Here is a 72,089-nt window from a genome sequence, read left to right as displayed (position 1 = left end):
TTTTATCATAAAAACTCAAAAGCAAAACAAAACAAAAACACAAATAAAGGTTGAGTCATTTTGCTAAAGAAAGCTAATGATTAAGAAATGGAAATTAAAAAAAAACTTCTCTCCACCATAACATATCTGAAGAAATATATGAATAAATATATGCATGTAGTTCTTGGAATTTGTATTTAATATATAATCTTTTTTTCTCCTTGAGAGTTGTGAATAACTGACTCTGATGTGTTTATATAATATTAACTGTATTGAGTATAACATGATATTGTATTGTTATAATAAAGATAGGAACAAGCTTTCAATTGTTTTATATTTTTCCTTAAGCAGTTTATTTAAAAATGTTTAAAACATTAAAATTTCATAGTTAATGGTCTTTTAACACAAAACATTTATTCTAAATGAAGTGCTGGTAGACATATTTTATAAAAGGACACATGGTAAATATTTTAGGCTTTGACTGCTATATAGTCTCTATCTTAAATACTGAACTCGGTTTTTGTAGCTTAAAAGGAGCTATAGGCAGTAGGAAAATAAACAGGCATGGCTATGTTCAAATAAAACTTTATTTATAAACCCTGGCAGCAAGCTGGATACGGTCCATGATCCTTAGTTTGCTAGTGTCTTTAGAACTAATTTTTCTTTACAGATAGAACTGTAAAAATAAAGAAAATTATTTAAAGGTCTAACACTTTTCTGCGTACTACAAGCTTGAATATAAATAAATATATATTTGCCCAACTTTCAGGAAAAACAATGATTTTGCCTGGATTCTCCAGACTGGCATTCGAAAGTAGGTAATTTCCATGCCTCCTGTAATTTGGATTGTACTGCTGAGACTTGAGGATTCCAAGAGTTAAAATAATGCAATAGTTACAACCTTGCATTCCATGGGCAATTTCATTTTATTTGGTTCAAATGGAAGGGGATTTGACATGGAGGTTTTTGGGTTGGCATCTGTACTTGCATCCACAGTACCAGAAAAAGAGTATTGAAAGATATTTCTTATATACCACTGAGTTAGTGCTGTTTGTCTAAATACATTTCTTTTCTGTAGGTAATTTATAAAATATAAACCATTTTTCCCTTTTCTATGTACAACTTAGATATTTGTTGATTATAACCTGGATTATATAGTTTCCCAAGTTCAAAGTATTTTCTGCAATTACTGATATATTTAAACAGAACTTGCATTTTTAAGATCTATCAAAGTGGGGGAGGTATTGAACCTTTAAAAATATCTAATTTTCATTCCGAAAAGATTCTTCATGCTCTTTTGGAAGCAAGGGATGTTTTCTAATATAAATCATATCTTTGTGCTGTCATAATAATGATAATATTAATTTTCTTTGAATGTAAATCAAATAAACATTGTTAAAGTTCATTTGTTTAGTTGGCTATTTTGGTTTAACTTCTGCTATTTATAGTTAGTAGGTAACATTTTCAAAAATCATTGGGGTTACTGATATGAATGAATTATTTTTATATTAATTTCCTTGTAGAATGATAGGAATTAACACTGAATCTAAAATTTAGCATAAACATAAATCATTAGCTAAACCTTTTATGTGGTAATCCTTTAAAAGTCAGTGTTCTGTACAGAATGAAGACTCTAAAATGGTAATGAATATAGAAGTGTGCTCAGTCTCCAAATTCGCTGCAGATATTGAGCTATACAACCAAAAATTACTATTAAGAAACCATGATTTCCACAAAGACAAAGAAATAAGAGGGGTAAAAATGCTGCCAGAGTTGGTTATATTGTATTAATCCACTTAAATCTCCTACATTTGAAAGGAATTTTTGTGTCTTTAGAAAGCCTTTAACAACATCTCTGGCTTCTTTGGGGCTCCTAAAGAGCTATGTGGTAGCAATAAAAAGCTCTTTACCACAGGGATCCCTACAATTAAGAAAAGCAGAGATTGTACAAGTTTGCTAGTTTTGAAATATTAGCTTGCCTCCTACTTAAATCCAAACAAAAGCACACTATGGCTCTAGGTCGGCCCAATACAGACAAGCTTCAAGCTCTGATTTGCCCCATACAAGGAACTATAATGGAATGGAAGCCACAGCTACTTAATATATGAGTTAAAATTACCCGTGACTGAAGTGAGCACATCAATCAAAAGTTTTGGCATGTAATGAGCCAAACAAACCAGTGTGGTGAGCTTGAGGGCAGGAAAAGCCTCTGTTCTGTATTCAACAGTTTTCAAATTACCATGACATCCCTTTGCATGCACCACCCGACTTCCAGCAGGTGGATTTTCAAGGCATTGTGTTAGGAACACAAAGATGGATCCACTGAGAGCATTTGAGATACTTTCCTGTTTTGTGTTCTGAAAACTATGACTACATAAAGCGTCCCAGTTTCTTAGGATTTTTTAGGAGCAAGGAATAAACATACATCACTGAGAACAGAAAATTAAACAATTAGATATGGAAGAGAGACAACTGTAATTGCGGATTGATGTTTTATGTAAAAACTGCACATTTATTTTGCCACAGCAGAGTACACGCAGGGTGTTCATTTCAGTGATCTCACTTCAAAGTTCTACCACATCTTGTTGCCTCTCACAATTTCAGTTACTTTCTAAATGTCTTGAAAGTCAGAGAGAGCCTTCTTAATAATTATATGTTTAAGTAGGAGTTTTGTACAAGAACATCTAGTAAGAATGTGTAGTGATGGCAAAATACATCCTATTCTCACTCATGACTTCATTTAATTAATTTCAGAGTGAATTCTGCTCAACACTCTGTATAATCACTTCCACTAAATCTTTGAGAAGCAAGTACAGAAGATTTTTCTGCAGTAGGATTATAAAAGCAGAAATATTATAAATAATTCTGTCAGCTTTCTAGGTTGTTTTTACAACAGCATAATATAGATGAGTGAAGTGCTTTTTTTTCTTTCAAATATTATACCCATTTTTCATTTTACTAACTAATCACTTAAAATAACTCAGTTGTGATTTAGCTTTAATAGTACTTGAAAAAAATGCTATAACTTTTAAACTATTATGATTATGGAATAATAAAGAGACTCGTCTGGCTAACCACAAAGCAAACAAAATAAGATTCGTGAAGGTAAAAAATATTTGCTAAAAAGATTTTGTCACAAGACCAGAAAGTGACTGAACTTTGTGAATTCAGTGGTGAATGAAAATTTCAAATAGAGCTCTATTAATTCTCTAAAGCTGTCTGGTAAATGAAGAGTCTAGCTCTGTAATTATAAATGGATCTTGGAAAGAAAAAATAAATTTGTTTGAAATTTTTCCCCACTAATTAGAAGAATTGAGTTGACTGAAGTTAAGACTTTCAGGCCTCAAATGGTAGTCTCCTCCTGTAACACACCTCTTTTGCTCCTGTTGTTCAATAATTGCATATTATAATAATGGAAAAATATGTTCCTAAGAGGGCCAGGATATGTATGGATTCTGTTAATAACAGAGAGGCAGGAGAAGTTTTTATGCAGGTATTTAAACTGCTTTAGTCGTACTCTAGAACACCATTTCATATGTGGGATGAGAGAATAATCTTAAAGCTGTAAATATCTCCTGCACCACAGGACAAAGTCATAAACCTTTTTAGTACACTAATTTTACATTTCAACCATATTGTTCTAACAATATGAAATTTATAGTTTGACTTTAGCATATATAAAAGACACAATTATAATACAAAACATATTAATTTTCTTCTATTACCACATAAAATTTAATTACTAGCATGCTGCAAAAATTGAGATACATCAATAGTGTTATAAAGTACAATTAGAGAAACTCCAAAATCAAAACTTTTAACCTTTCTTTTATGTAGAGGTTAAATAATATGGGTAGCATTCCTTGTTCTATCTTTATACTCACAAGACAATCTAAAAAGTGAAACAGTAAAATCTTGGAGATGTCTTGACATATAGTGACAGTAGCTTAGTATAAAGAATCCATAAAGAACTCATTAAAATCAGTAGGAAGAAATTTTAACAGGTAATAAAATGATCAAAAGGCATGAAAAAGCATATCATCAAAGATTAAATACATAAGATCAATAAATATATATATGAAGAGAGACTTAAACTGACTAATAAGCAGAGCAAACCAAATTAAGACCATGACTTGTTTTCATTTTTTGTCCAAATGGTTGGGTAAAATAAAAAGTTTGTCTATATCATGTGCTGGAAAAGTGTATATCCATAAGCTCTTGTTTGCTTTACTGGTGGAGATGCTAGTTTACACCTTAGAAAATAATTTAGCATTATCTTATAAAACTTAATGTTTATAAAAATTACAAAATAGCGATATAACTTAGAAGATTATATCTAACGAACTTTGGCACGTGTATACAAAAAGTAGTACAAACATGTCCGTAGCTCCATTGTTCATTATAGCAAAATGCTGAGAACAAGGTAAGTTCATGTGGAATGTTTACCAAATTGAATATTATACGGTGATGAAAATGAACTATAGTTACAAGCAATAACATGAATGAAACTTAGGAAAATATCAAAGACTGAAAAACTAGTGAGTTAACATATAGTAAAATAAAACTGAGTACTATATAATTTGCTGACAAAACTAAAAAAAAAACCAAAAACAAAAAAAACACACACACACAAGAGAAAAAGAAAATGCAAGGGAATTTTCTATCTGAAATTTTCTATCTACAACTCTCTGAATGTTGGGAGACAATATAGGTAAGGCGCACATAAGGAGAGATAAGTTATTGGTAATACTTCAGTTCTTCAGTTAAATAAATAAATAAAGATGATGTTGCAGTAACATTGAAAATAGCACCTATGAACCAAGAATTATTATCAATCAATTCTATGCCCTTTACATTCTCAGTGAGAAAAGAGAGCAATGACTATGTATATTAGCTGCGGCTGCCCTAACAAAATACCACTTACTGAGTAGCTTAAGCTCATCAGAAAACAAAAGACATTTATTTTCTGATGATTATGAAGGCTGGGAGTCTATGATCAAGGTGCTGGTAAATTCAGTTTCTGGCCAGAACTTTCCTTCTGGCTCTCCGTGTCCTCACATGTGTCTTCTCTGTGTGGACGTGGAGAGAGAGTTTCTGGCACCTCTTTTTTGTTTTATGAGGACACCAGTCTTCTTGGATCAGGGCCCCATCTTTATGACCTCATTTAACTTTAATTACTTCTGAAGGCCCTAACTCCAAATTCAGTCACATTGGGATATAAGGGCTTTACCATATGAATTTGGTGGGGGAAAAAACAGAGTTCACAGCACTTGACATGCATGCATAATGATTATGTGACACTCAAATTTGTTTCTATATGTCAAATAATTTAAGAAGTACAAATTGCACTATAAATTTCAAAGTTTATATTACATATTAATATAAATACATTACAATTTTACATGTTTTGAAATTCTTTCACATTTCTCTCATTTTCTACAGCTATTACTCAGTGTGCAGGAGGAATGAAGACATGAAAATATTCTAAAATGATTTTTTTTAAATTAATGCTATTGAAATGTTGTACTTAAATGTTTCAAAAGACTTACAGTAGTATTTAAATGAAGCATGCCCTCAAATAAAGGTAATAATACTTTTTTAATGATAATTTCGTTTAAAAAATAGAGAAAGTCTGATTACGGTGAAGCTTTAGAAATAAGAATATCACTGCTAAGAATTTATTTCAAGTAAAAAATATGAAAACTAAATTAAAATTATATCTTGGCTTTATTATTAAATTTTCTGTCCCAGGAAACTAATTTGAGGGAAATGATTGAATGATAACATAAGTTCATTTTGTTTGATTAAAACAAGATTTTGTGCTTTTTAGATACAACTCTTGTATAGAAATAGTCACTCTCCACGTTCCTTCCACTATGGCAAAGAGGAACATAACAAACTAATGATTGTATTCATATTAGAATTTAGCTAGTATTAATATTGAAAAAAATTCTTAATGTATAAAATTATGTCTTTGTATTTATGTAGATTTTAAACTTTCATGTGTTTATACCAACATTCAACAGAATAAAATTATAGCACTTAAATATTGTAAAATTATGTGTATTGTTAATAATTTATTAAACATTAAATAAGCTGTTTCAAAAATCTGCATAAGATATTATTGCCTCCGTTCTGATTTTCTTATTTAAAGCTCTCTCGTGGCCAGTATGCGTATTTATACTCGGTATATTATCAATATAATGTGCGCACATGTAATCATCTATAAAGTTTACATCTCATCTATCTAGCTATGTTTCTGCCATTTCCCTTTTCTTTATACCTTTAAAAGCGTAAATGAACATGGAAGAATATTTGGCCATTTTTATGACCTTTTGATTTTGAGTCATGGCCTAGGCTTTCACTCTAAGTGTTTTTCTGATACGCTTTTCGTAATATTACTTATGCAAATATGGAGGGCAAAAACAAAGGTTATCCATTTAGAGGGTTGTATCTTAAAATCATTTCCCTATATTTACTTGGCACATCTGTTCTTATGAAAGTCTCAGTGGGGTCAATGAGAATTATGAACATGTGAGAATTTGGCTCTAGGCTAGTTTGGGCTGGGCTGCTCTAGGCTGTGTCCACAGTTTGCTGACAGGCTGGGAGGGAGAGTGACAAAATCTCATTAGCAATAATGCTCAGTCCAGAGGCCCAGGATGTATGCTGCGCAGTGCTGATATCTGCTTGTCTGATGCTTCCAAAACGGGGGAGATGAGTGCAGGAGATGAGAATGACTGGATGAATAATCAAGAATGAAAGAACTCACAAGGAGAACAATATGTTTGCAAAATGGGAGCCAGCTAGAAGGTAGCCATGAAGTTTAATCAATAAAATTAATCAGTAGACTTTATGGCAAAATATAATCACGCTCTGACTGTAAAACTCTGTGGTCAATTCTAAGCTTTCCAGAAGCATAGCCCTCCACTTAATAACTGTATTATGTATTTACCCCCAGGATGAACTATTTTTGAGGATTTTCTTCACTGTCCTGTGATTTACTCATCTTATTGAACAGCAATGACTTTTGCCAAGAGTGACTTCTTCTCACAGGAAAGCACCTGTGAGGGCCCAGGTGTGCCTCTGTGACAGAACTGTGATAACCAGTGACAATGTAGTAGGTTTGAATGATTTAAATTAAAAGGTATTTGTTTTTTTTCTTTAGTGCTACACCACCTTCTTTTTTTCTGATACTTCACATCTCCTAGAATTTCACATGCCTGTTTTTGTCTCAGCTAATTGTTAAATGTTCCAAATGAATCCAATGATTCTTTCTAGATGTAATGTGGCTATGGACTCAATAGTCAAAGAAAGGGACATCTGGTATTTCAAATATTATGTTAGGGAGTAAGTGAGGTAGTCCGCCCTCAGATGACCCCACGCAGGGTGATACTATTCTGCTTTCAAATAACACCAACGCCTTTGTCAGGATGATAAGAGCCCTTTAAGCCAGCCTCTCACCAAACTAAGGAATCCCCTCAGTGACCATCTGGACAGATGTCCAGCCACAAAGCTCACTGATTCATAACACGAGTAGTTTTACTAATGAAGGGCTCTTACCAGAAGTTTCTTTTTATGCTGAGATGAAATTTATTTCTTGTTTTCTAACTTTTCTGCCATGTTTGAATCATAGTATAAGCTTATCCCTCCTTTCCTTAGTAGAATGGATTCATTTATTTGAAGAAAGAACACACAATAAAGCATGCTTTTATGAAACGAGGCAAATATTGAAGATATGAACATGAATTGCCTTTTGCTCTAGTGTTACAGTTAGGGGACCAAACTAGAAGAATGTTATTTAAAAATTAACCATCCTTCAACCTGAACATTAGCTTGATCAGACCAAGACGCTGCTCAGAAACTAATCAGGAATTCTTACTTATCCATATAGAATAATGACAATAAATTTAAAAGTAACCTTCAGATCAAATAATTATGCACCCTGATCTAAGTATATAACATATATGTATTAATCCATTTAACATTCACAAAAACCCTATGAGTTAGGCATCATCATCATCATTGTTATTATTATTATTTCCATTTTTCAAATGAGTAAACTGAGATCTAAAGTGATTTAAAATAGTCCCAAGGTACAATATGGAGAAATGAGATTTATTAAAAATTCTTCCAAATTAAAAATGTATTTTGAAATAAACCCAAAATGCTAGTATATGAAAGATCAAAGACAGTAACAGTTGATGATTCTTCCATATTTAATGATTTATTTATTTATTATAATTTTTTGTTGTTCACAGCACTGCTCCATACAGCAGAAATAAGTTTAATAGGAAGGCTTTTTAATTAAAAAATTAAAACATTTTTATCAAAGAAAGGGGGATAAAAAGAGAATAAAGAATTTAAGTAAAATGTTCTATGGAGTTTTGGAAAATATTTTTATTCATTGCCATCAAAAAGGCATACAGTAAAATGTACATAAACAATGATGCAACGAAAAACCTGGGCATCTTATTCTGAAAGGTCAGTATTCATGCTTAAGCATGATTGATACATAAATCTTTTTTACCTGTACAGTTTGGTCCTCTAATTTTAACACTCAGGCAAATTGTTAAGTCCAAGTTTGCATAATCTCATAAATGTGTGGATAGATAGTAACAGCAAAAGGCTACAATGATTTGATAACCTATGTATATTAATCTTGCAAATATTATGATTCTGAAAATAACAAAACAGGATGCATTTTTAAAGCTATGCTTTAAGAATAAGAATATATTTTTGAATGCTGTTCAAAAATATTTATTATCAATATATTAATATAAGCATGCTGTTTTCTACCTATGGTATTATTTTTGGAAATTGGCAATTTTTAAACTTTCATCAATAAATATTGATTTTTTTCATACAGTGGAAATGAACTGCACCCTGAAAAATTAACCTCTGGCATTGTCACGCTGTACTTTGTTAAATTACAGTTGTAAAATATAGTTTATGTAGATATGTGATATTTATTCACTATTCATATTTTATTTCCTCATTATTTCAAAGAATACTTACTGAGCCTTAGTGAACACACAGCGCATGTTAGTTCCTGAAGTTATGAACTCCATGAACTGTGCTGATACCTGGGTTGACACAATTACTAGAACTAGGTGTTTGATCTCAAGATTACAACAAATTAGAAAACAGATTAATATAAAAACATGTGTTTGTTGCTCATTAGTCTATCACTTTTGAAAAGTTTCTGCTATGATAGGCACACTGATAACTTTGAGTCAAACTGTACAGAAGCAATTTATGTAACTAAAACAATTTTATTACTGTAATATTATGAAATTTACAAAAGAAAAAAGTACATATGTAGTATAGTCCTCGTATATAGAGTATGTGCAAGACAAAAGCATGGATCGACTCCTATAATAATTTTATGAAAGGAGAGAAAAAGTTCACCAAGAAAATGCCTTTAGAAATGACCTGTAAAAATGTATTAAAAAGAGAAGTTGGGAAAGGGCATTCTATTGAGTGGAGGTGTCCTGTTCATAGGCATTGAAAGACAAAAGGCATAAGGAGTACCTTAAAAAATGAATTCTGCAGGCTGGACACAGTGACCCATGCCTATGATCCTAGCACTCTGGGAGGCCAAGGAAGAAGGATCCCTTGAGCTCAGGGATCAAGTCCAGCCTGAGCAAGAGGCTTTAGTAGACAAGAACCCATGTCTACTAAAAGTAGAAAAAAAATTAGCTGGTGTCGTGGTGGGCAGCTATATTCCTAGCTACTGAGGAGGCTGAGGCAGAAGGATCACTCTAACCCAGCAGTCTGAGGTTGCTGTAAGTCAGGCTGATACCAGGGCACTCTAGCCTGGGACAACAGAGTGAGACTCAGTCTGAAAAAAAAAAAAAAAAAAACCTGAATGCTTGAATGCTGTAGATACATAGGTAGCTTGGGTGGAGTTGCTGGAGTGAGCTTGGCATCATCAACAATGCACCATTATTTTACTGAGAAATTACTGAGAAAAAAACCTGCCAATTTAACTATAACAAAATATTCCTATTCAGTTGGCACATAAGCCTATGTGTCTACTTCCCACTCTAAACAGGTTAATCAATTGATCAGTTGATCAATAGCGATAAGTAGATAATTTTATTTAACAGAAGAACTCTTTTAAACATCATCATTGATATTTGTCATGTGTAACTTTTGTATATACATAAAAATTCATGAGTGAAATTAATTGGTTAGGCTATTGTGTAAAGATATTTTTATGTTAAGAATTTATCTATCCGGAAACATTCTTCTGAATAACTTAGACTTGTAGCTATCCATGCCCATGTTTTGGACACCACATTATCTCTTTTTCCCATTGTTTTTCTAAAACATGCTACACCCTCATCTGAAGGATTTTTTTCCAAGTCCTTCCCACTCATTCTGTAAGTTTAACGCTCCTAGGAAGGCAAAGAAAACCATGCTGAGAGTGCTATGGTGTAGCCTGATTCAGACATGTTAGAATATCAAAAAGCAGATTTCTAATGGTGAAGGATCTTAGAAAAACTTGTCCTTATTCTCTAGAGGGCATTTTATTACCTATATTATCATTACTTAGCAACTTTAGGAAGTAAATTTCAATAAATACTTAATATGAAATACATTTTTTTCTCATTTGGAGCACCTTTACATGATTTTATGTTCATAAATACAAGTGATTGGATTTTGACACATTTTATGGTATTAATGTTCCTATTTTCTGTTTACCCCACTCTCCTGCTCCAAGGAAGGCATTTTAAAGTTTTTGTAATCAAATTTACTTCTCATTTTGTGGCAATACTGGTAATAAAAATGAATAGAAGAATAATCTTTGAAATATTCACTCATTTAGAAATCAAATTTTTGAAAGTGAAGAATCTCTTGATGGTCAGCAATTTTGATGTCTACTTGATGTATTTAACAAAGATAAGCTAACTTAGCAGCCACAATATATCAAAGAAAATCTATTTTGCTTTTTGAAGAGGAAAAACTTAAAAGTACTATTTTCTTGATAATTTTCCTGTGAAGCACCACCAAATGAAACATATGAACTCTGCTTTTAACCTGAGGCCATCTCAGTGATAGGATCAACACTGTTGGTGGTAAGGGCACAAACTAAAGATGTGGATAAATGTTTCCAAAATATCCCCAATTATTTAAATGCATACTTCTATAATACATGAACTTTCAATTGTGTCAAATCATTTACGCACTGCATCATGCAGTGGCGATTGATGGGAAGACCAGGTTGATAGATAGGGAGACAGGTAAAGGAAGACCAGATAACAAACAAATAAAATCCCTCCAAGGCTGTGTTTTCTCAGGTAACACTGCTACACACAGTATTGAAATTATTGGCATGGAGACTTTAGAAAGGATGCCAAATGTGTAAATAGGGTATTCTCCACCCCAGGCTCAGAGTTCAGTGTTTAAAATATAGAAGAAATACAATAGCAAGAAGAGCAACAGCATAATAAATATCTAAAACCACAACACATAAGAACAAAAAAAGGCAAAATGAAGTTTTGAGTATTTTAGGACAGCAAAATATTGAATCATGAATTTTTCTATCAATACTTGATATCACAATTTTCTATCAATACTTGATATCCAATCAACTTTTGCAACATCCTATCTTGCCCTCTGGAATTGAAATCTGAATATATGAGATTATAAAATACATATACTAACAATTATTTCCATAAAATATATTACTAACAGTGTTACTGCTCTTAATTTATTTTCAAATACTTTGAATAGAAATTATCCACAATTTTAATATACTTTACATAGTTGGTTTCCTTTTCCATGTGAAAATTTATGGGCACATTAACAAAATTTTGTTACAAATTCCACTTAGGTGATACCCAATCAGAAGATATGACAAATTAACATTTTGGATAATTATTGTATGGCCATTCTATTCATTGCTTATTTTTACTCTCATTTTAAAACTACTGTTGATTTATTCCCAATAATTACTCAGCTTGAAAGTAAATTTAATATATTTTTTAAAGTTTATATGTTTAAGTAATTTATTTTGTCTTCCTGTATAGGTAATATAACCAAAAAGACTTACAGAATTTTAAAAATAGATTTAAAAACAATTCGGACACCATAAAAAATGATTGGTAATACATTTTTCTGAAGAAAATTAACTCAAACATTTATTATTATCGACAACTCAAAGGAATTTACATGAATATTTATTTTAAAATAACTGATATCACATATAATTTTACATTGAGAGCAGTACATCTGGCTAAGAATCAAAGCGATTGTGCCTAATAAAATTTTGCTAACTGAACTACAAATTAAACATGATAAGTTACGTTGGGTCTCACCAAATTTAGTAATGTGTGCTATAACTAACTTATATAATTAGTATATTTCAGAAAAGAATGTTTTAAAGGACTGAGAATTAGACACGGTGAAATTAAATATAAAATAAGCAAATAATCACTGATTTTTAATCTTGACAATAAATTCCCAAAGATCTGGCTAAAGGGCACTCTGTGTAGTTTCCAACAAGCTTTGTGAAAACTAAAGGGAGGTCACACATTGAGAAAGATTGCAGCTGAATTGAAAATAAACAAAATCAGCCTATAATACCAGATGTCAGTTTCAGTAAAGTGTAAGTGCCCGAAATTTAGAAATCTACAGATAAAAATATCCAAATCTACCAATAATTCGGTCACAAACAGATTGTGCAGGATATGCACATGGGTGGGTGAGATGGGAAAGGGTTTTGGGTATGCAGGGGAGACAGCGTGATCCTAAAATATGAAAGGAAATGAAAAATCAAACGGACCAGACTAAGCCTCCACTCTCCTTTCTTTCAGAAAGAAGGCTGGCACGACAGAGTTTATTTTACTTTTGGCCAAGGAAATTGTCCCTTTAAGCTATGGGAATGAATTGTCTCTTTTTAACTGCGTTTTCTCCCTGCAGTATATAATCACTGTCTGTCACACTTTGATGTCATAATCATCCACTGAAGCCCCACCGTTCAAGAGTAAATCTGCTTAACTCACAAAAAAAGGAGGAAAATTGCACAGAGGCACTTGCTCCCTTGCCTCAATACAGCCCATTTGAATCACAGAAGTGCAGTATTATGTCACTTTGGTATTACGGGTGCCATTTCAAAAGCCAAAAGCCTATTTTTAAAAATATATCTTAATCAGTTCAAACAGAAACAGCAACTATGTCCATTAAATGAGCATTGTCTGTGTGTGTGCGTGTGCGTGTGTGCACATGCGGGCGTGAGCAGCATGAAAAGGCAGTGAGCTGCAGAACCAGCTCGAGTATATTCAAGCTGCAACTCCCCGAAGGCAGAGAGCTCTTCAACTTTGCATCTACTTCCCTTGCTGAAGCATTACTTTCCTTTAAGAGTTCACTCTTAAAGGATACCGGGCCCCCTGTCCTGCTTGTACCAGATAAAGAATCATTAAAAAGTTACTCTGTGAAATAAAGTGGAAATATTTTACCAATGATGGATTTTATGTCAAGTCAATGTGACTTTTATTACGTTTTTAAAAAGGGAAAACCTGGTCACTTGTTCTCAGTCTTCACTTACCTGCCTATTAAATAATTTGTTTTTCCTAACAATGCATGGCACATTTCTGATCAAAAGAATTTCAATATCAATAAAAGCAACCCCACTCACATTTTTTTGCTATGCTCTCCCAGAGGCAGCTGGATGTCATATCCAAAAGTTCACAATTTTTAACAAAAAAAAAGAAAGAAAGAAAGAAAGGAAGAGTTTCCACATAAGTGACCCATATTGTCTCCTCTGCAAACATTTTCCAGTTGAATTCAGGTTTTCTTTGAATTATCTCATGTTCTCCAATAAGAATGTCAAAAAGCATAAAGAAAGGTAAAAATCCCACTTTATTAGTTTCATGTCAATCCTACTTTGTTGCATCATAATGGGTATTATATATGGTGAAGAAGCCCCACAGGAAATTGTATCAGTCTACTTTGTGTATAAAATACTTCAAGCCTGTCCTATTTAGAACAGGGCATCTGAACCTCTATTTAAGTGGGTCCCTGCTGTTGCTCTTGCCCTTACCATTTTAATAATAATAAAGAATTCCTCAAAAAAGAAATGGTCTTTCAAAGCTGTATTAAATCAGACTCCACAGTAAAATATTCAAAAACCAATGTATTTTACATTGTAAAATTTCATGAAAGCAGTAAAAAAAGAATCACTACCCTGAATGTTCGATGTTTATGTCCTATAATGTGGACAAGCTTGGGTTAATTTTTAATTTTTTGGTAAAATGGTGAAATTCTTTTGCTGTAACCTTCTCGATTTAACAGGCTTCCCCGCAGGGCTTTGCCTTCTTAATACTTTGTTGTTGTTCCTTTGCTTCTGATTCAGGAAAATACTTTGATTTTCATTCTTCAAATTTCATCAGTTACATAATTTAAAATTGGTTAGGTTACTTGCCATGACAAAATGATTGCATTTCATTTTCCTTATTATGTAAAGATATGTTCTTCGTTAGGAATCCTAGGCAAACAATCTCTTAAAATATTAATGTTCACGAACCACCTGTCTGTCTTCATACAGTCAAACTCAACTATTGCATTTCAACCCATATATTCCTTTGTTTATAAAATCCACAATCTTAGAGTTTCTAGTTACAATTTTTAACTTACAAATTTAGGTGATGCATCTAGAAATAAGAAAGGTATGGTAAGAAAATGAGATACTTCTTCTGCAGTGAGGACAAGTCACTTTCATAACTTGATCAATTAAGAGCAGGACCTGCCTTCCTGGACATAATTTGTTAAAGATTGCATTTTTCTTGCCTGTGATCCCATGATGAGTTTTAAAACTCTGCCGATGGGTAAATACTTAAAAAGGAAGCTTTAGATCATGTATTTAAAGAGATCCTGCTCCCATTGTCAGACTGCCCACTCTTTCTTCACGCCAAAAGGGGATGCTATTCACCAGCGGGAGAAAGGCCTGACACAGCAAGCAGTGTGAATCCCAGTTCACCCAGGGGCTGTGCAGCTGTACGGGCAGAACACCTTCATAAATCAGGACTTTCGGGGCTTTTCTCCTCTCCACTTCCAGTCCTAGGGGGATTGTACATTCTGAGTTGCAAAACAGCGTGCACTGTGTCTAAAAAGTCTTGAGTTCTGTATGCTACACCATGCCCTTCACCTCTCACTTCAACCTGGCTCATGGGGATTTAGTTCATGTGAGCTTTGGAAGTGAAGTCAAATTTGGAAATTAGGTTAGCAACAGCTTAATTCTCTCAAATGAGTCATCTAAAAATGTTTATCAGTTTAAAAGCCACAATATTTCTTTTTTTTTTTTGGGGGGGGAATGCAAATTATTTTTTATTTTTTACAGAGATGGGAATCTCACTATGTTGCCCAGGCTGGCCTCAAGGAATCTTCCCCTCTAGGCCTCCCAACATGTTGGGATTACAGGCATGAGCCACCATGCCTTGCCCAATTCTTTATATTTATGTTATATTATAAAGTCTTTTCCTATTCATTAGATCATGTAATCTTCACTTTTCTTTAAAGTAAAATTACCAGACTGCCTTACAGTTGAGGAAACCACAGCTAAAAGAAATTAAGTAAACTATGTGTCATTTAAAAAATACAGAAACAGGGGCAGTGCCTGTGGCTTAAAGGGGTAGGGCAACAACCCATATGCTGGAGGCCGTGGGTTCAAACCCAGCCCTGGCCAAAAACTGCAAAAAAAAAAGAAAAGAAAAAGAAAAAAATACAGAAATAATTATTACCTCAGTTATATTACTAAGAACCATTGTTCTTAAAATGTAAAGAGACCAATGTCTCTAGAAAACCTACATGTTTTTAAAAAAAGCCACAATATTTCTAATATGAAAGCCTTGATTTTATAATGAAACGAGGCTTAGGGTGGGAAAATCATAGTAAATAGAGAATTCTCAACTGTTGTTAACATAGCTAGATAGATAAACTGATGAGTTGAAAGCAATCAGAAGGGAAGCATTCTAATATTGTTAACTATTATTGACAGAGAACAACGTATCAGCATTAGTTTGCAGGTAGGAGGAAAAATAGTTGTCTTGATGTCATGGTCATGTATTTTTCCACTGAGTTTCACAATGAGACAAGTGACATGATTTTGTCGAATTTTAGAGAGACACATAATGCTTTGGAGGAACTGATAAGAAAAATATAGGGAAGCTAGTAAGAAAGCAAAACTAGAAATGTATGGCTACAGTTATGAAGACCTAAGTTAAGAACTCTGTTAAGTAAAAATGAACAAACATAAGAAAATTTAGGAGCATTTTTATAAGAAGCAATAAATAAATTTAGGAAACCACTTAGAATTTGATTGTGGTAAGGAGAACTGGTGTTTTGTTTGGTTTTGTTTTCTTTTGTTCCTGTATCAAAAGGTTTGAAAATATAAAAGAGAAATTGTACTGTAAATGGTGACTTGAAGCTTTCTCGTTTGGAAGTCCAGGAGAAAATTGACAGTAGCTGGACAGGTACAAGAGGGACATTTAGTTAAATGAGATGGGACAGAGAATGGTTTTGGAAATGTGAATCGTTTGTTGCACTCAATAGCGTGGAATTAGCAATAAGGAAAGGTGTTCATTAATAATTAATTTCATTCGTTTCATTTCATTCTCAGCCTTGTATCTGTTTCCACACTTAATGCCCTTCTACTCCCTAGCCAGTGGTGGCCCTCCCCTCTTCTCCTGTTACACCACATTGTCCCCAGCAGACTCCCAACCACACCAGGCACTTCCACTGTCTGCTTCATGGGCTTCCGCACATCTCAGTTTTTCTGCTCAACCTTTGAGCTCTTGATCAAAAGTCCTCTTGTCTTTGAGGTTATCCTTCTCACTCCCTTCACAACTGTGCTAGATTCACACCACTGTTTCAGCGCTGTAGGGATTGTTTTAAAGTCCCGCTGTCCACTCCTGCCCTTGTGCCCCGCAGATGAATAAATTGTGAGGATTTCAATAACAGAGGCTGTATCTTCGAACAATTGCATAAATCTGCAACTTGCACAAGATCTTTGATAGGCCCTTAATAACGGTCCCTGGGATTGAATTGAAGAGATGCAATATGCTGTTCAATTGACAAGAACAGTGGAGAAAAGGTAATGATTAAATCAAACCTGTGAGTATCTTCCATGCCTTCACCCGAGAGCCAGAGGCTTCAAAGTTTTCCCTACCTGTTGAGATGTAGCTGTTTCCCTCCAAGACACTTCCCTCTCTTAAACTGGAGTCCAGAACACTCTCCACATGCTCATGCTTCCCTGCAGGCCACTGGTGGCTTGCCACGCTCACGTGCGACTCTGGATCTGCACTCTTTCCTTTACTGACTTAGTTTAGTTCTTAGTTCATGTGACTATGCATTTGGCTTGTGTTCTAAATTGCTCGAGACCTGGGCATAAAACTGAGCTTCTGCTGAGTTTTATATAAAAACTAACCATCATCAAATATCTGCAATTTTGGAAATCTTTTTCTGGAATGGCCATCAGATCTGTTGTTGTATGAGCTGAAACAATTAAGTTCAGGAACTTATTCTAGAAAAAGTGCTGTGAAGGGTGGTCTAGGCACTGGGGTTGGTTCATAGCTTCCCAACGCGAGTCTTAAAGGTGACCGTAGTGATCCTCGGTAATGAGGTATGCAGCACTTTATCTAGGACGAGTTCGCAAACTTAATTGTCAAACCTCATATTTGTAGTGGGCTTTATAAAAGATACATGAGGTTAAGCTGAGGTAGTAATTTTGTAGATACAAATTACCTCAAATATTTGACATGTGCTTAAAAAAAAGTACATTTGATCAACTAACAGGTATTTTTAGTGATGCCTTCTCAACCCATCGTCCTAGTTTCATGCCAGCTCATTGTCTCCCTGACTGATTACTCCTGTTTCTGCCTCACTGCCTCCCTTTACATTCTTCTCCCTCTGCTATTCAAGGAGATCCAGCTTTATTCAGCTCCATATTGACCTTCCCCACCTGCACTGCTCAGATCCACTTAGGAAATGATGTCTGTACATAGTAGTAGGGTATTGTTACTGGTTCTGTATGATCCATAACATCTATCAAATTTGTTTTCTTTAGTAAAAGCAGGCGTAAAATAAGTTTGCTCCCTTAATGTTTTAAAATGAAAAATACCATTTTGTTCCAAAATTAGCCTTGAAATCTGTTTTCAGTTAAGGTAAGAGTAGGATAACACTAAGCCTCCCACATCTCACCATAGCACAGCTCATACTTTACATTTCTGCATTCAATTTTAGCGTGCATTTTCTTCCTGAGTCTTTTACTTTGGCCTTTTCTACAGGGTATTCATAGTAGAATTTTATCCTCTAATTTCAAAATCCTTGAGTATATGAAAAAAGTGATTCAACACTTTTGTTAACCTCAGATAAATAATTTGGCTTGTTCTCTTCCCCTTACCATAAGCCATTCATTTGCAAATATATAAGCAACTAAGTTTAAAAATCTTTACCTTTAAACTATCTTACAATTATCTTCACTGTAGAATCAGGAAACTGATATTATCCTCTTGATTTCTTGACTTTATCTTTATCTTTCCTGACTACCAAGGTTCATTTATTTTTGTTTTTATAACTGTTTTTATTTTTGTAATTAAGACAGTGAGCTCTGTTCGTTATGTAAGATTAAATGCTCTATCACATATTTCAACCTAGTTTTTTCGAGAAAACATCTCTATTGAGAAATTATTAGGCTATCTGTAGAACAGAAATCATATAATCCCTTTGTGTTTTATCGGTCTTGTTTTTCTTACCATCATTAGATCAATATCATCTTTTTGTTCCTTGGACATGTGGTTCACAGCCACACCACTTCTCCTACCACATTCCATGTATATTCCTAATCCTCTTTCTTCTTTCACATCTCTAAAACACTATCCAAAACAAACAGTCCTTTCTTCTTAGTCGTCTTCTTTTAAAAACATGTTTGCTCTTGTCCCCAGGGCCAGATACTGTCTCTCACTTGGTGGTTCTGAAATGTTTTGAGAACAGATACTATAAGAGAAATAATCTTCAGGATACAAAGCTGTGGGGGGCTCAGAATTTATCACTAGAATGCATCTCTGAACCTGGCTGTTCCTCTACCCCTTTTATCCTGACCTGAAAGGCAGCAGGGCAATGCCTGTGTTTAAGTGAACTATGAGCCTTTATGTTCAGTACAATGCTTCACTGTCTTAAAGTGCTCACAGGTGCTTTTATTAGTTACTGTAGATACTTTCTGTTAATATAAGATACTGATGTTAATAATAAAGCAAAAACATTAAATGCAACGATGGCTACCAATCAGAGGGATGTCCAGTTAAAAAGATAAAGAAACTTACTACCCTATTATTAAATCTCTTGAGATGAGCTAGCTTGGCGAGAGGGAAATCTCAAATCATTATCAGAAGAACTTGATATTTTTCAAATAGGAGGCTCTCAGTGAATGAATTTCAAATGACCCTAAAGTCAGACATTATAAAAGTGTGGTATCTTTCTGGAAGTACAGATTAGAGGCTGATGGCAAAGTTTGATTAGGCAGCCATCAATTCTGTTCACTTAGAGTTCTATTTCTTCCCCCTTGCAGGCACATGATAGGATTTGTTTTCTTACATCCTTGGTGTTAGTTGTGGCCACATGGATTGCTTTGGTGAGTGAAATTTAAGTGGAAGTGACGTAAGTCATTTCCAGATAATGTCTTTCACAGTCCTTGTGGAATCTGCCATAGTCTCCTTTCCCCCCAGTGTGGTGATGAGCAACAGTTGAGAGACCACTGCTCCCTAAGGCTAGTTCTCTAGGGCCATCATTGAACTCAGAACCCTGATGCCACACAAAGCCATGCAGGGTACCTGAGGCGTGGTTTTAAGTGGCTGAGATTTTATGTTTTTTATCAATCTAGCGTATCCTCCTACAGTTTCGCACAGGACGCTGAATGTGACAATATTCTACTATTTACTTTATATAGATTGTTAAAACAAACCAACCCCTCCATTCCTTATACTTTAGTGGTTTTACATATTAGAAACCTAAAAAGTAGAAATGAAATATTTTCTTATAACCTCATTTTCACCAGTGGACAATATTATAGGCAATCTCCATTTGGAACAGAAACTTTCTTTATGACATTTTAAAAGTGTAAGAAAGAACTTTCTCTCTCTTTGACAACTTATGTGTGGCTCAGGAAGATCTGGACAAAGCTCATCACAGATATTCATAAGGAAGAGGACAGCACAAAAACAGGACAGCAGAAAAATAATTCTATGTGCTTTAAAAAATTACCCCTGAAAGTACTTCAACTGTAACTATAACACATAAATGAAGAACCCAAGTGAAAAGCATTATCGAAAATAAAATTTTTACATAAAATCTGTTTAGAATTTTGAAACTGCATTCCAGAAGACATGTAGCATGAACAATTTAGATATTAAAGTCTTTCTCAGATATTAAGATATTGATCTTTATTTTAATAAACATATCTACTTCAAAATGAAAATCATCTTTTAAGACAAGTAGTCATCTGCTTACTTTTTGTAAATTTATTTCAAATGCATATTCATTTTTAAACAGAACATTTAATTTTTAATATTTTTATTAGACGTTTCTAGATATCCTATACTGACTACAGTATATCTAGAACACTAAACTAAGAGTAAGAAAGCCTGATAGTATGAGTTACAACTTCAAGATATTTACCATAGAAAAAATCTAATTGTATTAAAATGTAAGTATTGACATAAACATGTGGGGGATATGAGAATTTATGGAAAAATCAAAAGAAAAGCATCATTAGCACATACTGTCTTTCCTCAAAGGGGCAGACATCTGACATGTTTAAGAAAAGCATAAATCCTCTTCTAGTCCAGAGCTAAGCTCTTTCAGAAAATCTTCTTTAAATTAATGGAATAATGAAATAATGAAGAACATTAAAATTAGATATAAAAAGATGATAAATGTTCATATTTCTTTGACTATAATTGATAAATGCATTGGCTTACTCCTTTTCAATAAATGGGATTGTTTTTCATTGACTCTTCCAGGAAAGTATTTTATAACAACTGTTTCTCTTTTTATAGATTCCTTAAACCACTTTGACTAAATTGTGTGGTTAGTGCGTGAATATGTGTATTCATAGCTGCCTGTTTTTACTATACCAAGTTCAGAATTTTAGAGAGATTCACACCGTAATATGCATAGCCAAATAATCTATATAATTTGGAAGAAAGGAGCTCTAATAGTTAATTATTAGCTGACAGATAAGTTCACTTAGCTGTTGGGATCATTGTTGAAGTTTTATTTACATCAATAAAATAACAATAATAGAATTCTAAACTTGTGAAATAACCTGAAATGCAATATTTTTTCACTGCCTAAAAATGTACATTTAAATCAAAGAAACAAAAACCAAAGGAAAAATATTTACAATATACAATAAATCCTAAGCCTTTGTGTGCAGTCTGATTTTTTCCTTTTGTCCTAATAGTTATTTTTACATAACAATTTTAATTATTTGAAATTATTAAAATTAAAATACCTCTTATTTCTTAAATCTCTTCCATAAATAGTTCAAGAGAACTATTCTTACAAGTGGAATTTAAGATCAAAAAAGCTTTGACTGATAAAAAAAGCGTTGTTCATCTCAGTAAAATAAAAGAAAAATGCAATTCCTCAGATTTCCTCATGTCTGTGTATCTAAAGGGCTCACACATAACATGACAATGAAGAAAATGTTCTTTGTCTGGGCTGACAGCCGTGCGGAAGCTGCCTGAAGTTCTGTGGGCAGAGGTGTGTTATTGATAAAGGTATTGAAATATATCTGCCAAATAGCCCAGAAAACTGCTGTTTTCTCTGAAGAGAAGGTGGAAGAAAATCTTGCTCTCAACATAAACTTTCATTTGCTGGAGTTGGGACAGTATTCTAGCAAACAAGAAATCATCGCTTGCCATCTGTAGGAACATTGTTAAAAAGAACTTTATTCATTCTTATTTCAATAGCTTTTTTCTTGGTAATATGAAGGATGAATTAAGTTGATCACAAAAGACTTTCACTACTGTGAATTACCTGTTTCACCTTGGAAAGCCACACAAAATGAACCTCTTAAGCCTTTTGAAAATGACCTTTTTCCTCAGCAATGATTTATCTTTCCCCTCGAAAATCCGTTTTACAAAAGGGAGTATGATTAAAGGAAGCCAAGCAGCACAAACACTTGCTGAAGACCCTGCTTATCTGGAACTCAGTTGACAATGTGTGTTTTTGGGGTTGGGAATGCTGCAGGTTCAGGGATAATTCTGTCTTTCAGGCACTTCAATTTATTTCATGCCTGAGCACTGTCATTGTACGCAGACAAGATGAAACGCATCGTTGTGTAAAGAAATTGAAATGGAATCCTACTTGACCCAGCAGGATGGGGCATTATGTTTGACTCAGTAGTGATTCCTGGGATAATATCTAATTCCAGGAGGAAAATTTCTTGATATGGCCACCTGCTGTGAACGGCTTTGTCCAGGGATCACAAGTTGTTCTGGGTGACTAGGCTCAGGACGTGCCCAGAAGAATGCAGCTCGTCTCCTGCTGGCAGTTAGATCTCTTCATTTTCTTGATGCTTTCTATTCAAGAGGAACAAGTGAATGGAACAGGGGGGTTGGGAGAATATGAAGCACTCCACACTCTGGTAGCAATGAGAGTCAAGGCCCGCTTGACCCGAGATTCTTATTTATTTAATTTTTTAGAGAGCCATCATTATCTCTTCACAGGGCACTTTTTAATTTTTACACTTCTCGGGCCAGCCCCCTTGCATGTCTTTCTCTGTTCAGTGTGTGTGAAGTATTTACTTTGAAAAGGCTGCACACCAATAGATTAAATAAAATAGGAACACTCTGTGCCTCACAAGAGAGAATCGTGCAGACAGCTTTATTACTTCTATCAGAGAACAAAGATTTTTCCCAGCATGCAGAGGATTATTAGGCCAGAAGCAAATAAACGGGATGTGTGATGTCAAAGCCTCAAATGCGATCAAGAAAAATCGTCTAATTGATTTTGCTGCAATTATGCTTTTTGGAATATAATTCCTCAGGTTTTACTTCTGAAATTTTTCTTATCTTTTAGAATTTTTAAAGATTTGGACACAAATGCAGAGGAATGTACAATCTATTATTTTAAATCTCCTTCACAAAATCTACATAATATAGCTTTAAACTAAACTTACTCAAAATAAAACATCCATAAATTAATGTAATAATTATCAACAACTGACAACACAGTCCTCCTCCCACCCCCCCCCACCCCCACCACCATTTTTTGATAAAGAATGCTGATCACGGAGTGTTTGTTATCCAAACATTAACATTCCTTACCTTGGTCAGTTAAAAGTGAATTAAGTGAATAATAGAAAACTTTCTTCTTAAATCTTCTTAGTAGATTTTCATCTTTCCTCTCACTTTCTTAATTTCTCGTCAGAAATCAGCTTGAAGTTAGAGGATTTAACTCATGAAAACTTATTTGCTTTTTCTATTTTATTTTATTGTTGCAAGATAGCTCTGAGAACAAAAATAAACAGTAACTGTTTCATCTCCCAAGTAAAAGAAGCAAGTTTTTAAGCTTTAATTCTTACTCTAATAAAAATGAGTACCCAAGTAAAAGAAGCAAGTTTTTAAGCTTTAATTCTTACTCTAATAAAAATGAGTACTTCTGAAAATTGCATGCATGATAATTTACACATTAAATATGTGCATATGTATATATTCACAGTGCTTGAAAATACCAAAAGCACATTCACACATGCCCTGCTACATATGACATATACACACATTATGTGCACACACATACACGTTATATAATAAAAGATACATATCCCTACATATTGCAATTTCTTTATGTAGAAATATATTTACATATTACTGCAAGTGATTACGTTGTTCCCAGTTTTGTTTAATTGTGAATAACTTCCAATCCTGTGTAAAATCTCTTTGGAATATACTCACGTTTTACATTTTCAAACCAAAAAAATTCCAAAGGTATTTGGCTCATCTGTGGAAATAGTTTTTTCATTCTCTTATTAGATATTCCTGATGCTAAATTATACAATAATGTATTTCTATAAATTCAATTATAAAATCTGATGATATCAATCTTGTTAGCTACATTCTTTAATACTTGTTTCAAGCTACAAAATCTATGCCACAAAGTAGAACAGTTGGTTAAAGGTTTCAGAAATAAAAATCAAACAAAAATACCCACAAAAGAAGTGTACTATCATAAAAGTCTTAGGAGCAATGTACTAAATTATTCCTTTTATTAGAAAAATTACATATGAACAGCTTTGAGTTGTATTATATATTTCATAAAAATGTTATAAAAATTTTAAATGGTTACTTAAATGTTGCCCTTCCCATTCTTCTCCTTGCTAATCAATTCATGCTATGCAGGGTTGTGCGAAGTAGCACTCAGCACAAGGAATGCTGAGCCACCGTGGTGGCCAAGGGCAAGGTGTTCAACCCAAGCAAGCACGCTGACCAGGACATCCCCACAGAAGGGTGATGTGGCTCAGAATATTGGAGCCCAAGTGGCATAAAGAGGATTTGTCTGCTGAAACAGGCTGACATGTTCTGTCAGGGCCCACACAGGGTAAAAACGCATTTATGTGTGAGGACACGGTGGGTGTGGAGGGCATCCTAGAGGGAAGAGAAGCAAAGCAAGTGAAGAGGACTCCTGAGGAAGGTCAGAGTCAGGTGTGAGGTTCAGAATCAGTGCGAGTGAGAAGGGGTCTGTAAAAAGAGTGGCCGAGCTCTGGGTGCTGGAGCCTAAGTGGATAAGGACACCGTCTGGGTACTGTGTGTGTGGGAGGTGTAGTCTAGTAGGGGCCTCAAAGCCCAAGCTCAGTCAAGGGGATGATGTCATGGAAAGGCAGAGGTAATCACAATAGATTGGTTATATAAAGGAGGGCTTGTTTAAATTTAAACATTTTGACAATAAGAGTAGTTATAGGAGAAAGGGGATAAATGTGAAAAAGGTTAAAAATAAAGGTTTTCTTTTGTACTAATGGAATTGGACTATTTGGAATGAATTCAAAATTTTCAACATATATAGCTATTTAAAAATATTTACAGAAAAATGTGATACACATATGTGTATGGACATATGTTTGCACACGTGTTTATGTGTGTTATACATGCACATACAAATCACACACATGCACATACACATATTGACTAACTCTTGTCAACTGCAAAGTGTCCAGAATAGTAACACTCATATAAAAATAGATACAATTAGAGACCAGGTCTTTGTTTCTAAATATTATTCTATACTGAAAAGAATCAGAGCACCCTACAGAAATAATTGATTTCAGGGCTGGGCAGGAAAAATAAAAGATGTTCTGGAATATTTGTGTAGAAAAGAAGATCTGCTTAGAGGATGATGGGTACATGACAAAAAGCAAAAGCCTGCTTGAAAGGTTTCCATTTGGTATCTCTGGGATTCTCTGAGCATTAAAATAAATAATGATAGGGACATTATAAGCCAATGGATAAAGTAGGAATACACAAATTAATGAATTGAATTTTAATTAAAAGCTAGATATATTCATAGTCCCAACACACCTCTTCAATTAACAAAATCATTGTTAATTAAAAGAGAAACAAACAAAAAAACGTTTTTAATATACAAGTCTAGAAAACATCTTATTCCGTAATTGACCACAGTTATACACCAGCAGGAAGGCTGGAGTTAAGACCTTTGAAAATCTGCTCTTCCATAAAAACACTTTGATTTTGATTGTCAAAATCAACTTTTTCAAAACTCTGGGAGTTAAATATAAAGGCTTCTAATCCGAGAAATGTGTATTCAAGAAAAACAGCTGAATCTCAGTGAAAACAATGAGCACTGCGGCAGATTAATTCCTGCATTTCGCCCCCTCTCTCCACAGCTCGACAGGAGTACAGAAAATGAGCTGCCTCCCAGCCCCATTACAGTGAAAACTTGGAGAGGAAGGCACAGATTTGAAGACCCCCCAAAACCCCATCCCCAGAGGACAGTCATTATTTAACCTCTCAGGAAGCTCTGTGGAAAAGCCTCCTTCAAAGGGTTGTCTTCATCTGACGGATTCAGAAGGGACTCAGTGGAAAGCTCTGAGCCCCGGAGTTTCTCTAAAACATAAGTGGCAATTATTTAACACATGGTTACCTGAGTTGGCAGTGTCAGCTGGCGACAACAAGCCCATGGGCAACAAACATAAAAGGATAATTGGGGAACCGAGACGTTGGTAAGTCGCTTTGAAAACCTTGGTGGGCATCTGGAAGGCTGCGCGCATGTGCAGACCAGTGCGCGTGCGCAGAAAAGGCCCAGGGCGTCCCCGCAGCTCGCGTCCTGCTGATTTCCAGCCTCTGCAAAATCAGAAAGTGGAGGCTGAGGCTGAATTCCGAACTTCCAACCTACTCCTGTAGAAATAAAGAGCAAAGAAGGAAAGAACTGTCGTTTCTAGGCATTTAAAGAATTCTCTGTCCAATCATTCACTGACCATTAAACAGGGACTTCGGCAGTTGACCAAGATAGCCAACAAAGACTTTACAGAATTAATCCAGAAAACCACTGAACAGCAGCAATAAGAATGACAGAAATGGACAACACCAGCGATAAGCCCTGGGGGTGGATGGGGACATTATATAATACGGCCTACACATAATACAAATAACAGCAGAGCCTACCCATTGATATCTAGATGTTGGACCAGACAAATGCTTCAAATCGTAGGGGTGTGTGTGTATACACATATGTGTACACACATTTATATATTCAAAGAACTGGAAGTAACCATGTCCACTGAAGTAAAGAAAAAAACAATGTTACACCACAGAGACCATCATTAAAGAGATAAAAATTACACACACAAAAAATAGAAGTTATAGATTTTGTAAAATACCAAAACTGAATGAAATAAAGCCTACCCAGAGAAGGTTAATAACAGACACGTGGTGGCAGAAATGTGAATCAGTAAATGAAGTTAGGTAAACTGAGATGATCTAATCTGAAAAACAAAACAAAACAAAAGAATAAAAAAAAAAAAATCAACAATGCTGAGAGACACCAAGGAGCAAACCAGTATAGACATAACAGGAATTTAGAAGTATAAGGAACATGAAAGTGACGAAAGAACATATGAAGAAATGAAGTAGAAATCTTCTTACATTTAATTGAAAATCCACAAATCCAGAAAGTACAATGAACTCAAAGCAGGATAATGTCAAAGACAGACACACTTAGGCACAATACAATGAAATTTTTGAGTGTCAAAGAGAATATTACAAGTACAAAAAGCAAAATGATGCATAATGTATAGAAGGTCTTCAGAAAGAGTAATAGCTCCCTTCTCAGAAATTCTGGAAGGCAAAAGACAATGAGATAACATATTAAAAGTGTTAATAAAAACCACATTTTATATAACAATTATCTAGCAAAATTATCCTTCAAAAATAAAAAAGAAATTAAGACATTTCATATTTTTGAAAAGTGAGAGGATATGTTACTAGCACCTTCTCTCTCCAAAATACTAAAGGAAAGAACATTAGACAAAAACTAACATGCACAAAGAAATAAAAGGGCATCAGTAAAGATAACTACAGAGAGGGCGGTGCCTGTGGCTGTAAGGAGTAAGGTGCTGACCCCATGTGCTTTCAGAAACTGCAAAAAAAAAAAATAATAATAATCATAATAAAAATAATTAGGATGAAAATAACAAAAAGTGGAGACTAAATGGAGGATTTGGGGAATCTGGTATTTATGTAGTATTAATATTAAATTAGTATTAATCTGAATTAGATTGGCAAATTACAATGTTAGTTGTATTTCCTAGGACATATAGTAAAAGAAATAATAAATATTGGGGCTCAGAAAAGAATATACCAAAATGTGGCTCTTAGGTATTCTGAGTGCTTTGAATTAAAAGAAAATGAAAGGCCTTTAGAAGCTCTCTTAGAACCACAAATTTTATATCTTTCTTTTATTTCCTTACCCTCCAAGAACAGAGAGGTACTCTCTGAAATTTTCTTATCTAAGGAGTTGTCTTTCCCAAAAAAGTGTAATTATCTTAAGTCTCTCTCCCTTGGAATCCCTAGACAGTTTCTCTATTCTTCAGAGAGTAGTTCTGATAGACTACCTGGAGATTTTACCTACAGAATAAAACAAGCTTTGTTAACAGTGCAGTTTTTACTCTCACTTTCTCTTAACTTGTTGATCTCATTCAGTTTCCTAAGATAATAATTTAGAAGAAAAAATTTGCCTCTTGGTTCTATTCTCTTTTCCTAAAAATCATGCACCACCCCCACAAAATTGCCTACAGCCCCTATTTCCCTCTATGAGGTGGATATTTAAGCCTGAACCATTTGGCCCTTCTTTGAATCTCACAGTTGTAAGACTCCTGTGTCCATGTACATGTTAATACATTTGTATGCTGTTTTCCCTGTTAATTTGTTTGTTGTCAGTTTATTTTGTCAGGGCAAAACTGCCTTTTTTCAGAGAGCAAAGGGGAAGATTTTCCTTTACGTCTACACAAATAAAAGGATGGAAGAAGACAATCAGAACAAACAGTAACCAAATAAAGCTGGAGGGGCTACATTAATGTCAAACAACGTGGACTTTAAGACAGAAAAAAAGTGTTGCTAGGAACAAAAAGAATATATTATATTGATTAAATGGTTAATTCATCAGGGGATTATAACAATTATAAACATATTTTTAGTAACAGAACCCCAAAGTACATAAAGCTAAAATTGACAAAATTAACGGGAGAAAAAACAATTCAACGATAATCATTTTAGACTTTAATGCCCTGCTTTCAATACCGGGTATGTTAACTAGGCCAAAGATCAACAAGAAAATAGATGACCTGAATAGCATTATATTTATACTAAAACTAACAGGCATCTATAGAACATTACAGGTAAAAGTAGCAGAATATATATTCCTTTTAAATGCATTTGGAACTTTCTCCAGAATACAGCATATGTTAGGCCATTAAAAAATCTTCTATATGTTTAAAAGGATTGAAATTAAATAAAGTATACCTTCTAACAAAAATGGAATTAAATTATATGTAATTATAGAAAAATGTGAGAATTCACAAATATATAAAAATTAAACACTCACAAATAATCAATAGTTCAAAGAAGAAATAGAAAATTCAAACTACTTTGAGATGAATTACAAAGAAAACACAACATACTTAAACTTATGGAGTACAGGTAAACCAGAGGGAACTATATGGCTCTAAAAGACTATATTATAAAAGATCTTAAATCAACTAACCCCCCACCATTCAGAAACTAGAAAAAGAAGAGAAAAATCAAATTCTGGAAGAAGAGAGTACACAATAATTATCAGAGTAGAAATAAATGACATCAACAATAGAAAACAATGAAGAAAATCAACAAAATCAAAATTTGGTTCTTTGGAACTACAACAAAATTAACAAACCATGAAGTAGACTGATCAAGAAAAAAGAGAGAGGACTCACATACCTGAATCTGAAAGTAAAATCAGGGAGATCACTACTGATCCTACAGAAGTAAATAAGATTATAAGGAAATATTATTAAAATCCATATGCCAACAAATTGGATAACTGTAGATGAATTGGACAATCACTAGAAATACACAAAGTAATGAAACTGACTCAAGAAGAAATGGAAAGTTTGAACAGATCCAGAACACTAAAGTGACTGAATTAGTAAAAACCAACCAAACAAAATAACCAGACTTTCTAAAAATCCCCCAAACATTTAGGAAGAATTAACACCACCCCTTCACAAATGTTTCCACAAAACAGAAGAGGAGGAAATATTTTTTAAAGCATTCTATCAAGCCAGTATAACTCTGACATCAAAATCATACACAAATGCATCACAAGAAAAACAATAAAGACTGAAAGAATGAAACAAAGAAAATACACCAGTTGTTTTCTTTATTTGCAGCAGCAAGAAATCTGGAAAGGAAATTGAACAGTGAATTGGAACCAAATCAATATCAAGTAATTTTACTTCATTGAGGATTTAAAAAGTAATGACATTTCAAATGAAATTTTATGTAATTATCTCTCTGTATTATACACCAATAAATAAAGATACCAATAAAGAAAATATAATACACACACACACACACCATGGAATACAACTCAGACATAAGAAAAATGAAATGATGTCTTCTGCAGCAGCTTGGAAAGAACTGGAGAGAATTATCCTAAGTGAAGTATCTCAGGAATGGAAAAACAAATAGTGCACACTCTCATTTATAAATGGGAACTAAATGGTATATATACACAGTTTTATATGGAACATTGGAGATAAGGAAGGAGAGACACTGGGAGAGAGGTGAGGAGCCAAAAATTAGTTATTTGGTACAAAGTATATTATTTGCACAATGGGTAAACTAAAAGCCCTCAACTTTACTTCTGTACAATTCATCCAAGTAATAAAAACACTTGCATCCACTAAATCTATTGAAATAAAAACCAAAAAAGATGACAAACAATTGCTTATACTACATGAAAAGATAAATTAAATAATCTCTTGTCCTACTTTCTTTAGTATTTAGATCAACACCACCTACCTATCTAGTTTAGAACGAATCATCTTTAAAAGTTTGTCTATTAGTAGATAGACACATATCACTTTTTAACATCCATGCATAAAAGCTCTTTATAAGACTATTCTTATTTAGAAATTCTAATGTAAGACAAACATATAGCTATAATAAAACAAAAGTTCCTATTTAGAGCTAATTCAAAAACAGATCTATTAATTTTTCCTTTCATCCACAATTGGGTGTAGGCACCACTATTGTGTGCATTATCAACATACATAGGTTGATCAGGTTTCTTGGGACAGAGGTAGACACTTGCTTTATTGCCTAAAAACTCAAGTGTGATCATAATCCTCTTTGTGTGCCCTTCTGATTTGCTGCTGCTAATGAAATTGAAGTTTGAACTTCAATATAATTCAATGTAATTATCCAAATTCTATGCTGCATCAAATAAGGAAGTCTTAAAATAATTACATATTTATTCACTAAATATAAAACTAATTTGTATACACACACACACACCTTTTTAGTTTAAGGGAGGAAATCACAGAATTGTCTTATATTTTAAAATGTACAGCATTTAAAATGTACTGTACATCTGTCAGCAGATGTACATCTGCTGTACATTTTTTGCTGTACATCTGTCAGCAGATGACAGCAAAAAATTAAAAAAAAGGACAATATTCCAGGAAAACCAATAACAATCAGAAAAGATAGAAACAAATTTTCAAGATGTTGAGTTTGCATGTTCTGATGAATAAAGTAATTATTTTCATCACTTGTAAATGGCAGAATTTATTTGTATACAATTTATTGAACTAAACTAACTGAAGGAAATAGACACATAAATATCCTAGTTTTTTTTTTTTTCAGTAACTATTTCAGCAGGATGCACTAAAGGGCAAGTCGTGCAACCAACAAATTGCAAGTGCTGTCCTTCAAGTAAGTTCAGAGAGGGGGGGTTGACAATGGCTATGTAGAGAACTTGGCCCTGGCTTGACGTTAGCCAGTCATATGCCACAGCTTGAAGCATCTTTTTTCCTCACTCAGAAATGGTCTGATAATCTGGAAGTCAATCCAGTAGTGATGTCTAAGAATGCAAATTCTCATAGCATTCCCCTGTATAATTGCCAGTGTTTACTTCAGTCTAGTACTAGCTATTTATCATTCAAAATTATTGTTTTTGTTTTGCATCATCTCTATTGCAAACTGAAGAAACTCTGGTGCATAACAAGCTGAACTTTTAGCAATTCATCAACTCATGAATTAGGGTGTTCAAACTACCCCAGTATATTTGATTCCTAAGTTTTGAGACCTCAGGTATCTCATACATTGAATATTTTCCGCATTATTTCAAAAATAACATATTTTTACATCGTCAATTATTGACATTTTATCAATTACATACACACACATATATACTTGTGTAAATATACAAACTATATATAGAGAGAACTCTTAATAATTCAGCCATGTTTGAATTGAAGATCAATTGAAGATCACAGGACAATGAACTTAAAAGTATCTAAAAAATTCAGTCTCCAAATAATAGTAAATTAATCTCTATCAAGTAGAAATTTATTTCATGCTGGTCACCTTAAGTTACATATCACAATATTTAACTGGAGAGAAAAGAAAAGCACAATTTGACTGAGGGTGCTGATCCCTTCCCTGTACTGAGATTCACTGTTCCTTTCTCAGTGGTGGCCAGCCAGGCGGTGTCCACCAATAGTCACTCCACTCGGCAGGTTGAGTTAACCATTGCTGTTCCAATGGCTTCCCCTTTGTGATGTGCTCCATTTCTACTGCTCACCTCCAGACCCTGCTGCAATGGGCTCCCCTGCCTTGCTGAAACCACTCTGATGAATTGTGTGCATGTTGGGGTGGGGAGGGTCTGCTGGAAGGCCCAAGGAAGGCTTCCCAAAACAGTTAAATTTCAGCATAGCTCCTATAATTCTCTTAGGGAATCAGAGTAATCATAAAGGATAAGCAAAATAAACATTAAGACAAAAACATTTTGCTAGGAACAAAAAAGAGTATTTTATATGGGTTAAACAGTCAATTCCTTAGGAATTATTACAATTATAAACAAATATTATTTTCTAGCAACAGAACCCCCAAATATACAAAACTAAAACTGATAGAATTAAAGGAAGAATCCCCCCTTACTTTATATCAACTAAGGCCCCTGAGATTTAGTGGAAGTCTACTTACTCTGTTCTAAACTTGACTTTACGTATTACCCAAATAGGGATGAAGCCTACCATACATTCTGGAATATTATGAAATCAGACAGTCCTAAACCTTTGTAAAATCTTTATATTTCCTTCATACTTTCCTTCCCCTCACTGGTCATTTCTAAATGGGACCATACAAATTTAATGCACAGATCCCATGATGGGTTCTAGAAATATACTTAGGTTACATAAAGAGATGTAAATGACAAGTCTGAAAGACAGCTAGAAATTCAATCATAACCAGAATATTCAATCATCCATCCATCCATTCATTCAGAGTGCTGTTGGAGAATACCTGTTCCATTGTAGGCTTCTTGCTGGAGGACTGTGAACAAGGAACAAGACAGATCCCTATGATCCCTGTGTGTGATAAGTTACATTCTGATGAGAGACAGAAATGGATGTTTTTTTATGTTCTTGGAAGGAAGAAAATCGAGAAATAGAAGACTCTGGTGAGAAAAATAGGATAGGCAAATGGGCAAAAATTGAAGCAGGACAATAAGAATGTTTTTCACTTGAAACTAAACCTGAATTGAGTAAATTTGTTTCTGACAGAGCCTGAGTGTCTACTGCCTGTGGAAGTGTCTGGGCCAGGCGCCTATGAAAACCAAAATTCATTTTCAGTTTTATTTCCAGTAGGAAAGGATTCTTCTGCTTGGAAGGGCTTCAGTGGCCTCTTAGAAAGAACACAGAAGAAGCCCAGGCATTGGAAAGGGGGACAGCAGCATGAGAAGCCCATAGAATACTGGGACATCTGGTAGCAGGGGCCATAGTGGAAGGGTCTGAGTACCAGCTTTTGGCTTTTGCCGGGTCATGCACTCCCCCCTCTGCCTTCCTCCCTGCCCATGTCTTTTGTCTCCCCAGCCTGAGGAGCAACATCAATCACCTTTACCTTACATCTATTCTACTATGCTGACTTATGTTACATGGAGTCTGAAGCTCTCTAAGAGACTCTTTCCTTTGTAAAAATGGTAAGATTCTGCTTATAGAAAGAATTCAAGATAGAAATGATGTGATAAGAGTAGAGTATTTGCAGAGCCTGCAACTTTATCAGGAGACAAATGTAATTTCCAAGGGATTAGAGACAAGGATGACAAAGGAGAAGTGACAAGAGTGTTGCCAGGGGGTTGGCTAAGAGAGGAAACCTGTGCTATACTTGTCTAGCAGAGGACAGGGAGACAGAGACGATCCCAGTGAGGTGTACATGCCTGAGACCTGGCGGGTTGATGCCACAGAGACACAGCAACACCTGACAGCGGAAACCCTTCCGAGAAGTGGCTGGACATATGGTAGTTAGGGAGTTTTGGAGGGATTCTTCAGGCCTAGCAGGATCCAGAGGGGAAAAGATGTCTGTGCTTCAAGGCGTGGCCCACAATGAACTGTGAAGGCTGCTAAGCCTGAAGTTTTCTTGCCAGGGAGGAGTGAGAGGTGTCCCAGCAGATGCTTTCATGGACATAACATGTGGGAGGCCAGATTCCAGCATATCCACACACCATCCTATGTACACCAATTCCATAATATTGAATGAAATCTTGGGAAACTGACACTGCTGTTAAGCTGAATAAAGAAAAGTGAAGTTACATATCATGTGCACCTATATTTGCCGGCTGAGATTCCCATCTTCCAAAATTTAGTGATAAATGCAATGATTGGAAAAAAATTATAAGAGAAAGCAACTGGATACGCCAAGGAGCAGATATGGCATCACAATATGGCAAAACATTGGAGAGGATACACACTAGACCTGGAAAGCCCCCTTAGCCATATTTGAAGGGGCTTAGGGTCACCAGAAGACAGGGTCTTGAAGCGAGGACTGAAAAGGCTTGAAACAGTCTGTGTCAGTGGACTGAGCAACTCTGAGAGGAGCCCTCCTGAGTAAACCTCAGGTCTGGCAACAATTGCCAAATTGTGGAAGCAGCCCAAATGCCCATCCACTCAGGAATGGATTAACAAATTGTACCATAGAATACTATTTAGTCATAAAAAAATGGAGACTTTACATCTTTTATGTTCATCTAGATGGAGTCAGAACATACTCTTCTTAGTAAAATATCTCATGAATGGAAAAAAGTATACAATATACTCAAATTATTATGAAATCAATATATAATCACTTACACATTCATATGAATGATAAAACACAAATATAGTCCAACAAGTACGAGGAGAGAGAGGTGAGGGTAGGCGGAGGGAGGAGGGAGAGCGTTTGGTAGGATCTCGCCTGATGTGCACAATGTAAGGGTAGATTTCAAAGCAACTAAGAGTAAATTATAAATGTCTTACCACAAAAAATAAGTAAGTGGCTATGTTAATCAGTCTGAGTCACATTGTACCCACGAATGTATACAGTTATGATTTAAGAAAAAAAATAAAAGAAATAGACCTCAGTTATGTATTTACTATCCTAAAATGGGAAGAAGTACAGAAAAGCTGCTTGTCTGACCTTAGCACTGATTAGGGAGGAAATGGAGAAGGTCAGATAGAACGTCTCCACCTCTGTATTTGCAAAACCACAGACCTTGAGCACAACCTCTGCCTCCAACCTCAGGAGACCTTGGGAATCTAGAGAATCTTTACCATGGCTATGATGGCCACACCTCACATATACATTCTCTCTTGCAGGCCAGTGTTCTGATCTCCTGCACGCACACAACTCACGTGCCGTTCTTGTGATCCTCTAGGTCTCTCAAGCAGGAAGGGAGTTTTATGCTAAAGATCAAGGTTCAATTTCCCCTATAATATTGACTAAAGGAAGTCAGAATCTCTTAGTAAACAGCTATTATAAACTTCACAATCACATACTCACACAGGCACACATCCTCTTTTAGAATATAGATTTAGTTTTCTCCAAATATCATTTTGTTGATTTGGACAGTAAAGCCTCTGTGAAGAATTCCTGCAGACTTTGTTAAAGTTGTCTGAAACTTATACTTTTAGGTCTTAAGTAACTCTAATATTGATTCTGGAGCCCAGAGTGGGAAAAACCCAATAAGCAACTTCCTTAGAGGCGCTGTCCTAATGAGGTTTATTTTTCCTAGGTCTGTTGTCTGATACACTTGCACCTGATACTCATGGTGTTTTCTTATGGGTAGATCACGTTTTTTCACTTCTGCTTTTCAGAATTCACATCAAGTGGATTCAGATATCACTAAATAGATTTCATCACTATGCCCTTTACTTTTTCTGACCCTTTCTTCGGCAGTCAAGTGTACTTTTCAAAAATGAAACAGATGATGAAACAGAGGGGACAATGTTCAGAATAAAAGCCGGTGTAATGAACATCCCTCAACACTATCTTCTAACAGTGTACAGGTAGATGTGTTGGAAAAAACCCCACCAGGGCTAAGTGAGAGTTTCCAAGACTAACTCATCAATGGATTCTACAATATTATGTGAATAAAACTAAAACAGTTACATACTCATTATTTCTTTTATTCTGTTTTCCCATTCCATCTCCTTTCCAAGTTAAGGTCCCTTTTCCTGGGAATGGCTTTTATCCCCCCGAGGGCGATTTCTTGTGGCAGACTATGCCCTGCCTCCTATGTGTCATTGTTTTGGTTTCACTGTGTTATTTCTGGTGACACTGCAGTACTTCAAAGTGGCCCTCAGTCTGTATCATTTATCAACTTTTTCTACCCATTCAGTGTCACTTTGATGTCCCGCTGAGCAGCTGGCAGCAGCACAGCAGGCTTAAAACAAGACAGAACTGGCAGAAACTCGCAGTGAATAGTTAAACTAGGAGCACTGCCCAATGTGAGTGACTCAGAAACAACTCAATGACAGTGCTATGATGATGTGCATGTTCACTGAGGTTAGGAAAAGCAGAAATGTAAAATATACATGCACACGCACCCAGAATCAACATGTTTACTGAACATTTAGCAGTAAATCATAGGATTTTTGGAGTTTAAAAGTATTCAGAGATTAACAACCCAATATGAAGAAATTGGGCAGCAGAGAAGAAGCTTATCCAACATTAACCAACCAGGTAGAGGTAGAAATAGGCAAATCCCTGTCCTCCTCCCTCTCAGACACGTTCCCACACCACCCTTCAGCATTATTGCCAAGAGGAGTGTGTGATTTTCATCAGTCACAAAGGTATAGACATCCCTGTTTTAAAATTGTCATTTTTCTCTTTTAATAAACATTATTTGTTATCAAGAACTGTTTTAATTTAGACCTGATACATTTCTACAGATCATAGTTCCAAAATATTTCCAGATGGGTAAAATCTGGGTTGGAGTTTAGTCTCCAAATCCTCTCTAAAATAGTTTTGACCTTTTTACTTTATTTTCAAGAAGATACTGATTTATCTCCTAATGCATTTAATGTGTTTTTAAACTGTTATAATGTTTTATATTTCTAAAAGCTCAGTCATGAGTTTTGAAGATTTCTTTCTTACATGTATTGCTCTTCTTTTATTGGTAAAATATCCTCAGTTATACTCTGAGGATAATAATAGTTTTCATTTTTATTTAATTTCTCTCTTACAAAATTTCTTTTTTCTTCCAAGTTTCACTGTTGTTTATTTTCTTGTTTGTTTCTTCATTCTTGTCTTTATCACCCGTGTTAGTGCTGTTTCTCAGATACATGGAATTCCTCAGTGGTATGTTCAAAAGTAAGAACTAAGAAAAAAAATTGTTTATAAATTTGGGGGTGCAAGGGGAGCACATCGAATGTGGACTTCATTTTTGGCTAATCTGACTGATAGTTGGTATTTCCTCTTGTAAACTTAGATTTTGAGAAAAGAAAATGCTGATACCACACTTTGGGTAGGAGACCAGTCTGCTAATATCCTAGACATGACTGAGAGAGGATGGTGGGGAATCTCAGAATTCGGTGTGTAAACATTTGCTCGGTTATCTGTTTGGGGCGTAAGCCACGCTATGCTTGACCTAGTGTCTTCCAGCCCAGATACTCCCTGTCAATCTCTCGAGTCTTCTGCCACTACTGTGGAGAAAATCTGGAGGTCTGAAGACTCCTGACATGGCTTTTACCCAAGCTCTGATGTTTGAGGGCAGGGGCAGATGGATGCTCCAGCCCCCCAAAAAACAGAGCAAATTTGCCCTTACCCTGATTTTTTGTTTTATCAGGGCCCACGATGGGTTGGATGATACAAGCCCAGATTGATAAGAATGGGTCTTGTTTACTTTGTCTACTAATACAAATCATGATTTCTTCTTGAATTCCAGAAATAATGTTCTACCAGCTATTTGGACATCCTTTAGTTCAACCCAAAGATAAGCAAACTGGCTACATAGCTCTGAGATATTTACATTTTTCAGTAGAACTTTACTACAACAATAAAAATATTCTTCTGTGTTGTCTAATCACTACACCAGCCACTTGCGGCTGGTGAACACTCTAAATTTGCCTAGTACAATGTAAATGAGAACTAAATTTTTAGTTTATTTGATTTCAATGAAGTTACATTTATTTAGTTAACACGTGCCCAGTGGCCATTGCATTGTATGACCAACTCACCACTTCACTGTCCTGAACACCCAATTATATAAATTTGCCAATTTTCTCTAAATTTAAATGTGGATTACATTGCAATCCTAATAACATAACTTTAGCTAAAACCACATAAACTACAGTCCCTGGGTTATGAATGAGATGGGTTCTGTAAATTTTTTATTAAGTTGAATTTGTATGTAAGTTGAAACAGGTACATTTACCTATTACCTATAATAGCTTCTGTAAGTGCGAGGTGCATGTAAGTCGGATATTTGTAAATTAACATAAAAAAGGGAAAATTTTTAAAAATAATTAAAACATGTAGAAGGATTTACATTTTTTAATTTACAAACATTTTTGCACTCAGAGAGGAAATAAAATGTCAATAGAAGTGGGCTAGAGGTGAAAGAAAAAAACAAGAGGATTTACGGGCATCTGATCAAGAGAAGGTACAACTGTTATTGTAAAAGAACTTTTCTTAATGTTTTGGGGGATAGTGAACATTGTTCCTAGATTTTGAAGGATTACATTAAAATTTAGCAGCTGACATTTAACATATGTCAGATTAGTTTTATAATCAATAATGTCTGCTAGTGGTTTTTAGTTTTCTATGTCAAAAAGTAATTTGCAAAATGAACTTTGGTGCTTCTTAGAAGTGAACTGGCAAATTTGGCCAAAGGATTCCATTCGATGTTCTTTCAAGGAAAGTCCAGAAAAGGTAACCATACATGGATGGTTCTCCAAAAAGCCGTGGTTCTTGTATCACAGTTAGGGAGAGGCAAAGCTGAGTTGCAAGAACGATATTGTTCATTTAACTATGAATTTCGTAGTACCCATTAGAGGGAGATGGGAGTTTAGGCCAGGTCTATTGCTGTCTGGCACTCTGGGTGAGGACTTGCCCTCTTTACCTTTGATTAGCCATGGAAGGATTATGGATTCTGTCATACAGCTTTTAAGAGCAGTAGAATGATTTAATTAAGAATTATTGCTATCAAATGTGCCCTTTGGACAGCATTTTGAAAATTATGAATAATAGATTTAAGTTCCATGAGGACAACCATTTTTTCTTTTTGTCACTACTGTTTCTTTAGTCCAGTATCTGGCATACATTTGAAGTTCAATAAATGTTCAAGTAGATGAATTAATTGAAATTCAATGAAATATTTTCTCATTCTGCTCAATTTTGATGTACAAAGATTTTTTTTTTCCTCAGCAGCTTCCAGTCTGCCTTTGAGTTGGAGGCCCCAAATTAGACAATTCAAACAAAAACAGTATTATTTGTTCTTACACTATAATCACTATGAAGATTGTGTCTGTGTTCTAATTTTGGAAAATGAAGCCAAGGTGGGTTGCGAAGGAAATGGGAAAAAACATACAGGTAGTGAGAAAATTAGGATTAGTAGGAGAAAAGTGGGTGTAGCTCACAAGATGAACTATATATGACTTACCCAGAAATAAGAAAATATAAGTAGTATTAAAGTAGAACAAAAATACATCCTGAAATTCTGTGTCTGTAGCTTCCCCTGACACACTTAAATATTTAAATTTCACATATTTTTAATAAATAGACTATCCATTCTCAGTAGTTTTATTCAGTAAAAATATAATGGCAGTGCCATGGGTCATGCCTATTACAAGACATTCCGTTAAATGATTAATATGTATTATATGCCATCCTTCTCTCCTTTCCTGCTATTTTAAATATTCTTTTTCAGTCTTTTCCAGTTTTAACATGAAGGTCTTGAGGAGTTTGAAATTTTGCTTTCAAATTTGGTGAGAAAAGTAGGTTTCTCCAGTGGTGCCTTCTGATGCCTAACTTATTATTTGGTGGCTAAGAAAGCCTCTGTGAGTGTGCGTGCACATGCATGCACCCGCGTGCTCATGCATGCGCATGTATGAACACGTATGTACATGTGTGCACATGTATGCGCCTGTATGCACCTGTGAGCTTGCATGTCCATTTTCTTGCTCTCAAAACATGTTTATAACACTGGCAATGGTTTTAGATGATAGAGTTATAAAATACAGATCTTGCAAAGATTTGTAATTGAACACTTCACCATTGAAAAAATGGTTAGGAAATTATGTCTATTTTAGGAGCAAACCATAAAAATTACTCAGGTTTTAGTATTGTTCTCAGCACATGCTAAAATAATTCTGTTTTGTTTAAGTTTGAATGCAACAAAAGCATCACAGCTAAAAAGATGAATGTATATATTCAGCATTTAAATTATTGCCTGTATATCTTCTGGAAGGTATAAATTAATATGCAGATTATCAGATTAATTTAGTGATGGTTAATCAGGGGCTAGAATTTTCTTGTGTGTGTGTGTGTGTGTGTGTGTGTGTGTGTGTGAAGACTTCTTGGATGTATCCTGTCTTGATGATTATAGCAGTGTTGCTGGAATTTCTCTCTAAGCCAAGTTCTCAGTCTCAGAGTTGAAGGAATGAACCACAGACCACGTGGATAAGCAACAAGGTAGAGCTTATTGACAGGGAGAAAGACCAATAAATGTGATCAGCAAAGGAGGATGAATGGAAGAGGGAGAACAAAGCATCCCACAGCAGAGGGGTATCCAAGTAGGGAGCCCCTGCCCAGCATTTAAGGAGGTTAAAATGCTACTTTTCCTGTCCTGCTGGCAAGGATATCGGGTGTCACAAGTATCCAGAGGACTTCTGACAGAAAATAATCCTAATTTAATTCTAAGATTAGTGCAGGCATCAGTCTTTGCAGTCCTGGCCTTAGGCAAGGACTTAGGGCATGTGTTCCCTACTAAAGGAGGAGCTGCTTCAACCTTTCAGGTTGCTTTCTTCATGACCTTGCTAGAGCCCAGAGGCTGTGGCCTGGAAAGGGCAGCCTACTTGTGCCTAGAAATAGGGATCTGTTTTCTGAGCTTATCCAGCCCTAGACAATAGAGGGTCCCTGTCCAGCCCTGAGTGGGGGGAACCCTGTATCAGTAGCAGGACAAAATAACCATTAGTGAGATTATGGATATATTCATTTGTTATTGACTCAGCTACAAAATAGCACAAATTTAGTAACTTGAACCAATAAAAATTTATTATTTTGTAATCCTCGATCAGAAATTGGAAATAAGTTTCATGTGGTTAAAATCAAAATGGCTAAAATCAGGGTGTGGCAGGACTGCATTCCTTCTGGATCCCTTCTGAATTCCATAGGGGAGAACTTGTTACTTATCTTTTTATAGCTTTGAGAGGATGCTCTTGTTTCTTGGCTACTGACCATGCAACATTTTGGACCTCTGCTTCTTTCCTCACATTTCTTGCCTCCCTCTTATAAAGACCCTGTGATTACATCAAGCCAACCTGGATATTCGAGAATACATTACTATCTCAATATGTTCAATTTACTCACTCTACAAAGTTCCTTTTTCTGATTATGGCCTAGGCATCTTTTGAGGTCATTATTTCATTGAGCACAATGGATTTCTTCATAATATTTAAACTTTATGTTAATCGGAGAAGTTATTTTGCAAATAAAGATTTATGTTGTAAGCGAGGAAAAATGGTTTATTCTTTTATCTCTCTTGCCAATTCTTTCCAAGTTGGAATTTGGAAGTAAGGGGATAAACCATGTGTGGTATGTGCTTGGCTTAGCTTGGCACACAAAGGGTATAAGTTTCAAAAATCATTCCACAAGCATGGTGTCTCTTTCATGTAAAATGTCAAAATAGGTTTATTAAATATGTTTTTGGATGCTAGCAAAGGAGTGCAGGTGGCTATCAGATTCTAGGGACCTTAAATTGGGAGGACACTGCCTTACCCCACTTTCCTAACCAATGTCCCTTAATCAGAAGTACAGCTAGCAGGTGGATGACAATTTTTCTCAATTGTAAAGAAGGTTTTGTTTCTATGGCATCCCAGTTTGCTGAACGTAAGACACCAAACTCACCTTAGAAATCTAAGTCTTAAATAAAGTATTTTGTCTATAAGTATTTTGTCTACCTTATTTCCTTTGGCTTTCACACCAAGATTACATAAACTTAAAATCACTTCTAAGTCTCACACACAGTGCAAGCTGTCAGGATTTCCATTGCAGAACCACACTTCACTTAAAAAAAAAAAGTTTTAAAACTTCCATCTGGGCATGTTCATTTGCACACACATGTAGCTTCAATGTTAAAATGTGCCATGAACAATTCTCTCCAACTCCAGCAAAACACTGATATCCCTCTGATTCATCTAATGAGACAAAAAAAGTACAGTTTAAAAGATAAAGAACTGAAATAAGTGTTAACCACAGAACTTAGAAGGTTAGAAACAGTCTATTCTAAGAGGAACTGTCTATCACCCAGAAAATTTTGTAGAGACCATTTTATAGAAATGTTAATTTAGAATTTTAAATGATTTACAAAAGATGAAAATATAAAGAAACTGATTAAATAAAATAGTATGAAATAGAATTTAATTTAATGAACAATTTAATGACTTAGAATTACAATAATTACACATTTTAAAAATAGAAATTATATGTATTTAACCAGGTATAGATATGGGTCAACTTTAGACGAATAGTTGAAACATTCCACTGCTAATCACAACTCTGAAATTTAAAACCAAATTCACATAAAGAAACAGGGACTGTTTCTGTAATGTTTAGGATAATTTAAAATCTAATTTAATGGTATTATATTATTTTAAATAAAAGTTTAAATCCAGAGCAGAAAACATGTGTGAATTTTGAAAAATGGAAGTTCCTAGGGAACTTCAGGAGACCACACACTTCAGATTGGGTAATAGAATATGATTTTCATACATTCATTTATCATTATATACTAAAATTTGTGGTATCAAAAGGCTTTTTTAGATACAATAGAATCTATAGTTCATGAGCCAAGACCTATCGATTCTCTTTTCAAGATTGTTTGAATGACACAGCTCTAGTTTTTAAGACCAAATAATTCAGTTAATTTCAAAATTTATGGATAGCCCAGAGAAAAAACAGGCTGGAGGTAAATAGACTTGCTACATAAAATAAAAGATAGTATCGATGATTTGCAGCAATAATCATTTATTTGGTTCTCACACCTCTTGGTTGACTGAAGATCAGCTGTAGGTCACCTGCAGGCTGGGATTGGCTGGGATACCCCTGTTCCGTGTAACAAGACTTTTCTTCCTGGTACTACTGGGAAGTAGGCTGGGCATACTCATGGTGTACTTGTTGCCATGGCAGAAATGGGCAAGACCCCAAAACGAATACAGTTTAAGTTATGCTTGTATTTGTTAACATACTATTGACCAAACCAAATCAATTGCTGGTTGATATGGTAATTACATCTTTAATGTTTGAGTCATTGTCAATGTTTTTTTCTCAAAGCAGTGTGTCCTTTTGCAATCCCACCTACGTCAGGATTCCAACTTTTCTACCTCTTCACCACTACTTGTTTATATCTGTTTTTGTTGTTTCATTGTTGTTTTGATTGTTTTATTATAGCCATCCTGGGACAATTCACCAGATAAGCCATTTGGCCTTGGTATTTTCATTGTGGAAAAGTTTCTATTATTAATTCAATGTTTATCTCTATTCATATGTTATGTTTTTTCCTGGCAGTTCGTGTCTTTCCAGAAATTTTTTTTTTTAATTTTATCAAAGTTACTGCATTATGCTGTGTCTGATATACCTATTTTAACCCAAAATTTTGAAAGAAAAATGAAGATATTCATTATACATGGGTAATATTAATTCTGTACCTATGTAAATGTTTTTAACTATTTTCTTTATGCTTAAGCATTAAAAGCATACCTCTAGAAGGCAATAATGATATGTGCATGCAAAATAAGACCAACCCTGGAATTCGATAACTGTCCCCACTCCATGCTACCCCTCACCCTGGCCAGCCCCATACTGGGCAGGCACCACAGCTGCAGGAACCTCCAGCCCACCAGGCTGATCTCACCAGAAACCGCAGCCACTGCTGTCAGCAACACGAGAGGCAGGAGTGGCTGCACAGTGGTGCCTCCTTCTCTCCTGAGAGGTGCGACACACAGAGCTGGCCACTGTGAAGTTGGAAATGAGCCCAGGTGGCAGGTGAAATTGGGTCAGGGTGACCTAAGTGCCTCACCTCCCCCAGCTGACCCCTCCTGGCCCACCTTCATCACTAGATCCTCTCATTTCCTATGCCCACCCATATCTATAGGGGGGAACGTGTCCTCAGCTGCCATAATGAAAAACCCAATGTGTTTATGTAATGGGAAGCTGTTGTGAGGGGCCAAGGCTGACCCAGCCTGTGCTGGACTCCTGATGGTAGATCCATTCCCTTGCCAGGCTGCCTTATGTCTCATGCAGCTGGCTGCGGTCTGAGGCCCTCAGGACAGACACCACGCCAAGGAGGAAGGTCTTGAGTTGGGTCTGAGAGACTGAGGTTCTTAGTTCTGGTCCTACTAGTAAGTAGCCTGCTATTGTGAACTTGGGCCTCAGTCCTGATGACGTTTCTGTGAAGGTACCTAGAAATGAAGCATGAAAGCTTGGGGTTACCTGAGCCTATACATTGTAATTTTGAGCCTATGACTTGTGGGAACCCCCAAGGTGGTAAGCTGGTATAATTGCCCCAACTTGCCAGTAGGAAGAATAATCTAGGATGCTTGCTAATGAAATAGATATCCAGATCTTTCTCTAGGAGAGTCGACTCAGTGGACTTGGGTGAGGTACAAGAGTCTCATTTTAACCAGTGCCCAGGTGATTTGCAAGTTTAGGAAAGGCTGGTGTTGTTCATTGTGATATTACTGAGTGCCCACAGTCTGGATGGCTCAAGGAGGTCACAGTCTAGTGACTAAACAGAAGTGCAAATGCAGAGTAAGTCACTGGTGTATCAATAAAGCAGCTTCCTCCTCAGCACGGTGTCCAAGCAGCCTCAGGATGGGTCTCCGTGCGTGAGAGATGAGGTGGCCGGGACAGGAGCTATCAGTGGTCCTTCACACTAGGTTCTCAGGAGATAAGCCGAGGTTCTTAGTGGAGCAGCTGTGGACACATTCCCACAGACAGATGTGAGTGGGAGTTGGAATGGAGAATGTGTGGGGATGAGGGGGGCCAGGAGAGGATAGCTGGGAGGTCAGGCACTCCGGTCATCTGTTTCACTTGAACCTCCTGCCTGGGCTCATGCCTGTCTTCTCTGCAATGGTGGGCTCCATGCCTCACAACTCTCATGAGAGAAGGAGGCACCACTGGGCAGCCTCTTCCTCCCTCCTTTACAAAATTTAAATGAAATATTTTTTTCTGAATGTTTGAGCCAAAAATGTGGATTTCTATTATACACAGTAGCACATTATACACAGCAAAATATAATATCCAGTAGATTGGCATACAATTATTAATTGTAGTCCACTATAATCACAATATTTCTATAAGGTCTTTAGTAATATACCCATATTAATTTCTACTTATGGTAATTTGAATTTTATCCTTTTCTTTCTTTGTAGGTCTAACTAAAGGATTAGTCAATTTTTTAAAATCTTTTCAACAATAGTTTTTGGCCTTTTTTTTTTTCTATTGCTTATATGTTCTTTATGACATTTATTCCCAACTTACTCTTTATTTTTTCTTTACTTCTGCCTGCTTTTGCTTCAGCTTATTTTTGTTCTGCTAGTGTCTTAAAGTGGTGGATTAGGTGTATCAATTGGACATCACTCTTAATTTTTAATATAGACATGAGAATTTTAAATTGTCCTCTAAGTACTGCTGTAGCTGCACTTGTCTGTTATGTTTTCATATTAACTCATTCATCTCAATTACTTTCTGTTTCTGTTTATTAATTTTTTTCACACGGTGATTGTTTAGAGATGTGTTATTTGTGCCCATACATAGTAGAGCCTTAGTAGGTTCTATTTGACTACTCATGGGACTGTAACAAACTGATCACCATACAGAGGTGGTCAACATAAGGAGCTGGGCCTGTGGAACTGATATGCGCATGTCAGTCTCTGAAAATTAGGTCAACTTGAGGAGATGGTCAATGTAGGGAAGTGATCAAATGTGAAGCTTACACTATACTTGTGAATTTCCAAAAATTTCTTATGTCACTGATTTGAAATTTTATTCCATTGCTGCTAGAAATGTTATTTTTTATTATTTCAATCATTTGAAGTATATTTACACTATTATGTCTTAAAATGTTGTCTTCATGTCTGAAGAACATATCACGTACACTTAAAAAGAATATTTATTCTGCCATCGATGGTTAGAACATTCTATAGACACCTATTACTTCTGGGTGTTTCAAGTCCTCTGTTTCCTTATTAATCTTCTTCGGTGTTGACCTACCCAATATTGAAAGTGGAAGTATTTGAGTCTCTAAATAATACTATTGAATTGTCTCTTTCTTCTTTCAACCTGTCAGTTTTTCCTTCATATATTTTGGAGCTCTGTTGTTAAGTAAATATATGTTATTAATGTTTCTATATTCTTGATGGCTTGGTACAAGTCTTAGTCTATTCAGTCTGCCTTAACAAAGTACTTTGGACTGAGTGAGTTAAAAACCATTGAAGTCTGTTTCTCCCAGTTCTGAAGGCTGTAAAGTCTGAGATCAAGGCATCAACAATACAGCAGCCACTGAGGGCCTGCTTTCGGGGTATAGATGACACCTCTAGCTGTGCCCTCACATAGTGGAAGAGGCAAGGCAGCTTTCTGGGGCATCTTTTATAAGGGCACTAATCCCCACCACCAGGGCTCCACCTTCATGATCTAATTACCTTCCAAAGGTACCACTTACTAATACGTTGTTTTGGTGATTAGGTTTCAACATATGAACTTTGATGAGACACAAAGGTTTATAACATAACAGAACTTTTATCATTTTAAAATGGCTTGCTTTGTTCCTGGTAACATTTATTATATTAAAGACTACACTTTTCTGTTACTAGTATAGACAATCCTCTTCTCTTTATTTTTTGTTTGACTAGTTTTTAAAATTATCTTATTTTTAATCTTTGATGTCTTTGAAACTAAAATATGTTTTGTAGATATAGTATAGTTTGATCAACTTTTTAAAAAATCTATTAGCAAATCCCTGTTTTTAATTGGAGGGTTTAATTCATTTTTGTTAAATGTAATTACTAATGAATTAGTATTTATGTCTACCTTTTTGCTATTGGTTTTATAAATATCTTTGTATTTCTTCTTCTATTTCCCCATTACTGGGGAAACTTGAATTAAATATATATAGACAATGCCAAAGGAGTATCACATTTTAAGAAGGGGATAAACAGTATTAAAATTATAATACTCAATATATACCAATAGCAAAAGATAAATACAAGTCATGTTAAGCACCTCTTGTAATTATAGAAGTCAAACATGACTTGAGTATTACAAATTTAATATAATTTCTTTTCCTTTTTTAAAATGTGTATACATTTTTGGCACCCCCTGTATTTTCCATTGTGTGATTTAAATTTCCTTGTATTTTCTTTTAGTTTTTCTTTTAATTTTTTTTTTCTGAATTCTTTTCCTTAATGGTTTTCCTGTGACCACAATTAACTTAATTTATAAAATTCAATTACAATGAATATCAAGTTACTTTTAATAATATACATAAGCTTTGTTCTAAAATGTCTCCATTCCCTGCCTCACCTTCATGCTATTATTTTTATACAGAATATATTTTACATTTATACACTGTCCAGTGGCAGACTTATAATGACTTTTTATGCAGTTATCCTTTCAATCACATATAAGAAAAAAAAAAGACCAAGACGTGCAAAGAATTTATTGATATTGTTTTTTATACTTACTTAAAATGAGCTGCCTCTTTCAGTGAATTTTATTTCTTTAAGTGAATTCCAGTTATTGTTCAGTGTCTTTTCATTTCAGGCAGATTTTCTTCAATGTTTTTAATAGGACTATTATGGTAGGTCTATTGTTTGAACACTTTTTATACTATTTTCCACCTTGGTTGTACCATTTTGCACTTCCATTAACAATGTGGAAATTTCCAAATTCTTCACCTTCTTGCAAACACTTGTCTTTGTGTTTCAAATTTTTTAAATAATAGACATCTTGACAGATATGAGGTGATAAATTGTGGTGGTTTTGATGTGCATTTCCCTGAAGATTAGTGACTTGGAGCATTTTTAAAAATATACCTGTAGGCACTGTTTTTTTTGGGGGATGGGGAGAACAGAGTGCTGTGGTGCATAGCTAACAACAACCTCAAACCCCTGGACCCACGTGATCCTCTTGCCTCAGACTCTCCAATAGCTGGGACTACCACCATACCTGGTGATTTTTCCAATTTTAGTAGAGAGGGGGTCTCACTCTTGTTCAGACTGGTCTGAACTCTTGAGCTCAAGCAATCCACCTGCCTTTGCCTCTCAAGAGTGCTAGGATTATAGGCGTGAGCCATTTCCATGTCTTCTTTGGAGAGATGTCTATTCAACTCTTTACCCCATGTTTTAATTAGTTTAGTAGGGTTTTATTTTGTTTGTTTGTTTTTAGTCTGAAGTTGTAAGAGTTCCTTATATTTTGGAGATTAATTCTTTATCAGATATTCTTTCCAAATATGTTTTCCCATTCTTAGGTTAGCTTTTTACTCTAATTGTTTTCTTTGGTCCTTAGAAAGATTTAATTTGATATAGTTCTGCTGTTTATTTCTGTTTTTGTTATCTATAGTTTTGATGACTTATCTGTGAAGTCATTACCAAAACCAATGTCAAGTAGCTTATTCCCTACATTTTCTTCTAAGAGTTTTATAGTTTCAGGTCATGTGTAAACCTTTGATCACTTTAAGATTATTTTTGTGTATGGTATAGAATCAGGGTCCAATTTAATTTTGTATGTGTATGCCTTGTTTTCCCATTGCCATTTATGGAAGAGACTATCTTATCCCATTGTGAAGTCTTGGATCACTTGTTAAAAATCATTTGACTAAAGGTGAGAATTTTAAATCAAATAACTTAGTAGAAAAGGAATTCTTCCTGGGTGAAGGGTTCAACTACAACTTGCATTTTACCTAACAAATGCAAACAATGTAACCTAATCATAGGTATCCTTATAATAATCTGAAATTAAAAAAAAAACTTAAAAAAAATAAATTGCTATCAGAATATATTCCACTACATTTTCTAAAAGCAGGCTTGTTATTTTATACATATATTTAATTCATGTTTGGCAATAAACAACATTTTCCTGTGTCAAATTGACTCTCTCCATTTCAACAAACATTGTAAAGACCATGATATGTACTAATAAATAGTAGATTTAATGCTTCTAAAGTCTGAAAGCTCAATTACCAAATTGACGTCTCTTTTTTTTTTCCAGTAAGCATTACTAAAATATGATAAAAGGATTACTTCTTCTAAACAATATACCTCTTTTCTTATGTAGAAAGTTTTAAATGTTAAAATTCTTCAGTGAGAAAGTCATCAAATTGTGAAGAGAATTACGCCTAAATAAAATTGCTTCTCCCTCTAATTCAGATTGTATATTGCTCCTATAAATGGTTTAAATTTAATGTCCCTTTTTTCAGGCAAATATGAAATTGGAAAGCCTGTGTGAAGTGGCTGTCATCTTCCATGTGAGAAGTCAGCAGCAGGCACCAGAGCAGGAGGGAAACTCACGTTCACTTCCCTACTTGATGCTTCTCCTTCAATCAAGTCTATCCCAGGAGAAGAAGGCAGGATGTTGTTTGTCAAGCCAAACAGCAGACTGAAGGAAATGTCACTTTCAACTCAGAGATAGAGAAAGAGAAAGTAATAGGCTTAGGAATGAAAAAAAAAAAAAGTTTACTATATATTCAGAATCAAACTGTGTAAATAACATCCTACTACCTTCCCAGGTGTGGGAATTGCATGTTATTTCCGGGCTATGGAAAGTAATTGGATGATAGCACAGCATTGTACATATCCACTCTTACATTTTCTCATTTCTTATTGATAATTCAACTCCATTGTAAGAAATCCACTGTCATGAAAATCTTTAAAAATAATCCTTTAATTATTGCTCAATCGATCCTGAATTTCACCATGCATATATAAAAAATCAGTTATTTTGAATGCATCAGTTAAATATAATTTTGACAGCTACTTTCTTTTTATGTTTATAGTTTCCTAATCATTCTCACTTGAAATCTGTGGTAATACTATGTATTTAACTATACAAACTATTTTTTAGCAAAATCATTTGTTTTATGCTTGAAAATGTATACACCAGGAGGTGGTCAAATCATTAAAGCCCACTGAATGAGTATACAAGATATTTCAAATTGCCTAATAACATCTGAAATATAAAGATTTCAAACAATCATCAGGAACCTCACTTTATTCCACCTGTGAAAACGCTTTTACTTTGTTTGTGTTAAAATGAACTGTGGTATATTGCTCAATGGATTAGATCTAGTTTTGAACAATTCTACTGATTATAATGAAATGCTATAATACTATTTTTCAAAAATTTTTGAACTTCTTGGCTGGGTATAGTGGCTCATGCCTATGTCACTCATGTCTCCTAGAGTGACATCCTAGCACTCTGGGAGACTGAGATGGGTGGATTGCTTGAGCTCACGAGTTCAATACCAGCCTGAGCAAAAGCAAGACCCCTTTTCTACTAAAAATAGAAAAAAACACAAAAAACAAAAAACTGAGGTAAGAGGATCGCTTGAGCCTGAGTTGGAGGTTGCTGTGAGCTATGACACCACAGCGCTATACCTAGGGTGACAGCTTGAGACTCTGTCTCAAAAAAAAAAATTGAGTGTCTAGTTTCAAAAGTTTCATTTTAACAACTTTTTTGTTTTTTTCATTTCCTAGGTGCTTGAATGTTTTCACTAAGTTTAATTTTGACACAAATAATTGGCAGATACTAGGGAAATACTTTATTCAGGCTGTCATAACAAAATGTCATAAACTAGATGACGTAGACAGTAAGCATTCGCTTTCCATAGTCCTGAATGCAATGAAGTCCAAGTTCAAGGCTTCGGCAAATTTGATGTCTAGTGAGGGTTTGCGTCCTGTTTCTTAGATCGCAATCTTCTTTGTGTCCTCACATGGTGGAGGGAGGAGGCAAGCTTGCTGGGACTTCCCTAAGGACAGTAATCCTGTTCACCAGAGCTCCATCCTCAGGATCTCCTGTAATTCTAGTTCCTCTTCAAGCCACCTGCCCCCATACCATTACGTTAGTGAGTAGGAGTTCAACCATGAACTTCAGTGCAACACAAGCATTCAGTCCAAAACATATCCTTCAAATACAAAAACTCCATTTACTCATTTGGAAGAAGTAATATCTGTGTACAAAGAATTCAAGATAATGGTATAAATTTATAGGTAAAGAAGTTCCTAATACAAAGCAGAGAAATGACCAAGGTGCAAAGGTGAATTCCCGGCTTCCTGTAATAAGGGCAACTTTACTCTTATTTAGCCAAATAAGACAATGAAGTGGTATTGTATGCACCTGTAGCTGTCTATGTACCAATTTTCACTAATTTTGCTGACAAAATTAATCAAATGAGCTCAAGCAATACAATTAAATGGCAAGTTTTTTTTTTTGTTCTGTTTTATCTTGGTTTTTAGAACAACTTCGAAAAAATTATCAATGTATTATTTTATTTTATTGTTATTTTTTTTTGAGACAGAGCCTCTAGCTGTCACCCTGGGTAGAGTGCTGTGGCATTACAGTTCACAGCAACCTCCAGCCCGGACTCAAGAGATTCTCCTGCCTCAGCCTCCCAAGTAACCGGGACTACAGGTGCCCGCCACAACGCCCGGCTATTTTTTGGTTGCAGCCATCATTGTTGTTTGGTGGGCCTAGGCTGGATTCGAACCCACCAGCTCAGGTGTATGTGACTGGCACCTTAGCTGCTTGAGCCACAGGTGCCAAGCCAAATGGCAAGTTTTGAAGTACAGTGTGCTTATTATACATACCTAACCTCCTTTGTATATCTTATTTATCAGCAGAGTTGTAATTTATATATTTATTGATCCTATCATTTTGTAAACTTTTGTCTTAATGTGATTTTTTTTGTTATTGCAGAGACTCATTCGGGAAAAATTAACATAATACACGAATTGTAAAAATGCAAAGCCTAACATTGTTGATAATACTTTAGCATATTAGTAACACAAGGTATGACAATGCTTCCATGCATGGCATTCGACCACATAAACTGTGTGTTCATGGAGTAATGTAGGTACTCAAAGGCTGATTAAAAACTAAAAATATAGTGAGGACCTAACCTTAGAAGCGACAGCTATAATTCAAGCAAAATCTTTAAGATTAAAACATAAACTGTAAAATATTGTCTTAATTGATTGATCCTTCAAAGCAAGTTTTTAAAACTTACTCAAGCTAAAAGTTTTGGCACTCTAAAAGGATGCATTTTACATATATAATTACCATCTGTTAAACCCTCAGAATATTGGTTACCTAATTGCTCTATCTATACTTGAAGTTCATTTGGCTGGCTTCCATAGAACCAAACTGAGTCACAGAATGTTTGTTTTAAGTTACTTGAATAGTGATTAATGAAGAGATATTTATTAGAAACCTCTGTGCCATCAAATATGAACTAGTGCAGATTTTACTTTCCTGAATACGCTGAGACAGGCATGGAATGTTATGGTGACATTATGCTAAACAACAACAACAACAAAAATACAAAATGCTAAGAGCAAAGTAAATTATCACAGGATCTATGAACTATAATATTCACTTGTTAAAGCACAACACAATATTCTATATTAATCATTTGTATAGTGATTTATCCCCATGATAATATTTTATTTATGAATTATGATTGAGGCCAGATTGATACTTTATCTACAACTGTAACTATCAATCCTGGTAGGACTAACAACATTTTTTTCTTTTTTTAATGTTCTTCAATTCAGAATAAAAAGGGTCTTCCATACAGTTCTGTATCTTTCTGCTAAGATTTTCCAGGAAACACATTGTTTGCTGCCAAAGAAATGGCATTTTTCAGGGCAAATACTTTAAATGACTGTACCCTGCCTCTATTCCATTGCCTAATAGTTTTTTGTTTAAATGGCAAACATTCGTTCCTACCTACGAGATTTTTGGTATAACTCTGATTTGTAAAATTTAGGACCGTGTACTTATTACTAATTTATTCTCAACCTTCTACAGAAGTGTTTTTTGCATCTGCACACAATTCGCCTCCCTTACACTGACACTTCTCTATTTTTGAGACCCACAGTATAATGTGTTTGAGCTTTGGTTCTTTGATATAGGCAACTTCCTCTTCTTTTAATATCTCAAGTCATAGCTGGATACATTATTGATAAGTGCACGGAAACTTTTGCTGAAGCTTGTGAAATAGTTATTTGGTGTCTGAGTCATGAGGAAAAGATTCTTGTGGAAACTTCATTATGCCTTCTCTTAGCATGGCATGTGTTTGATTACTTCTGCCACCTTCTTAATGTTGATTGAAACTTTATTTTCTTTCTCCTTGAAATCTCTAGGTATCATTTAATACAGAGAATATACCCATCTGTAGTGTAAATTATGCATGATTTAGTTCACTTGCTATCAAATCCAAATTCTTTCACTGAACAGCAAAAGTTAATTTTACATTTATGCGTCTTTCCCTGTGGTTTGTGTTTAGTTAGATACAGTTTGAAAATCACTATTCACATTTTACTTGTTTTTAATTTAAAAAAATAAAAAAAGCAAAAATATATTCTTTCTCCCAAAGGAAACCTAATTGGCTATATCATGACTTTAGAAGAAATATATAAATGAGCTTCATAAAGCACCTGATATTACCGTACCTCATGATCAACAATGAAACAGTAGTTTAATAGATGAAGGTTTTATCTAATTGTATTTGATTTTATTGGAATGATACATTTTAAGTTTGCCAGGTTTCTGTCATCCATTTCTGTGGATTTTGTCACACAACCATAGCCTTCTGCTCTTCCTGACAGAGAGGGACTTTCGGTAATCAGTTGGTCCTTTCTAAAGAGATTGATACTTGCTAGAGAAAATTATATTTTTCCAACAACAGAAGCTAGGAGACATTTCAACTAAATACATTTGTAGAATATAGTAAAACCTCTGTAAGTTGACCACTGAAGGGAATGTAATAAACTGGTCCACATATATAGGTGTGGTGCATGGCTGGTCTATGAAAATTAGGTCAACTTAAGGAGGTGGCCAATGTACGGAGACAGTCAACTATAGCGGTTCTACTGTAGCTGAAATCTAAACCCACACTGGTTCTTGATGACATTATAGACTTTCTCAAAGAAGTTGAAGCCTGACACATTTTCTGCACCATCGAATATACCCCCTGTTCTTATACAATTAGTATTACAAGCAAATGACCCTAGGAGATAAACATGTATTTTTAGTAACTTGGAATTTAGATTATTTTATTGCCTATTATACACTAATTTTTATATTTATTTAAAATATTCTGGTAGTATTTCACAGTGAATTTAGCATTTGAGAAAATAGTTGTGTGTTCTTCCTCCACTTAACTGATTCCCTTATTCACTATCTGTATTATGCAAAGACTGCTCAGTAGTGTACATTATAATCTACTCAGAAAAGGAACAGACACTTAGAGCACGCAAAGAGGGAGACGTTTAATAGTGCCTGTCTTGTTTTTCAGTGTGTAGTTTAATTATTTATGTTCCCTGACTAATTGGGATTCTAAATTTTATTGTCAGGTTATTTTCTTTTCCTGATAGAGTAAAAGATTACTGCTTCTTATCTGTTGCCATAGGAAAGTGTTCATTTGTTCATTCAACATTAACAGGTATTTATTAAGTACCTAACATGCCCTACTTTTATAGATTTGGGGGTTCGTCAGTGATCAAAGCAAGAAACAATTTTTTCCCAAACTATTCCAAACTTTCATTCCAGCTGGGAATCACACAATAAACATAATAAATAAATTATCTGTAAAGTATAAGGTAGTAAGTGTAATAAAGTAAAATAGAAGAGGCTAGAAAGTTACAAGAGTATTGAGTGGGAACTGTTATTTTGAATAGGCTGGTATGCCGACTCCAAAAGGGAAGGTTACTGGAAGTGTATCAAGGGAGTTAGACATGTAGAAATATGCAGGCAGAGTGAACCAAGGCAGAGGGAACCATTAGGGTGGGGTACACTAATGTGGAAGCCTGCCCCACCTAGGGACGAAAAGGAAGACCAATATAATCGGAGAGCAACAAGACAGGAGAAGAAGCGCTAAAGAGAAGCTTAGAGAGATGCATAGGGGGCCAGGGACTTTATCCATTGTAAATGATTTTACTTTTCCTGGGGGTTTTGAGTATAGGAGACATGCAGACTTACGAGTTGAGTGTATACTGCAGGGAGGAGGGGCGGAGGGCGAGTTGACAGTAAGCTGCAAGGAGGAGGGGTGGAGGGCGAGTTGAGAGAATGCTGCAGGGAGGAGGGCGGAGGGCGAGTTGAGAGAATGCTGTAGGGAGGAGGGGTAGAGGGTGAGTTGAGAGAATGCTGCAGGGAGGAGGGGCGGAGGGCGAGTTGAGAGAATGCTGTAGGGAGGAGGGGCAGAGGGTGAGTAGAGAGTATGCTGCAGGGAGGAGGAACGGAGGGTGAATTGAGAGTATGCTGCAGGGAGGAGGGGTGGAGGGCGAGTTGAGAGAATGCTGCAGGGAGGAGGGGCGGAGGGCAAGTTGAGAGTATGCTACAGGGAGAAGGGGTGGAGGGTGAGTTGAGAGTACGCTGCAGGGAGGAGGGGCGGAGGGTGAGTTGAGAGTATGCTGCAGGGAGGAGGGGCGGAGGGGTAGAAATGAAGTGAGGTGTAACAATTCTGGCCAAAGATATTCATGGCTTGCACCATTGAGGTAGAGACACTTTTCAGATTTTTAAAATCAATTTGGCATCATTGAAAAGCTAAAAACAGAGGCGGAGCAAGATGGCGGCTGAGTAACAGCTTCCTTGCATCTGGGCACCGTGAGTCTGGGGAGATAGGACTCCAGGCATCTCTGGCTGGTGGGATCTGCCTATCATCGCCCCTGTGAGGATACAGGGAGTCAGCGAGAGACTTCTGGACCCCAAGAGGAGGACTAAAACAGTGGAAAAACGGCAAATGGTCGCATGTGTTCAATGTGTCTAAACCCGCCGCAACTGTAAGTTCAGTAGCAGCAAGACTGCAAACCAGAAAGGCCGTACCTGTGGACTATTTTGGTGTCTTTGGACTTGGCACTCAGTTGAACTGCCTTAGGGAAAGCCTGAGTGAGAGTGCAGAGAACTTTGGCCGTTGTCTAGGGCCCCAGTCTGAGATGCTGAGCCAGACGGAGCTAATAGTGCTTGGCTGTGGGTCACAGTGAGCCATTGTGAGCGATCTGCCCTGGCAAGCTCCGCTCTCAGGGTAGCAGAGCTAGAATCGGGTGGGAACTGGTAACCCAGCGGCCAAGTAGCCTTAGGGTAGATTGTGAGCCGCCTTGCAACCCTAACCCTCAAGGGCAGAGTGAGACCAGTTTTGGCACACTGGATAAATGGATAGCAACTTCAGCAGTGATTCCAGCAACAAGTACTTTCCTGGGAAAGCTTCTGCTCAGCAAGTTTACAAGTTCAAAGTGCCATTTAAGGGGGCTGAAGAGAGATTTAGGGTGTCTACCTGCTGGGGTTTAAGAAATCAGCAGCCTCCAGTCGTAACAGAACTGTGATTAACATCTCATACCCCAGAAGACCACGTGTTGCCCAGACAATATTCAATAACATATACATACTGCTTGGTTTTTGGTTGTGTTTTTTTTGTCTTTTGGGTTTTTTTTTTTGGTTTGGTTGATTTTTTTGTTTATTTTGATGTTGTTGATGTTGTTTTGTTTTTAATTTCAACCTTTTCCATACAGATCCTTTTTCTTTCTCAATTTTTCTAGTTTAATTATAATTTCCCATTGCTTCCTTTCATTTTTGCTAGTGTTTCTACTGCTATTATATGGCTTTTCACCCAATTTTATCCCGTAAAGTTTTCTGTCTGCTTGTTTTGGTTTGATTTATAGAATTTTTGTCTTTCCTCTCTACTTGGTGGAGGTGGGGTACTGTGTGTGATCAGGTTAGCAAAGAGCTGCTGACCTCAAGGGAACCACCCAACTGGGCACCCCCAGAAAGTGGGTATTTTTAAGGTTGTGTCAAAGTACCCTACTTTACACCTATATTGCTCTGTCTCCCTCTTTCTGTGCCTCTCTTCTTTTTGTCAATATTCCTTTTACCCACGCCCTCTCCTTTCTCTATTTTTCTGTGTTTTTCTTATCACTCGGTCCTCCTTTCTTTCATCCCTTTTTTGCTCTTTAACCTTCTCACCCTTCTGGTCCTGTAACCCTTAGTCCACAGGCACGAGAACTTAAAGAGCAAGAGGAAGTGAAAGGAAAATTAGGGCAAAGAAACAGATAAAAGAAATCACTCATGAGGAATAATCAGCAGAAAACTCCAGGCAACATGAAGAACCAGTCCAGAACGACTCCGCCAAGGGATCATGAGGTAGCTACTGCAGATGATTCCACTTATAAAGAAATGTTAGGAATGACAGAAAGGGAATTTAGAATACACATGTTGAAAACAATGAAAGAAATGATGGAAACAATGAAGGAAACTGCTAATGAAGTGGAAAATAACCAAAAGGAAATCTAAAAACAGAATAAAATAAGAGATGAATGATATGAAGAATATAAAAAGGATATAGCAGAGCTGAAGGAAATGAAACAGTCAATTAGGGAACTTAAAGATGCAATGGAAAGTATCAGCAAAAGGTTAGACCATGCAGAAGAAAGAATTTCAGAGGTAGAAGACAAAGTTTTTGAGATAACTCAGATAGTAAAAGAGGCAGAAAAGAAGAGAGAGAAAGCAGAACGTTCACTGTCAGAATTATGGGACTTTATGAAGCGTTCCAACATATGAGTTATAGGAATTCCAGAAGGGGAAGAAGAATGCCCCAGAGGAATGGAAGCCACACTAGAGAATATTATAAAAGAAAATTTCCCAAATATCACCAAAGATTCTGACACACTGCTTTCAGAGGGCTATCGGACCCCAGGTCGCCTCAACTCTAACCGAGCTTCTCCAAGACACATTGTGATGAACCTGTCCAGAGTCAAGACAAAAGAAAAGATTCTGCAAGCTGCCAGGAGTAAGCACCAGTTGACCTATAGGGGCAAATCCATCAGAGTGACCGCAGACTTCATTAATGAAACTTTCCCAGCAAGACGACAATGGTCATCTACCTTTAATCTACTTAAACAGAACAATTTCCAGCCCAGAATTCTATACCCTGCTAAGCTAAGCTTGAAAATTGATGGAGAAATCAAATCATTTACGGATATACAAACATTGAGGAAATTCGCCACAACAAGACCAGCTCTACAGGAAATACGTCAACCTGTTCTGCACACTGACCACCACAATGGATTAGCACCAAAGCAAGAACTAAGAAATTAAAGGACAGAACCTAACCTCCACACTGATGCAAAAGATAAAACTAAGCAATGGACTCTCACAAAATAAGATGAATCTAATACTACCACACTTATCAATTATCTCAATAAATGTTAATGGCTTCAATTCCCCACTGAAGAGATATAGATTGGCTGACTGGATTAAAAAACACAAGCCATCCATTTGCTGTCTGCAAGAAACACACCTGGCTTCAAAAGACAAATTAAAGCTCCGAGTCAAGGGTTGGAAGACAATTTTTCAGGCAAATGGAATTCAGAAGAAAAGAGGAGTTGCAATCTTATTTTCAGATACATGTGGATTTAAAGCAACTAAAGTCAAAAAAGACAAAGATGGTCACTTTATATTGGTCAAGGGAAAAATACAACAAGAAGACATTTCAATTCTAAATATTTATGCACCCAATTTAAATGCTTCCACATTCTTGAAACAGACCTTACTCAGTCTGAGCAATATGATATCTGATAATACCATAATAACAGGGGACTTTAACACTCCTCTTACAGAGCTGGACAGATCCTCTAAACAGAAATTAAACAAAGATATAAGAGATTTAAATGAGACCCTATAACAACTGTGCTTGACAGGTGCATATAGAACACTCCATCCCAAAGATAAAGAGTATACATTCTTCTCATCACCCCATGGAACATTCTCCAAAATTGATCATATCCTGGGACACAAAACAAATATCAACAGAATCAAAAGAATTGAAATTTTACCTTGTATCTTCTCAGACCATAAGGCACTCAAGGTGGAACTCAACTCTAACAAAAATGCTCGACCCCACCCAAAGGCATGGAAATTAAACAATCTTCTGTTGAATAACAGATGGGTGCAGGAAGAAATAAAACAGGAAATCATTAACTTCCTTGAGCATAACAACAATGAAGACACAAGCTACCAAAACATGTGGGACACTGCAAAAGCAGTTTTGAGAGGAAAATTCATCACTTTAGATGCCTACATTCGAAAAATAGAAAGAGAGGACATCAACAATCTCACAAGAGATCTTATGAAATTGGAAAAAGAAGAACAATCTAAGCCTAAACTCAGTAGAAGAAAATAAATCTCCAAAATCAAATCAGAGATCAATGAAATTAAAAACAAAAGAATCATTCAGAAAATTAATGAAACAAGGAGTTGGTTTTTTGAAAAAATAAATAAAATAGATAAACCATTGGCCAGACTAACGAGGAATAGAAAAGTAAAATCTCTAGTAACCTCAATCAGAAATGATAAACGGGAAATAACAACTGATCCCACAGAGATACAAGAGATCATCTCTGAATACTACCAGAAACTCTATGCCCAGAAATTGGAATATGAAGGAAATGGATCAATATTTGGAATCACACCCTCTCCCTAGACTTAGCCAGGAAGAAATAGAGCTCCTGAACACACCAATTTCAAGTACTGAGATCAAAGAAATAATAAAAAATCTTCCAACCAAAAATGCCCTGGTCCAAATGGCTTCACTCCAGAATTCTATCAAACCTTCAAGGAAGAGCTTATTCCTGTACTGCAGAAATTATTCCAAAAAATTGAGGAAGAAGGAATGTTCCCCAACACATTCTATGAAGCAAACATCACCCTGATGCCAAAACCAGGAAAAGACCCAAACAAAAAGGAGAATTTCAGACCAATCTCACTCATGAATATAGACGCAAAAATTCTCAACAAAATCCTAGCCAATATATTACAGTTTATCATCAAAAAAGTCATTCATCATGATCAAGTAGGCTTCATCCCAGGAATGCAAGGCTGGTTTAACATACGCAAGTCCATAAACGTTATCCACCATATTAACAGAGGCAAAAATAAAGATCACATGATCCTCTCAATAGATGCAGAAAAAGCATTTGATAAAATCCAGCATCCTTTTCTAATTAGAACACTGAAGAGTATAGGCATAGGTGGCACATTTCTAAAACTGATTGAAGCTATCTATGACAAACCCACAGCCAATATTTTACTGAATGGAGTAAAACTGAAAGCTTTTCCTCTTAGAATTGGAACCAGACAAGGTTGTCCTCTGTCACCTTTACTATTCAACATAGTTCTGGAAGTTCTAGCCAATACAATTAGGCAAGACAAGGAAATGAAGGGAATCCATATGGGAGCAGAGGAGGTCAAACTCTCCCTCTTTGCTGATGACATGATCTTATACTTTTAGAACCCCAAAGACTCAACCACAAGACTCCTAGAAGTCATCAAAAAATACAGTAATGTTTCAGGATATAAAATCAATGTCCACAAGTCAGTAGCCTTTGTATACACCAATAACAGTCAAGATGAGAAGCTAATTAAGGACACAACTCCCTTCACCATAGTTTCAAAGAAAATGAAATACCTAGGAATATACCTAACGAAGGAGGTGAAGGACCTCTATAAAGAAAACTATGAAATCCTCAGAAAGGAAATAGCAGAGGATATTAACAAATGGAAGAACATACCATGCTCATGGATGGGAAGAATCAACATTGTTAAAATGTCTATACTTCCCAAAGCAATCTACCTATTCAATGCCATTCCTTTCAAAACACCAACATCGTACTTTCAGGATTTGGAAAACATGATTCTGTGTTTTGTATGGAACCGGAAAAAACCCCGTATAGCTAAGGCAGTTCTTAGTAATAAAAATAAAGCTGGGGGCGTCAGCATACCAGCTTTTAGTCTGTACTACAAAGCCATAGTGTTCAAGACAGCATGGTACTGGCACAAAAACAGAGACATAGACACTTGGAATCGAATTGAAACCCAAGAAATGAAACTAACATCTTACAACCACCTAATCTCTGATAAACCAAACAAGAACATACCTTGGGGGAAAGACTTCCTGTTCAATAAATGGTGTTGGGAGAACTGGATGTCTACATGTAAAAGACTGAAACTGGACCCACACCTTTCCCAACTCACAAAAATTGATTCAAGATGGATAAAGGACTTAAATTTAAGGCATGAAACAATAAAAATCCTCCAAGAAAGCATAGGAAAAACACTGGAAGATATTGGCCTGGGGAAAGACTTCATGAAGAAGACTGCCATGGCAATTGCAACAACAAAAATAAACAAATGGGACTTCATTAAACTGAAAAGCTTCTGTACAGCTAAGGAGACAATAACCAAAGCAAAGAGACAACCTACACAATGGGAAAGGATATTTGCATATTTTCAATCAGACAAAAGCTTGATTATTAGGATCTATAGAGAACTCAAATTAATCCACATGAAAAAAGCCAACAATCCCATATATCAATGGGTAAGAGACATGAACAGAACTTTCTCTAAAGATGACAGACGAATGGCTAACAAACACATGAAAAAATGTTCATCATCTCTATATATTAGAGAAATGCAAATCAAAACAACCCTGAGATATCATCTAACCCCGGTGAGAATGGCCCACATCACAAAATCTCAAAACGGCAGATGCTGGCGTGGATGTGGAGAGAAGGGAACACTTTTACACTGCTGGTGGGACTGCAGACTAGTACAACCTTTCTGGAAGGAAGTATGGAGAAACCTCAAAGCACTCATGCTAGACCTCCCATTTGATCCTGCAATCCCATTACTGGGCATCTACCCAGAAGGAAAAAAATCCTTTTATCATAAGGACACTTGTACTAGACTGTTTATTGCAGCTCAATTTACAATCGCCAAAATGTGGAAACAGCCTAAATGCCCACCAACCCAGGAATGGATTAACAAGCTGTGGTATATGTATACCATGGAATTCTATTCAGCCATTAAAAAAAATGGAGACTTTACATCCTTCGTATTAACCTGGATGGAAGTGGAAGGCATTATTCTTAGTAAAGCATCACAAGAATGGAGAAGCATGAATCCTATGTACTCGATTTTGATATGAGGACAATTAATGACAATTAAGGTTATGGGGGGGAAGCAGAAAGAGGGACGGAGGGAAGGGGGTGGGGCCTTGGTGTGTGTCACACTTTATGGGGGCAAGACACGATTGCAAGTGGGACTTTACCTAACAATTGCAATCAGTGTAACCTGGCTTATTGTACCCTCAATGAATCCCCAACAATAAAAAAAAAAAAAAGGAAAAAAAAAAAAAAAAAAGAAAAGCTAAAAACAAAGTGTACTTTATGACATATATAGTAAACTATAGTTTTGATTATTATAAAATTACATTTTGCTTCATCATTTTGTTTTCCTGACACTGTAGCATAGTTTAATTATCATGCCAGATTAAAATTCTAAGAATTTGGATCCATTTTGATTATCATTTTAAAATACATATACCTGCTCTGGCATGCCAATGGGCATGATAGTCTAGTCTTCATTCATAAACTGCATCATCAATGGCTATGTTGAGCTTCTATAAAGAGGTTTGCTTCTGATAAAATAGTTTATTAACTTGTACTTGTTCCTTAAATGAAGTGCATGTTCCCTGGAAGAATGCAATTTCTCACATAGGGAAAGAGGGTAAATTGTCAATGTGGCCAGCTCAAAATCTGTGTTAACTTCATCAAAAGCAACAACATTCTCTGGGAAATAATAAATGTGATTTGCATGTTAACCCTGAGTAGAATCTAAAATCTCATGGGGCTATTAACCAATCAAAAACAAAATTTTAACAAGATAAACATGCACCCTACCTAACTTCACAAAAGTTTTTTTCATCTTAAACTGATCCCACACCATTTATTATGCATTTAAATACATCTCAGCTGGCCTAACTGTCTGATATTCTAATTTCCCTTTTTCGCATCAGATTATTAAATGTACATGACAGAGAAAAGTCAAAGTATTTCCTACTTTATTACTTTCATTATATGTCATCTATAGTTCAAAGTTTTCTATGTGTACTCTGAAATATTTTAGCCTTGTGGATATTTGCTCCTGTCAGATCATTCCTTTCTTCATACATATAATTAGAAGTGGGCACGAGTATTTTAAAATAATCATACCTGGCAGTGAAGTGCACATACTAACATACCCTCTCGCATATCCTGGAGATACCTTTTTGAAGCAAACATTTTAAGGATTTAAATGAGATAAGAATTGCTAATGAAGGGCAGCGCCTGTGGCTCAAAAGAGTAGGGCGCCTGTAGCTCAAAGGAGTAGGGCACCGGCCCCATATGCTGGAGGTGGTGGGTTCAAACCCAGCCCTGGCCAAAAAATGCAAAAAAACAAATAAATAAATAAAAGAAATGCTAGTGAAAATTAGGTATAATATCTTATTTTTTCCATGAGAAGCCAAAGAATGGCAAACTTAATTCTATACTGATTCTATACTAAGGTTGTCTAGGGCCCTAAGGAATTGCTAGTGAAGTACGTTTCTTACCACTCCACTTAGCAGCTTGAGCCACTTAACTCCCAGGGCTTTTTCTCTTGTTTCCTGCATTATACAACTATTGTTCATATCATGGTTTTCACATATTTGCCATCATAATGATACTTTGAAACTATTGAGCAGAAATTTTCTTTTAACAACTCAAAGCATTTTAAAGTATTATTCTCTGTCAAAAATGTTCCTCTGAGGTATAAAGCGTCAAACATTATTCTTTTTCTTTTACTAATGGAAAAAATGCATTCATAGATAGTGTTAGAAGACATGTTAGTGAGTCTTATTTTAACAGAGAAATGAGAATAGCCCCCTTTTCATAAGTAACTGATGGCAAGAAACAGTTAACATGCCAGCCAGAAAGGGTTAATATACCATTTCACATCAAAGTCCAGCAAACGAAATTGTCATAAATAAAACTTGATTTTGTGTCCCCCTGCCATTTAAGTATGAACAGTCTTATTAAATATGTATTTACAGTGTAAGATCCATGTCTTACACTATATTTTATTGCCATATGTGAAACTCGCATGAGTTCAATGAGCCTTTTGAGAATATATCAATTGTATTCTTATCACTTAGTGAATAACAGATCAACTAGTTTAGCCACATAATATTCTTTTTTCATATCAACAGAAGACTACTGCTAAACAACCCCAAAGTATACCTTGAAAATTTTATCTTTATTTCATCAACTAATAAAATATGATTATTTTTTGTCACTGTATTGATTTTAGTGGACACAGCAATTTTGATTAAGCATAAAAATAAATTGGGTGGTATGATTAATGTATGTTACGCTTATATATTTTCAGTTACATAAATTAAAGCAAAGTATTTGCTTTAAATATTTTCCATACTAGTTTTCAAAGTAGTATAATTAGATACACATGCATACATGTTAAATAATTTTTAAATTCTAATTTTTCTTAGTGAATATCTCACATATTTATAAAGCATCTAAGAGCCAAACTCACATTCTTGAAAAAATAGATAAAAACAAAAATATATTCCTTTTCATTAACTTAATTCGTCAGATATAGATTGTTCATCTTCCAAGCCACTCGGACTCAAAGCTTATGTCTTTCTTTTCACACATGTGTCCTATGTAAAATAAAGACACTTACTTCTCCTGTTTGACCTATCTTACAGTCTACTATATCCTGTCATTTACATACATTTTTACCCCCATAATGGTTCAGGTAATTTTAATTTGGTGTCTATATTATTTCCCTTTTTTTCTAAATGTTTATTATTGTCTCTCCATGATAATCCACCTTCGAAAGCTGTCAGATTTTCCTTCTAGAGAGCATGCTTTGATTTTTCTTTCTTACTACTGTTTTTAAAATGCCCACTATTTAATAAATTCTTGCAATCTGATTTTATTTCCTTGTCATATTTATCTCTTTTAATACCCTTTTCTTCTCTCTCTCTCAATCTTTTATCTAGCCAAAGTGTGGAGCTCACTGTTTCCTAAACATAACCTTCACTCTTATTTTATTTCTCCCACCTGAATTCAGTCCAGAAGGTACTTATTGAGAATCTGGGCTGCAACTGTTTCTGTGCCAGAAAACAAGACAGAGCAGTATTCATTTTCAAAGCCTAATGGAGGAAAGAAGATAAAAAATATTTTAATAAAATACAAGAAAATAACAGATAAATTCAAGATGGCAAAGAAATAATCCACCCACCACCAGGGCAACCTTTATCTATAAATTTCTTCTTCAGATATCAAGATTCAGGACAAATGGAACCGTTTCAGTGAAGCATTGTACAGCTTACCAGCTCTCTCCCAAGTACTCTCTCCTGCTTAGAAATATCTGACCCATGGACCTTGACTTTACCTCTCCTGATTTTACCACATAATCCCTTGCCTTTCAGTGGTTTGTGAGCAGATGAAACCTCCCACCCCACCCTGCTATTTTGTAAACATCTTCTGGAGAAGACCTTGCCCGTTAGAATCTAAACTCTAATGGCAACACTCTATATATACCTGCTTGTAGCAGGCATTCAATAGAAAATTTTTGTCAATAAATAAAGGATTGTATAGGCTATCTTTGCAATTTTTACAGAACCAAACAAGCACAAAACATGAAGTTAAGCTAAATCAATATATGTTGAAGAAATAAGGATAGAGTGACATCTTAGTTAACTTTATATCCATTGCAATAACGTGCTGGTGACTATTCAGCAACTAGCAGCCTCCCCTCTCTGGCTACACAGGCTTCTATTGCCAGCATTTGCCAATTTCGCTGGTGTAAACATTCATAGGACAGCAGATTTCAACCTAAAATATGGTGTCACTGAATGCACTGCTGAGAAGAGAAGAACACAGCAGGGTTTCAACAGCCAGTGAAAGCAAAATAGTGGGTGGATACTGCATAGCACACACAATAAACTGTCAAGGATTATTTGATGAAAGTTTCAGAAATATGGGTGAACTTGAAGGAAAATTATTTGCTATATAAATAAAAATATAAAACATTTTCAAAATTGATATAAAAGTACAGAGGCTTTAGATTATAAACTTAGATAATAAATTGTAAGGTTTATTTATATTTTACATAACAAATTACGAGAGTTATTTTAATATTTTTATAACATTTTATAAATTTTAATAGTTTTAACTTGCTATTTGCATTTTGAATTAATTTAATTGCTTTTTTCCTGGTAAATCATTTTATGATCATTTACCTTTTCAATGTTGAAATAAGCCATTGTCCTCAAAACAATACCAAATAATGGTTTGTTCATTATTATAGGGAAATTCCTCTGGCTTCAGATTTGAAAGATATTGGTAAACATTAGAACATGGGAAATTATTGGAGTATACTATTGGCTTTGACATTAACTTTGTCAGAAATAGGTGCTTCCCAGAGGACAACAGCCATAGGAACCTGGTCATGCATGTTATGGCCACCAATATTCCGAAGCACAGGTCTTCATGGATAATAAATTGACTTTAGACCATTCTTATGCTCTCACCAAATACTGGATTTGACTTGAAAAGAGTGCAATAGTTGAGATTATGTTTGGCTTCAGTTGAAAGAAACCCAATTATCCAGCTTAAATCATTTTTTCACATAAAGTATAAGCTATTCAGCACAGTTCTGTGGTTAAAAAAAGAGAGACCACAGTTCTTCCTTCTTCCCACTTAAAATCTGAGTCTCAGCAACAGAAAGAAAGATGGAAGTCATCGGGCTATGTCAGTTGAGTTTCCCTTTATTTAAGAAAACAAAATGTATAGTAAATACACAGTAACACTGTGCTTAATTCAATTTCTGGTTCCATCTCACTGTCACGTGGCAGCCCTTACAGAGGAAAAGAAGCCAAGGAAACTGACCACATCTCTCCTCCTAACTGGGATTGTGTTAATAAGGACAAAGGGCAAAAAGGATGTGGAGCACAAATGTGCAATGTTAGTCACGTAAATCATGCTTATGTCTTTGCTGTAGTTGTGAATAAAGGAATTGTGATTTCATTGCAATAAATATACCAGTGATAAAGTAATAAGTGAACTCTATTACACGCTGTGTCATATTGAACGGGGCTGAGTAATCTCTGACATGTGGGCTACACTATATTGTATTTGTGGTCAGTAATTCAGCTCATAATCTATTCATGGCTCTTGAATAGTTGCTATTGAGAATGCTGAAATTTGCACTCATCTTTGGGCTGAGTTGACATAACTGAACTTGACCCTCTTTCTGGGGTATGTATCAAAGGTCAGAAGCCTTAGACTCTGACACGCTCATGTTCATAAAACACTGACTGCTAAAGGTCTTTATTTTACAACCCTACCCATTTTTCCAGTGGTAAGATATAGCTAGGAGGGTCAAATGATGTGTTTTATATCAAATGTTTGGGATCTTCATTTTGTAACCAAAACTGTCTCTGGATGTGAGGGAGAAAATAAGGGACATAAAGAGTGAGCTCATTTTCCAAACTCGGATTGTGAACAAATGGGTCAGAGACAAATCTGTTCAGCTTGCTCATACCAGTCTCTATGAAAGTAATTACACAGCCTTGCATTTATATAAAGTTAGGGACTTGGTTTATTTCTGTATGCGGTGTTGAGAGAGGAAGCCACAGATGCAAGAAAAACAGAAATCTTTTCAGATCTTCCACAGAGGGAAGAACAAGAGGGAAAGAGTGAAACTGAGAGCAGGAGCTTCGGAGGTGGGATGCTCAGGAGTCTAGTCTTCATTTTTGTTTGTTTTTTGAGTTTTTTTAATAATGAATTTTTTTTAAAAAAAAAATTTCAGATTAATATATAGGTACAAATGATGAGGTTTCATTGTATGCATTTGTTAAGGAAAGTCCACGTTGTCCTGAGCCCTTCACCCAAGGGGTGTGCTGTGTACCCGACATTGCGTCCGTTGGGTGGGAGCTCACACACCCCCTCCCAGCTCCCCCTTCCTCACTCCACTTTTTTCTCCCCTCTCCCTACTTGACTTTTTTTTTTCCTTATGTGGGCATGCAGTTGCTTATCTATTAGTTTTATACTAGTATTCAATACATTGGATATTTGCTTTTCCAATCTTGTAATACTTAGGAGGATGTTTTCCACCTCCATCAGGTAAATACAAAAGATGCAAAGCCTCCATATTTCCTTACTGCTGAATAGAATTCCATGGTGTATATATATGTGTGTGTATATATATATAGATAGATAGATAGATAAATAAATGAATAAATATATAGTCATTTATTTATCCTTTCATGAGTTGTGAATTTAGCTGCAATAAACATTCTAGTGCAAATGTCCTTATGGCAAAATGATTTTTTTTCCCTTCTGGATAGAAACCTGGTAAAGATATTGTAGGATTAAATGAAAGTCTGCTTTTGCCCTGTTTCCCTGAAAATAAGACAGTGTCTTATTTTAAGGTGTGCTCCCAATGATGCGCTAGGTCTTATTTTTAGGGGACGTCTTATCTTTCCTGTAAGTAGGTCTTATTTTCGGAGGATGTCTTATTTTCGGGGAAACAGGGTAGCTCTTTGAAGATTCCCCCTACTTATTTCTAAAAGGACTGACTAAAAAAAATAAAAATAAATAAAAATAAAAGGACTGACTAATTTGCAATCCTCACAGCAGTAAGCAAGTGCTCCCTTCCCTACACACCCCTGTCAGTGCAGGCAGCTTTGTCTTTATTTTTCTGCTTACCATTCTTGTGATTATAAGCAGATCACTCATTCTCAGAGTCCAATAGCCTTTATTAACATATCAAAGATTCAAATACCATGCATACGGACTCTCATACTTACATTCCAAATATTTGCAATTCCACAAGTGACGTCACTAGGAAAGGCACAGCAAATTGCCAAATAAAAGAAAGACATCAATATGATTACTAAAAATTATTTAGGGTACACTATGAAATTACAGGATTAGAAAAGGCTAAGGTGAAAATTTAAATCTGCATGTAATTTAGAGAGATGAATGGAAACAAAGAAGAAATTACATGATATGAAAATGGCATAGACATAATACATGGCAAGGGATAAGAATGCTTGGAAATATTGCGGTTACGACAGTCCATTTTAGAACTGGGGTTTATTGTATATTTCTTGTACATACTTGGAGATAAGGTTTTTTATAAAAATAAAGACCTTGAAAATCACACTAAGAGTGGATGTTATTATTACCTATTTGAAGGTAATAATTAAAGCCTTTCCTATCTAAAGAAAGTTATGGGCCTGATGAGAATATCATTGTTTATTTTTGTCTAGTTACAATATGCTTTTCCTTCTCTAGTAACCACTCACCAAACTGGACACTACGTTAGAGGTGACTGTTGCATTTAGAAAATTTTAGAGGAGCTGAATTAGAACAAACAAGCGAATGGACAAACCATGCATTTCAGAACTTTTGAGTACAAATGGCTTGTTTATTTTAGGTATCAGGAGAAAAGTACTTGATGGAATATAGAAAGATATTATCAAGCAGAATGAAATATTTCTATTTCTCAGACCAGTGTGGAAGGAAATAAGAAAACTGAAAGCCAACAAGAGCATTAGATCCTGTCCTGTCCCTGCCTTGTGCCCTCCCTTCCCCCGGGTTGAGCAAAGGTGAGAGGGAAGAATGGAAGAAGACACGGCCGTACTCATTCTCTGGGAGGACACAGCAAAGGTGGTCGCAGGACAGTACCGGTGATTTCAGTGCCAAGTTTGACCTTGATAATCTGGACAGTTTGGGGAAGTTCTCATCAGTTTGGCTCGAATATTCCTCAATTTGTGTTTGACTACTGCTTTTCTTATGCTAAGACTGAGGTTAGAGGTTTTAAGAGAGATGACAGAGGTAATAGTCCTGTCTCACCATTTTAAGGGCGTATACTATCAATAGGACTTAGGATGATGTTTGCCTAGAGTTTTACCAGGTTTATCCACCATAAAAATCCCATTTCCCCCCCTTTCCATACTTTTAAAAGAGAGTCACTTATTCAGGTCACATTTAAAAGGTCAGATGAAAGGCTTTGTTTTTAAATGGAAAAAATAATTTATTTTGAGATTTGTCAGACTGCACTTTAAAGTAATTAGAGGAAAAAAAGTGATTCTTATAAAAATAAATTGAGAACTACAGTAACTCTGAAAATATTTTCTGCCTTCTTTTCATAAAAAAATGATAGAACAAAGAAATATGCTGGCTGTGTAGATTATAGTATCTACATTTATGTTGGTTGTAGTGTCTGGCTATATAATGAGTGCATTAAAGAAGACTGGGAGAATAATTAAAAATGAAGTAGATATTAAAACATGTTTATTTAAAATTGAGTTACTCTATATGCAGACCCATATTTTGGAATTTTCAAGATGTTTTCCTGTTTTAAATAGGAGGATAAATAAAGAAGAGAGCAAGGCACTATACATGAAAAAAAAAAAAAAAAAAAACTGCATCAAAATGAGAACTTGAATCTATCACATGCACTCACATGGCTTCCCAAACAAAGCATCTGAAATAAAGGCCAATTTTAAGAAATCACAAAGAATTATGAAATATCTATGAAGTCTCTCTGAGTAATAAGACTTTGAAAACCACAAATATCCATTCAACAGTCAAATCTATTTCCTATCACCCTTCCCTGGGGAGTTAGGAATAGTGGGGATGGATAACCAACAACCAAGTTTGGATGAACTTTTTGCACGAAATAGATATATTGTTATCTATTCATTTTCTACATTATATGTAGAGTTCTTATTAGGGGATACAGAGAAAATGGTACCGGTTTGCTGTCATTTTTTTTTTTTTTTTAATGTACCATTTTTCTGGAACTACTGCTTTTAGGAAAATCCTTTTTTAGAACCACCAATTATTGCATCAATAGTTCATCTTAATATCACCATCAAATTTTTCTTTCACATGCTAACCCTACATCTTTCTTAATAATTTTTTTCTACCTATTCCATAACCCTCATTTAGAGTCCTTAACATTTAACTCTCTTTCTGCTGGATAAACATCTGAAGTCACCTGTTCAGCTGCTGTTTCGCTGGTAGCACATCAACAGACAGAAAATAACATTGAGATTTAAAAATGCCACAAGGTTCATGAGAACAGTAAATGTCTCACTTCATTTTGATTACTTTTTTATATTAGTAAAAAATTTTGGCAAGAAGTAATACCATCCAGAAAGGAAATTCCTCTCCCCAAAGATGATCTTAATGTAACATACGTTTGGAAAATGAACTAGTATTTTATCAATTAATATTTATTGAGATTGTTGTTAACTCAATTATTTTGTGTTTTAGATCCTTTCCTATGTGAATACAGGAACACAAGACTAAAATATTTTCGTGTTTGGAGAACTTAGCTCCTTCTATTTCTTTCTATTTTTTTCATCACTAAGATTTTGCTTAGCCCTTAGGCAAATTTCTACTTTTTATATGACCCAATTTAATTTCTATAGATTTCATGGCCTACCTGACCTATTACAAACAGACCTTGTGTTTTATGAGGCAAAGTGAATAATTAAAAGCCCAATTGCTTTCAATAAATTAGAATCAAATTGAATTTTTATAATCTACTATTATTCTATATTAGAATTTTATTTTAATAATTAAAAGTATAAGTACTGTAGCCCTTGTTACAAATTTTATGCTGTTTTATAACTATTACACATTATTAAAAAATTGCATTTAAAATATATTTGAATATAAATTTAAACTTTTAAAAGAA

This window comes from Nycticebus coucang, chromosome 5 (genome assembly GCF_027406575.1).
Source record: "Nycticebus coucang isolate mNycCou1 chromosome 5, mNycCou1.pri, whole genome shotgun sequence".
Classification (NCBI taxonomy): Eukaryota; Metazoa; Chordata; class Mammalia; order Primates; family Lorisidae; genus Nycticebus; species Nycticebus coucang.
This window is presented reverse-complemented; position numbering follows the sequence as displayed.